The following is a 70,339-nucleotide window of genomic DNA, read 5'->3' as shown; positions in this document are numbered from 1 at the left end:
GGCCTAGCGGCTAAAACCCTTGTTTTGAACACACCAGGATCCCATATGGGTGCCGGTTCTAATCCCAGAGGCCCCACTTCCCATCCAGCTCCCTGCTTGTGGCCTGGGAAAGCAGTTGAGGACAGCCCAAAGCCTTGGGACCCTGCACCTGTGTGGGAGACCTGGAAGAGCTCCTGGCTCCTAGCTTCGGATCGGCACAGCACTGGCTGTTGTGGTCATGTGTTCAATTGAGAAGTGAATTGTTGGACGGAAGATATTCCTCCCTATCTCTCCTCTCTGTATATCTGACTTTGCAGTAAAAATAAATAAATCTTTAAGGAAAAAAAAAACACTCCCTTTGCTATGGTGATGGCCAACATTACTATTATTATATCCATTCTTGTTGAATCCAAGTTTAAATGTATTTATTATACTGTGTTCCAAATAGCCACAAATAATTAAGAGTTGGCTTGTAAGATGAAACCTGCATTGGCTTGGCTTCCAGAAGAGGCAATCTGAGACATATGAGAACAGGAGGAAGTTATTCTAGAAAGCATCGTAGTTGCCACTGTAGGTGCCTGCATTTCAAGCCCACTAGATTACTCAGAATTATAGCAACTAACAGATGAAGAAGCTGGAGTGTTTTTGCACCACTGTTAGTTGAGGTCTGATTGTAGGGTACAAGCATTTCCTGTCTTGTCTTGGTTCAAGCCAAGGTCACCCCATTTGCTAGTAAGAAAGTTACAGGAAGAGCAGTTAGTAATTCGTGCAGAGGTGTATGCCAGAGGCAGGCTAGCTCCAGGAGCAGATCCCTTATGCAGTTTACCTGGTTTTATTACTCTGTTACTACCTTTATGAAACTTTATGTAATTTTGAACAAGGAACTGCAGTTTTTGCTTTTCACTGGATTCCATAAATTCTGTAGGTAAACTGCTATATCAGGGGCTGGGGAATGTCTGGCCCACTAACCATTTAAGACTTGTAAAATCACTTGTCTGGCCCTGCCAAGGATATCACAAGTGGAACTTGCAATTCAGTAACTATATAGCAGGCTGATTTTTAAGTTGAAAATTTTGTATGGCCTTGAATATTATTAATATCCAGTGGTCCTTTGCAGAAAAAGGGTCCCCCTCCCATCTGCTTAGTAAGGGAATATGAGTAGGGCACTAGGTGATAGATGCGAAACAAATTGGCTGGTGGCCAGTAAATCTTTTGACAATGGTTAAGTATGGATTCCGCTAGAGACTTGTATCTTCCATTTTTGGGGCCACAAATCCAGTTATAAAACAAAATCCACAGTTTGAAGTTATCTTGACTAAAATTATAAGGCCAATTTTGGCAGCAAATCTGCATAATTATTCAGTAGTGGTTGAAAATTCTCAAATAAAATAGTTCGCCTTTTTTTTTTTTTCCTTCCTAATTCAAAGTAACTTTGCTAAACACAATCTTGTTTGGAGTGTGAAACATTTCTTTTGTGACTCCGAACACCTTCCCCAGGCCTTATAGGGTGCGGACTCTTCCATGATCTCCCTGTAGGGGCTGTCCGAGGCTCATACCCGTGAGCCTGAGAAAACCAAAGCTAAGGTGGCTCCAGATTAGGCAGAGGACTGCAGGATAAAAGCAACAATTCTTCCCAGAATCCTGCCTCATTTATGTTTGGCTTAAAGGGTTATTCTCTTTTTAATTTTTTAAACTTTATTTGTAATATTATTTACACAGTTGAGAGGGATGCATGCCCATGTAGGCATCTGATCATGGTGATGAGGGTTGGGGCATGGAGGAAGGTGGATTTTTTTTTTTCTTTTATTCTTATATCTGCAGAGAAGGTGGAGAGTTGGGGAAAGAGAGAGGATTACTCTTTGATGTCAAACTATATAACTACATTGGCACCTAGGGTTGAGGGATGGTCATCTGGTGATGTGTTAGGAACCCCAATGTGGGTAAGAGTGTCCTGAGGGTGCCTTGAGACATTGTAGGTTTTGTTGCTCCATGGTTAAGAAAATCTTTTCAAGGTCTACTGGTTGACAAAGACCACTTTGGTGCATCCACAGGCACAGAAAGATGTTGGAAAGTTTGATCATCAGAGCTGTCCAACCTGTTCCACTCTCCATCTTCTGATGAGGCACTCAGTATCCTCTGCTGCTGGGCTAGGCTCCAACATCCAGTGACAAGGGCCAAGATGCAGGGTGGGCCATGTCAGACTGGTATGTGTAAAGTCTGTGGCTGGGAGCGAGCATGGTTGGGGAGCTAAGGAGATGCCCCTCCTGTGCTGCAGTTCCCACTGGTGAGCGTAAGAGCTAGGAATGGGGGTAGACCTGGCTGCCCATGGTTGCAACATTCTTTGGCGTGTGCGACGGGCTGGGTATGGGGATGTGCTGGATTGGGCTAGGATCTAGGATCCACTGGCGCTTTGTGAAAGCCAGAGTGGATGTGAGATGGGCTGAGGTAGGTGCAGCACCTACTGATCCACATGAGATTTAGGTCTTGGGTTGGGCTAGGTAGGGTTGGGCCGTAGCACTCACCAGTGAGAGTTTAAACTGGTGTGGGCTGGTCTGGCAAGGTCATAGTACCAACTGGTGAAGATCGAGACTAGAGATGGGCCAAGTCAGGCTGAGCCAAATACCCACTAGTGTTTTCGATATCCGTGACTTGGGGCTGTTCTGTTAGGGGAGTTCTGGGCAACTGCCCTGTTAAGATTCAACTCTGGCTGGTGAGTGCAAGAACCTAAGCTGGGGAGAGTCCAGTTTAGGCCAAGCTGTAGTACCCCTCAGCATACACATGGGTCAGTACTGGGGTTGGGCTGGGCTGGGCTAGTCTGCAACACCCACTGGCAAGTGTGAGAATCAGGATAGGGAGCAGGGTAGGCCAGGATGGCATGCATCATCCACCAATTCACATTAAGGCCAAGACTGGGGGCTGGCTGGGTTGGGCTAGACTGAAGCACCCCTAGCACGAGCTGGGACTAAGGGCAGGCTAGACAGAGCCAGGCTGCAGCACCTGTGAGCAAACGTGGGGTGAGATGGACCATAGTACCCACCAGCACATGCAAGACCCCAGGCTGGGAGTGAACCTGGAAAGGGAGGTGCAGGGGCTCCCCTGCTGGGCTACTGATCTCACTGGTGAACATTAGCTGGGACTATGGGCAGATGGTGGTTGCAGCAGACAGGCAGGACTGCTGCAACAACATTCAGCCTGTATGTGAGCTGGGTTTGTGGGAGGGCTGGGTTAGGCCAGGCCACTGCATTCCCTGGTGCATGCAAAGGCCAGGATAAGTGCTCACTGGTCAGGTATTGCCACAGCATGTGCTATCAAGTGCTGGGACAGGGTGCATGTTGTGTCAGGCTGGATCACAGTACTCCATGGAAAGTGCAAGATCAGGGACGGGACTGGTCCTAATAGGGAAGCTCTGGGCACTCTGCTGGGCAGCAGCTCTTGTGGAGTGCATGATAGCCAGGGGTGGGAGCAGGCTAGGCTGGAGAAGGTGGCAGCACTTGTTGGCATACATGTGGATTGGTTCGTGGGTGGGGTGAGCTGAGCTAAGCTGCAATACCCATGGATGTATGCAAGAACCCATTTAGGGTGTGACACTGACTGGAATAGTCTGTTGCACATACTGGCATGTGTAAGAACTGGGGCTGGGGTAGCCCTGGTGGGTATTATCCAGCTAGGCTACAGTTCCCAGTATGTGTGCGCAAATTTCTGGTCTGTGACACTGGGCTGGGTTGCAGTACTTGTTGGTTTGCATGGGGGCTGGAGACAGAACTGACCAGGCAACTACAATCGGCAGTATGTGCGTAGGCTAATACAAGTGATGGATTGAACTGGACCCTGTACTGGCTAGCACATGCAAGAGTCAGATCTGGGGTCACCTCACGTGAGGTTTCTTGGGAGACCTCATTATTGGACCACTGGACTCAAAACTCTGGCCACAGGGACAATCATAGGATTTATAGTCTGGCAATGGAAGACATGCCCAGGTGCCTGTGGAGGACATGATGACCAGCTCATTTTGGCTTGCAGAGGACATTGAATGCCATGTAAGAAGATGGGAAGCAGAGCAGGTTGGACAACTCTGCCGGTTGAGCTTTGGCAGCAAGTGTCTGGATGAGTGGAGCACTAGGGTGGACTCTATCAACCAATGGACCTTGGGAGGATTTTTTCAAACTTGGAGCAGTGAAACCAACAGTGTCTTCGAACTCTCAAAACTCCTCGAAACTCTGAAAACACAAGCAATATCTTTGGAACGTTCTTCTCCACATTGGGGTTTCTGAGATGACATCAAATGTGTACTGATGTCGTTTGGCAGCTGGGAGCAGCTCTCTATGCCCTCTGACTAGAAATAGGAGAAAAGGGAAGGAAAATTGGAAATATCTGCCCCAGCTTCCACCCCCCCATATCATACTGCTCCCCATCCTATTTGATGGTTCTTGTGGGCCTGCGTTCTTGGGAGACCTCCTTATTAGACCACTGGACTCAACTATGTGAACAACATCAAAAATAAAATAAAATTGTATATAAAAAAAATCCTCTGCTGTCCTAGATGAGCTGGCTGCCATGTCCTCTGTGCACATCATCTGTGTTTGCTTTTCCATTGCATGAGCATCAGGAACTGAGGAAACCCAGACCTGACATGTGAACTCCAAGGCCAGACCACATATCTTGTGACTTTCCCCGTGATCAGGGTTTGAGTCCAGTGGTCTAGTTGGGGTGTTTCTCTAGAAACCTTGACTGGGGTTGCCTCAGACCTGACTCTCATGTATGCCAGCCATTGCAGGATCAGATTTGGTTTGTCATCTGTGCCAGGCAGTGCACATTCTAGTGGATGCAGCTGCCTGGTCCAGCCCAGCCCACCACACCACAGGCCCAATCCTCACACATACCAACAGTTTCTGTGACCTAGTTGGGATGACCCCCAATAATCCTCACCAGGCTGGTCTCTGTTTTTACACGTACCGGCAAGTGCTGTGGTCTGGCCTGGCCTGATCTGGCTTACATCCCATTTGGCTCTTTTACACACCTATAGGTGCTGTGGCTTAGCTCAACCCAGGCTCTTGCCAGTGGGTGGTGAGGTAAGGCCTGGCTGATCCACATTTATTCTGGCTCTTGGGTGCTCCAGCTGGTGCAGTGGCTCAGTCCAGCCTGTCCCTTTCCTATGTCCAGCCCACATGCTGGCCTATGGGTGTTGTAGCCTTGCACATCCTCATTCCAAGCTCTCAAGCTCACTAGTGGAAGCAGCAGCCTAGCAGGGGAGTCCCTTGAGCTCCCCTGCCAGGCCCATTCCCAGTTCTGGGTCTTGGCAGTGTTAGCGGGTTCTGGATCCAGTCTGGGATGGCCTCCCATGCCTTGGCATCTCTCAGTGGGTGCTGCAGCCTGGTTCTGCCTGGCGTGCTTCTAGTCCAGGCTCAAACTGGTGGGTGCTATAGCCTAGCCAGTCTGGCTAGCTCCTACCCCTCAAGTGAACTGGCAAGTTTTGTGCCTGGCTTGCACCACCGGGTTTTGCACATGCCAGCGGATTCTGTAGAGTAGCCCAGCCTTGCCTGCCCCACATCTGATCCACACGTATGCCAAGTGGTATTGTAGCCCAACCTTGTCTGGACTGCTCCCAGCACTGGCTTTCAAGCTCATCAGCAGGGGCTGCTGTTTAACAGAGGAGTTCTCCTGGCAAACCTGCTGCCAGAAATGAATGTTACACACTGGTGGATACTTGGCCAAGCCTGACATGGCTTGCTGTGGTCCCCATACTTGCTGGAGGTTAGTGTGGTCTAGCCCGACCAGCCTAGCTCTTGCCAGTGGGTGTAACAGCCCAGCCCTGCCTGGCCCACCCCCAGACCTGGCTCTCATGTGGACAGCCATTCTGACTCTTTTTTTTTTTTTTAAGATTTATTTTATTTTTATTGGAAAAGCGGATATACAGAGAGGAGAGACAGAGAGGAAGATCTTCTGTCTGATGATTCACTCCCCAAGTGAGCACAACGGCTAGAGCTGAGCCAATACAAAGCCAGGAGCCTCTTCCAGGTCTCCCACGCGGGTGCAGGGTCCCAAAGCTTTGGGCCGTCCTCGACTGCTTTCCCAGGCCACAAGCAGGGAGCTGGATGGGAAGCGGGGCTGCCGGTATTAGAACTGGCGCCCATATGGGATCCCGGGCGTGCAAGGTGAGGACCTAAACCACTGAGCCATTGCGCCGGGCCCCATTCTGATTCTTATGAGTGCCAGCAGATGCTGGGACTTAGCTCAGTCCTGTCTGCCCCTGGACTCAGCTCACATGCATGCCAACAGGTGCTGCAGCTTTATTCAGCCTGGACTCTGAGCCTTTGCGTTCACCAGTGGGAGCTGCTGCCTATGAGGGGAGTCCCCATAGTTCCCCCTCCAGGTCTACTCCAATCCTGGATCTTGCATAGACCCGTGGATGCTTTGACCTGACCTGGCATGGGCCCACCCCTAGTCTTAGCATTTGTTAGTGGATGCTGCAGCTTGGCCTGGTCTGGCTGGTCCAGCCTTACCCCTGGGTCTCATGCAAACTAGTGGGTGTGGCTGTTTAGCCTGGCATAACTCACAGCCTGACCTATTTCCAGACCCAGCCCATACCACACAGATTTAGTGCTACAGCTTAGCTCTTAAGCTCACGAATGGGAACTATGGCCTAATAAGGTAGTTCTCCAAGTTTTTCTCCTAGACCTGCTCTCAGCCCTAGTCTCATGTGTGTCAGTGTGTGCTATACTCTTGCCTGGCATGGTCTGCCTCAGGTCCTGGGCTTTACACGTGTTGGTGGGTGTTGCAGCCCAGCCTGGTCCTCCTCCAGACCTGGTTCTGAGGTGCTCCAGTGGGTGTTATTGCCTGGCCCAACATGGCCTGCTTCCAACTCTAGCTCCTGTGAATGTTGGTGAGTTCTGTGGTCATGCCTGGCTCGGTCCATCACCACACCCAGCTCTTGAGCAAACTTGCAGATATTCAAGGGTGAGCCTACAAGTTCCCTACAGAATCTGTGCCCAGACCTGGTTCTCTCAGGAGCCAGTTGGTACCATGGCCCAACCTTGCACAGCTCATCTGTTGTCCTGACACTTCACTGGCTGGTACTGTAATCTAATCTTGCCTGGCAGGTCCCCCAACTTCCAATCCCCAGTGCCAACTTTCACATATGCCAGAAGGCAGCAAGTGATGCTACTTAGTTAGCCCAGCTTAGGTCTCCCATGTGGGTAAGTGCCTTGGTTTCACTAGATATACCCTCTGGTTTCTCCTATGCAAACCACCCCCCTCTTATCTCCCTTGTCTAACTGCAAGTGCAGTGGCAGCGTCCCAAGGACTTGAGCCATCTGCTGCTTTCCCAGGCCGTAAGTAGGGAGCTGGATGGGAAGTGGAGCAGCCCGGACATGAACTAGTGTCCATATGAGATGCCAGTGCTTGAAGATGGAGGATTAGCCTGTTGAGCCACAGTGCTGGCCCCAGCGGAATGTGTTTGAAGATGGTGTGAGTGTAATACTCAGAGTTCAAGACTAGCAGTGATGCATTCCAAACCACAGGGGCCCATGTTCAGCATTACAGTGTCAACAGCAGGGGAAGTGGTTTCTGTGTGGGACTTGATCTCAGGTAGACTGAATTCTGTCCCTGAATGTGTAGCTAGCTTCAAACTTGGTTCTGTGCGTTAGCTCAAGATACAATGAGTACTAATGCCATATTTATGCACCCAAGTACATGTAAATCCCTTTATGTTTAAATTAGGAGAAAAAAAGGGGGATGGTGCATTCTGCTGTTTAAGAAGTGAGTGGTAGGGTTCTGGCATGGTGGCCTAGTGGCTAAAGTCCTTGCCTTGAAAACCAGGATCTCATATGGGTGCCGGTTCTAATCCCAGCGGCCCCACTTCCCATCCAGCTCCCTGCTTGTGGCCTGGGAAAACAGTCAAAGACGGCCCAAAGCCTTGGGTTCTTGCACCTGCATTGGAGACCTGGAGGAAGTTCCTGGTTCCTGGCTTCGGATTGGCACAGCACTGGCTGTTGCACTCACTTGGGGAGTGAATCATCAGATGGAAAATCTTCCTCTCTCTCTCCTCTCTGTATATCTGACTTTACAATAAAAATAAATCTTAAAAAAGGAGTAATAAATCAGTGTAGGGGGCAGGTTCAGAAAGCAGCATAGAGAGCTTTATCCCAAGCTAAATCATGTCCTCTATGCTTTACCTGGCCAAAGCCCATAGTAGAGAAAACGACTTGTCTGCCAGCATCTTGTCTCATAATCAGCCAAACTGTCTCTTTTTCCTGGGACAAACAACATCTAAATGTGGATTCAAAACTGCTCTCTGTCCTGGCACTCTACCCACTGACCACAGTGGTTCCCAACGTGGTGGAATACCAGGATTTCTCTCTCACCTTACAGTCGTGGTCACCATTTGTGCCACTAGAAGTGTGGTCTCTAGAGTAGCAGCAGCAACTGACTTACTACCAATGCAGACTCTCCTGTTTGGCAGTGGAACATCTGAGCTTCACAGTACTGTCCAGATGGGTTTTGCGCATGAGAAAGCTTAGGGCTGCCTGTCTGTGGGTCTTAGGAGTGGCGCAAGCTTGCTGTCAGCTCTGGGCATGCACACGAGGTCCAGGACTCCCTTGTCCAAGACAGTGGGTACAGCATGGAGGACACACAGGAACCTGTGACCAATTGGTCATTTTAGCTGCTTTCCCCTTGGGTCGTCCAGGATCTGAATGCTTAAGGGTCTGAGAGAATACAGTTAATCTCTAGTACAGGATCTGAAAATCCAGTACTCATTCCCCTCTGGCCCCAAGGGACAGCAGTTTTCTGATGGCCTCCTCCCCTCATGGGAAGCAGGTGAAGAGAAGGAGACCTGGAGGTGTCTCAGGTACCTGCACACTGCAGTCTCCTGTCCCATATCCAGGAATCTGCAGCTGCTTCACACATGTGTCCTCCAGATAGGCCTTGTGGAGCTGAGCCTCAGGGCTCGCCTCCCACTGAGCTGGGTGGTCTGGGCCACCATCCAGGAGCGCAGGTCCTTATTCAGGGTGATGTAGTTCTTGCCTTTGCAGGCATCCTGCTGTACCTGTGGAGACGGCGCCCCTCCGCCCTGACCTCGCAGCCACAGATTGACTGGTAGGTGTGAAAGCCTGGTCCCACCCCTCAGTCACACCCCCAGGTCGGCACTGACCCTAAAGGATAGAGCCGTTCCTTTTATTGCCCCCTATCCGAGTCATAATCTTAAGGGGACTTTCAGGGTCAAAGGAGACTGGAGCTGTCTTGCATCCTCTGGGAGACCTGGGACCGACTTTGGACAACGGGCTGTGTCCCCACTTGTCTGCCTCAGTCACTGACCTCATTCTGGTTGTAGTAGCTGTTCAGTTTCAAACTAACTCGGTAAATCTGTGTGCTGCACTTGATGATCTGTGTGTTCCGGTCCCAGTACTCCGGCTCCACTTGCCACATCCAAGGCGCCTGGGGCTCCATGCGTGGGTTTCGCAACATTGCTGTCAAAGCGTGCGAACTCCATGCCATCCACATAGTTGATGGAGAGGAGCCAGAACTCTGCGATGGTGAAGAACAGCAGGGATTGGGAGCCTAGGGGACAAAGGGAAATGCTGGGACAGACCTTTCATCTGCGTGCTTCCCCAGAAGTCTGGCGGATGAGGCGTTGGTCTGCGCGGGGTGCAGAGCAGGAAGTGGTTGCAAGATGGGTCAGGGACAGGATAAAGGGCTGGGACTCTCCCTCCCCGGGGTCTTGTGCCCCTGTCACGTGGTGTCCTTTTTTTTTCTCCGGACCCGCATTCATCTAGCCCTGTCTCAACACCAATGCCCTTAAGAGCAGCAGGAGGAGGGGCTGGAGCCCCAAAGTTGCCATGTTGAGAGTGTGGGGAAAGTGAAGAGTTCATACAGGAAAGGTCAGCTAGGACTTTATGAAGGGAAATGAATGGGCGGTGCTGATCCAGGAACCAATGGGAGTGTGACTTGGGCCTGTGTCACGAGTCTTGGGGCAGAAGAACCTGACCCAGTTTTGCAGCAGAAGAACACCTTTCCTTGTGAGAGGAAAGGTGAAACTGGGATGTCAGTGGCTTTGCCCTCACCTGGTGAGCCATCTGCTAGGAGTTCTGTCCCAGCATATACAGCAGAATCTGTGTATTCTCTTAGGAATTAATGAGGACTCCAAAGGTAATTTGTTGTTTTGACTTGTATTTAATAATATTAAAATGTGAAACCTTTTGAAAACCCCTCACTCATTGAGAATGATAACCATTGTATAGTATTTTTAAACCTGAAAAGTAGCTATTTTCCACAATAAACAGTGTGGTGAGAAAGTGAAATTATTTACAGTTTGTGTTTTTTAGGTACTTTTATAAGACCACTGGATTTTGTATTTCCTCTGGCATTTTAATCTTTATTTTGATTGAAATGTATGAAAAAGCAAGTTTTATAAAAATAAGCAGAAAGAAACTGTGGCTTTTTGGTAAAGATTTATTTTTCTTTGAAAGGCAGAGTTACAGAGAGAAATGCAGAGAGAGAGAGAGAATCTTCCATGGCTGCAGTGGTCAGTACTGAGCTGATGTAAAGCCAGACGGCTGGAGCTTCTTCTGGGTCTCCTATGTGGGTGCAGGGACCCAAGTGCTTGAGTCATTTTCTGCTGCTTACCCAGACCATTAGCAGGGAGCTGGACCAAGAATGGAGCAGTCAGAATGCAAACTGGCACCCAAGTGTGATGCCGCTGCTCCAAGTAGAGGCTTAACTTCTTTTGACACCACACTGGCCCGCAATTTCTTGAAATCCAAATTCACCTATGCTGTGGGAGTTCTTGTAGCAACTACTTTAAATAGAAAACAAAGAGTGATTTATACTTAAAAATCAAAGAAGGAGAGGACCATTATTTAAAAAGCATTTGCATTGTTTTATAGTTCCTATGCTGGGTTGTTTTTCAAGTTTTTGTTTTAATGTATAAACAATAGGATGTTCTTCTAGCATAACTATACTAGAGGCCTGTTTTCATCTCTGTAAAATCCAGTCACAAAATGAGTCACTTTGGTTCAGGTCTGCATAAGTTTGCTAACCTGCTCTTTATGCTTCTGTACAAAACGCTTTGCCAGTTTCCTGCTTTTTGGCCAGATCACAAGGAGTAACATGCCCTGCCAGCAAACCCTGGTTCTAGGAATCATTGCTGTATGATTTATTTACTCATTGTTCCCATGGCAGCCTCCTGTGGCTGTCCAACTCACTTGGTTCCCATGGCTATATAACTTGGCTATATAACTCACTCTTTCTATAAAGACCCATCTGACTCTCATTTTGGGGTCACTCTGTGAAGGAAAGGGGAGCTGACCTCAGCTGGTTGGTGTATTTATCTGCCTCCTCAATAAACTTTGCTGCTTAGCAGAGTTGTCTGGGCTATACTTCTTGGAGAGAGGTTCAGGTTGGATGCAGCAATCTCCAAATATTAAAATTCTGGTTTTAATTAATGTATTATTGGGTATTAACAAGATGCAGAATTGGAATACACTTAAGATCTGCTGGTACAAAAAAAAAAGAATGAAAGAAAAAAAGCTGAAATCCGTGTCCGTCTTCTTAACCACCCACTCAAGGATTACTTTGTGGAATAGTGTTGGTCTGTGGACCGTTTCCAAATATCCCACAATGAGATACATACAGAAATGGAGAGTGAGGGTTTCCACTAAAACTCAACCTTACCTTGTCCTGAATGTGCTAGTAGTCAACCACCTGAGCACTTCTCTCACATTTGGATCTGGATAACAAACAAACAAGCAAACAAGAAACCTTGTTCATAAGCTGTTGGTAAACCAAGTTTGAGCACTATGTCATGTAAATGATGATGTTTTACAATCTTTGTGAAAAGTCACATAAAATTGATAAGTGTTACGGATAATCTCTGCAAATATGTGCATATACAATAAAATACTAGAGTTAACATAAGATGTCAATGTACATATAGATTCTCTGTCTTATAAACCTAGGTTTTATTCACTTAATCCTAAGAGAGAGAAGCACGTCCATTCATTTGAGAGTATGAATTGGTGTAAATCAAAGCAGGACTCCAAAATGAACAGAAGGGAGTAAGCTGACAGATGTCACTAATCAGTCACTCACTTGGCTAAACTCAGGTGCCTGCACAATACAGTGATGTTCCAGTCTCGGATGTTCCAGTCTCGGATCACTGTGCCAGGAGTGGAAATGTGTGGTTATTCCTCCTTAACTTTCTAGCCCTAGACAGAAAATCTGTCCTTTAAAGGGAAATTCCCACACTTAGCAGTCCTTGCAGGAGGCAGAGACCATTTTTTTGCCACGAAGGAGGAAAATTTAGTTGCTCCAACATCACTGCAGCTGGCCCCTGCATTAGACTCGGGCTCCAGTGGTTAGATGGCTACATGTCATCCAGTCATATGCCTGGGACAAGGTGACACAAACAGGCTGGCATGTCTAAATGCATTTGGCAAGGGTGGTGTGAGTGATAGCACTGGGATATTTCTCAGAGTATCAGGGATAGCAATTCTAGCCAGAGGCCATGTCCAGCTTCCTGAGGCTGTGGTATGATCAGTTTCATTGGTGCCCAGCAGAGGGTGTCATGGTTCTGGCATAGACCTCCCTGAGATGGACTGGGCATTTTGCTGCTGCCAAGTTCTGTGGCCCTCCTGAATTGAAATCGGACTCCAAAACAAAATATACAAATTCTGTTAGGTTCAAATTAGAAAGATTTACATTCCATTGTTTGATCTCCCAGAAGTGGTAGAAATCCATGTGAGCAGCAGTTTCAAAGAGCAGAATCCCAAGGTTTTCATATGCTGAGCTGAGAACCATGAGCTGAACTTTCTGGTTCTATCCTATGGTAGAGAAGTGACATGGATCTTGCATTGTCATAATTGAGGGTCATATATACTCTTCCCCGGAAACAGGTAACATTTCAATATTACCTGTCCCTAATGATACACATTCTGATCTCTGGCTTCAAAACATTCAGGTGTGGTTGATGCAGTGGCATAGCAAATTAAACCACCACTTTGGAATAGACACTTTACCTAGATGCTGTTAGGACTCCCACAGCTATACCACTTTTGATCAAACTCCCTGCTCATTTTTGTGGGAAAGCAGTGAAAAATGGCATCAGTGTTGGGCTGTTGCACTCTCATGGGAGACCAGGATGAAGCTCCAGGCTCCTGGCTTAGGTCTGGCATGGCCCAGCTATTTAAGCATTTGGGGAATGAACTAGCAGATTGAAGATCTCTCTCTTCCTCTGTGTCTTATTCTTTCTGTAATTCTGCCTCCCAAATTAATAAACAAATCTAAAAATCCTCATTTCCTTAAAAAAATACACAAGTCTCTCCATAAGTCCACTGTGTTAGATGTTGAACACAATAAGAGTCAGTGATTTACTAAGGCCTAGGGGTGAGGCTGGTGCTCAGCCTGGGATGCTGGTCATGGTTGTTGCTACTGAAAGTGTGACCTGCAGACTGGCAGTGTCAGCACCAGCACTGACATGGTTACCAACAGGAAATCTCCTGCTGTACTGTCTCCCCCCTCCAGTGACATCCAGGTGATTCCCGAATCCCCTTGAGATTCCCTGGTCTGCAGCCTTTCCTGAAACAACACCAGAATCATGCAGTCTGCTCCCAGACTGTGGTCTCATCAGGCAGCTCAGCATGAAATGCCCAAGTGTTAGTATCTGTTCCCTGGTTCTCACACAGCCAGTTACTGCATTGGTGACCTCATCAGTTGTCAGGGCTATAATACGTGCTTTTTTATATCCTGTCACCAACCTGTTTTACAACCCAAGCATTTCCTGGAAAATCTCCAGATTGGTCTGACTGCCATCCTCCCCTATGGGAGGGAGGGGCTGAGACCCTGGCCGATCCCCACATGGAGCTGGACACTGGGGTCTGAGTTTGCTCGGTCACTGGGGAGAAAGGGAAAGGGTCCATGGGGTTGTGTGACAGGAAAGGGACAACAGGGAAGGGTCTGGATGAGGGGAGGGTGGGATGGCGGGGCTGAGGTGGGGACATCTGAGAGGTGGCTCCTCGGGGTCCTGCGTCCCTCCGCCTGGCTCCCACTTCCCTGCAGAGTCCTTCTCCTTCTCTATCCGCACTCACCTGCCCGATCTCGATCAGGGCCAGGGATCTGGTGAACAGCAGGAGGAGAGTCTGGGGTGGCTTGAACCCTATCAACAGGTTCTCAGGAGACTCTGAATCAAGTGACTCCATTCTGACTTTCTAAGCAGGGTCTGTTGGTGGTGACTGACTCCTCTGGAAACCTTACATCTAATGGAAGTACGACGTGTTCTCGTGTTGAGTGTCCTGGCAGGAGGAACTCGCTCAGTTCCTGAGAAGGGGAGTGAAATTCCGGGAGAATGGGCCTCCCCACCGCTCAGCTTCTGTAATCCAGTTCAGTCCTCTGATTGAGATCACTAGGGGGAAGCCAGGACTGTGGGCTCGGCCTGCCCCTAGGTCCTCTCCCAGTGCCCAGTCCCCTCCCTGAAGCTGCCCAGGGAATCTGATAGGCTGGAGAGACCCTGACCAGGCCCACCCCACTTCTCTTTTAGGATTTCTCTCCCTGAACTGAGCTGATACTCCTCTGACCCCCAGCCAGACTCTTATAGAAGGAAACTCACTTGCAGAAACTTTAAAGGCAGATTGTTTGCAGTCCTGGGGAGCACAGGGAGAGACACCGAGTTTCCCTCCCCTGGGAAGTCTTATCTAAGAGCCCGTGGAGCCCTGCCTTGCAGTTTCTCAGCCCCATGTGCTGCATAGAGGTGACCCCCTGAATGATCAGAACCCCGTCTGTGACAGAGGGGCACGTGATCCCTTCATACCTCAGAGTGAGCAGTGTCCCAGCCACACTCCCACCGCTCCAGGTGCACTTTCCCAGACAGTGCACCTGTGCCCTGGGTTATCCTCCCCACCTCCAGCTCTGAGACTGTGTGTGAATCTAGAGCACAGTCAGCACGGGGTCCCTCCATGGCCACCATGGATGCAACCCCGGACCCCCAGGGAATGCTGATAACTTGGACACACCGACCCCTGCACTGTGCACACCTGTGACAAAGTGAATGTGTATGTTTTGAGCAGTAACATCTTAGCAACACCAAGCAATAATAAAACAGCACAGTTACAGCAATGCACTGCAGGAACTCTGTGATTTCTGAGTGTGTCATGGTGCTGTTTCTCTCCCTGTGATGGTGTGAGGGGGTACAGGGCTGTGTGATGAGATGGAGTGAGGGGGCGATGGGCTCTGTGGGGGCAGCTGGGCCATTAGGGCAGGACACTGAACACAGGAACACAGTACCACCAGGTCCATCTAACCCTGGAGGCCTCCAGGTGCCTAACGGGGTGCAGTGAGTGCAGTGTAGACAGGCTGGACACAGACAGGACTCACACCCTGTGTGAGACAGACAAATTAGTGAGAGATTTCCTCCAAGCCCTCAGGAGCACAGAGCAGGCAGTGGGTACAAAGGTAAATCCCTGCCCTGGATGCCCCATTCAGTATCAGAGCCTGGTGAGGCCTGGCTCCTCTGCTTGTGCTCCAGCTTCGTGCTGTGCAGCCTGGGAGGCAGCAGGTGGTGGCTCAGGTGCTTGGGTCCCTCCCACCACATGGGAGACCCAGGAGGAGCTGCAGATTCCTGGAACTAGAACTGGCCCCACCTGGCTTTGTTGGCACTTGGGGAGAGAATCAGAAGACAGAGGGCTCTTGCCATCTTTGTGTCACTCTGTGGTAATTATTAAGTTCATAAATAAAAAGGTGTGATTTAATGCTTATGAATTTTTTCTGGAATTCTCCATGTAATGATTTCACAATGACATACAGTGAAACATAGCCAAGTGATAACAATAATGTAAAGTGAAATATAGCCAAGGAATGCTCAGTGTAAGAGTGGGGAAGGAGTGATGCTGTCCAGATAAACCCTGAGGCACAGTGAGCTACTGAGTTTATCAAGTAGAAGCTTCTGCACATTTTAATCATCTCAAGTTTGCTGCTGTGCAATGCAGTCAGTAAGTTCCTCAGCAGTGCTCATGCATTACCTGCTACTTATTGATTTGTTTATTTAATGGAAAGAGAGAAACTAAGAGGGAACAAGGGAGAGAGAGATCTACCTGCTGGTTCACCCCTCATATGACTGTAAGAACCCAGGCTGGGCCAAGTGGAAGTCAAGAGGACAGAACTCAAAGTGTTTCACCATCCCAAGTACTTGAGCCATCACCACGGCCTCCCAGGCGCACAGTAACAGGAACCTGAGTTTGGTAGCGTGCTGTCACTCAAGCTTGGGCATGGACACATGGAAAATAGGCATCCTTCCAACAGCTCAATTGCTGCCTGACACCCTTCCTTTCTGTTTAAATTTTATTGATTTAACACATAAACACACACACACAAAGTGGGAGGAGAGAGAGGAGTGGGGAGGAGGGGCAGAGGAAACCCCTGTCTGGTGTGCTGAAGCAGCGCAGAGGGAGCACAATCCAGGCCTGTGAGGAGGGAGGAGGAACTTGAGCACCTGGGCATCTTTCCCTGCTCTCTCAGCTGCATTAGCAGCAGAAGGGCAGCTGGGAGTCACGCAGGTACTCTGATCTAGGATATTTGGGTTGCAGGTGGCAGCTTAAACTGGTATGCCATAGTGTCTGTCCTTACCCCACCTTTCATATAAATAAATAAATAAATAAACAAATACAAACCTTAAATTGACCCTCCATTTAACTTTAGAGAAACTTCTGAAATGTAAGGCCCCTAAGCACAGGAACTTAGGGCTGTTGGTCAAAGTTGCAATAGAGTCATACCTACTGACAGTAGGCACTCAGATCCTGCATGAATCCGAAAGAGCCAAGGCTCTGTTGCCATGTGGGGCTGCAGGGAGGAGAGGGCCGTGTACTGGCCCTCCACTCCTTTGCTGTGTGGTGACATCAGGGACAGGGTGCCATGCAGATGGAGGTGCAGGAGAGGAGCCAGGATGACAAAGGGGTTGAGAGTAAGTGCACATGGGTCACCGATCTCCTTACAAAGGCTGGTTGTGAGTTTTGGGCAGCTGAGGAGGGAAGGTCCTGAAGGAATAAAAAAGCCCTCTAGAACATTGGTTTCTCTCTTTGTGTGAGCCAGCCTATCCTGGATGACCAGCAGGGGCCACCAAGAGACCACATGGCAGCAAGCAGCCCAATGGTCAGGCTGTGGTGTCAACTCCTGGGTCCCCTGGTGCCACTAAGGAATCTAGAGTTCCCAGAGGCAGAAATTGAAGCTTGACTGCTCCAGTTTCATAATCTCCAAATGAAAAAAAAGAACAGGGCACATTATATAAAGCTGTTGCTTGTGATGCCGTGATCCCATATCAGTGCTGGTTTGTGTCCTTGTGACTCCACTTCTGACCCATCTGCTTATGGCCTGGGAAAGCAGCAGGGCAGAGCCAAAGTCCTTGGGTCTTGCATCCGCATGGGGGACTAGGAAGAAACTCCTGAATCGTGGCTTTGGATCTGCTCAGCTGTGGCTGTGTAGCCATTTGGGGAGTGAACTCTGGCTGTAGTGACTGTGGGGAGTGAACCAGCTGAGGGAAGATTCTTTCTGTCTCTCCTTTCTTTTTTTAAAGTCTATTTTCACAATTCTAAAGAGGTAAGTCCCCAAACTTTATAATTCCTTGCTTATTTCTCCAAAAAGATGTAAATAAATAAATAGAATAATAACTAAAGCTTCAGAGTATCAAACCATGTTTAAAAATCCTGAGGGCTAATGTTAAAATATGAATTAATGGAATGTTGGCCAGTTAATCAAAGTTCCAAACTAACATTCAAAATAAGAATCCTATTGCCTTAAGCAAATAATGCAATTTATATTCCCAAAGCATACTTGTCTTACAGATTTTACACACTGAGGTATAAAGCCATGTTTTACTAGCATTTTTATTAGCATGATGAACAATTTCTTCCATAATGGCAATTATACTAAAAAATCCAATAACATTAGCCAACCTGCTGGCATGTTCTATGGACAGATCCCTGGAAAGATTCAGCAAGACATTCCAACTTGCACAAGATGAGGAGTTTGGAGTGTCTAACTAACAAAGGTAATTTTAAGCTTTCTCAGAGATAACTAATGATAATCTTTAAGGAAATTTGACCTTAAATCGTAATACTTCATTTCACTACATTAAGAAGTCGATGTTGTTAACAGATAATCTAAATTATTATTAACAAAAAGGATAATCCTTAATGAGTTTGTGGAGTGAACTGTCAGACCAGCTTCCAGAATGGTACATTAGGTGTACAACATGTAAGTCCAAAAAATATTTCAAACAGTTAATGGAAAACAGGATTAAAGATGTTTATTTTGGTGTAAAAATTAATCTGTGCATAGCTTTTCCATAATATGCATTTGCACTAATTTTGAAGATTCTTCAAATGTATAGATTTTAATTTTTTTATATCCAAATAAACCTACTTTTAACTCCATGTTCCATGAATCATTGAAATATCCTCAAATAAGGTCTTAAAAACAGCTACGTGTTAGGCGAAACCAAGGCTGAATGACGTCATGTTGCCTTCAGTCCCTTTATTTCTAACACACCTACGCCTACCACTGGCCTTACCACTGTATTCCAAATTTAAAGTTGTATGTTGCACTGATGCAATATGACTGTTTTTCCACACTATGGTCTTATTTCTGCTAAGTTATTCTTACAGTTCATCAGCTTAACTTTGTTTAAACTGCCTTTTTAGAACTGTAGATAATATTAAAATTTTTCCAATTATGTTCCTCAAATATAGTTCTAAAATATTCAACAAATTAAACTATCAGACAGGTGATCTCTATTCAATTAATATTAATGTTGCAAAGATTCAACTGAGTGAATTTCAACTATCCTAAAAATGGGGAGTGATCCTAGAGTGTGTGCCTTATGAAATTATCTGATAGTGAAAACAAAAAATAGGAGATACGGTTGCTAAATAATACGTTAACAGGTATACTGAGCAACAAATTCAAACTTTTTTTATTTAACTGACATCTGCTTAGTTTTTTATTTAGTTAAGTAGAAAGGCCAGTTAATCAACTCATTAGACTGGTCAAGGCAAGATGCTTGAATTATATAACATGGCTTAAAAAGCAGTTGATATTATAGTAGTTCTCTGGTAAACACACACACACACACATTGGTAGAGTACTTTGGATATTAGATTTTCCTCTATAGCCTTGTATAATAAGCACTGTTCACAATCTGCAGTATTTTGAAAACTGCATAAATTTGAATGACCAAATTAAAGATGTCTAGTTGAACTCTTTGTAAAGTACTTGGGAGTTTCAGCTATGTTCCCAAACAGACTGATTTTTTTCAAACCATAACAAATTAATATAAAAGCACAGCAGATGTAACAGGTATCTTTGAGAATAAGTCAAATTTACTCAATTTTCTTTTTCAAATATGACTAAGAAAATTAATAATGTCTACATTTAAAAAACAACACTTATTAACTAGATAAATTTAAGATAGGGAGAAAATTATGCAGTACTATTGCACTTTGCGAAATGTGCAGAATTCCAAAATGTGCTAGCTCTGAAAATCTATCTTGCATTGAGGTTTCCGAAGAGGTCAACGAGCCAGTGAAAAAAGCATCTGGTCTGTATACACCTTGCTGTCTTTAGTCATATTGCTCTTGTAAAATCCCTTAATGTGAAAGCATTTCCAGTGCCGTGCAGTGGGACTATGATCCCGGACGTGCAAGGCGAGGACCTTAACCACTGCGCCACCGCGCTGGGCCCGAAGGAGATAATTCTTTCCTTCAACAATAAGAAGCTGGGCTCTCCACATGGTCCATACATGCAATGAAGGAATAATGACTGGATATGATCTGTACTACTGTAACAATATGGAGGATTTGGGGCCTGGTGATATGGCCTAGTGGCTAAAGTCCTCGCCTTGAATGCGCTGGAATTGCCTATGGGCGCCGGTTCTAATCCTGACAGCCCAGCTTCCCATCCAGCTCCCTGCTTGTGGCTGGGAAAGCAGTCAAGGATGGCCCAAAGCCCACCTGTGTGGGAGACCTGGAGGAGGTTCCTGGCTCCTGGCTTCAGATTGGCAAAGTACTGGCTGTTGCGCTCACTTGGCGAGTGAATCATCGGACGGAAGATCTTCCTCTCTGTATCTCCTCCTTCTCTCTGTATATCTGACTTTGTAATAGAAATAAATAAATATTTTTAAAAAAACAATATGGAGGAATTCAATGTGGGGGGAAGGCTTGGGAACGGGCTGGAGGGAATCCCGGAACCTGTGAAACTATGTCATAAAATGATATAAAATAAAAATTTTAAAAATTCTCTCCTTCAATTAGGATTTCTGGGTACCACTGGCTAATAACCTACATGTACTCCTCAAACACCTGCCGATACCCTAAGGAAACAGATCTGAAACTTGAGCAGCGGCCCCGTTGCATACAGTGGTGGCGGGCCCAGGCAGGGAGCAGCCCAGCAGCTGCCACTGCTGGCTTAGCCTGTGTGGGAGGGGAGCAGATCTGTCCTTCCTGTCTGCTGGCCTGACTTCTCCTAGGGGCAGACCCCACCCAGGCCAGGCAGTGGTGGCAGAAAAATCCAGGGTCCCTTGTGATGTGGCCTGAGCTGGGCTGGGATCTCTGCCTGCAGCAGGAGTGGACCAACACCTGAGCTGACCTTAGCCTTGGCTCCCTGTCTTACACTCAGTGTGTTTCTCAGAGCCCCCGAGTGTCCATCTGCAGCCATCATGGGCTGCATCATGTGAAGAGCTCCTGGTGTCTGTCATCAGCAGGAAGCCCACTAGCCTGTAGCCCTTGGTCACCACACCTTCACCTTCTGGGTCAGGATTCCCCTCTGGTCTTGCTGACTGCAGGTGGGGACTGTGTAACCTCAGCCACTCTCTCAGGCTGTCTGAACTCCCAGGGAGTGATAGTGATCTGTCTGAGTGGACACTCTGACTGGTCATGAGCTCAGCAGTCATCAGAGGAGGAAGGGAAAAGAGGGATGTGCATTGTCCTGCTGCAGTTCTGCATCTTATTGGCCCACCACTTGGAGACATGAGGGTGCAGTGCCCTTGGTGCTGTTGTCTCAGGTACTGCCTGAGTGTTAGTTCCTGTGTTAGTTCCTCTGCTTGGGCTGGGAGGGCCCACAGTGGGCACTGGCAGGTGCATGTGTTATGATGCCCCAGGGTATCTGTAGCACTGGGGACTGTGGTGAGGAGCCTCATTCTCACAGGCAGATGAAGGTGAGAGGGAAATCCTCCTCAGCCAGACCCCCCTGCGGAAGGGCTCCAACCCCAGCTGTGAGCACCCTGGGATCCTCACGCACTTACCTCAGATAGATACCCCACTTAACGATATGCTGGGATAGTTTTAGAACAAGCAATTTATTTGAGAGAAGACTGACAAAGGTAGAGTGAGAGAGAGAGGGAGAGAGAGAAGGAGAGACAGGACACAGAAATCTAACCACTGGTTCACTCCACAAATGGCTACAACATGAGGGCTGGGCTGGGCTAAAGCCAGAAGCCCAGAATACATTCTGCGTCTCTCATGCGGGCGAAGCACACAGTACTTGTGCCATCTTTTGCTACTTTCTCAGGCCACTAGCAGGGAGCTGGATTAGTAGAGTAGTCAGTTTCTTATGACCCTTTGTGCTTCTCTGGAATTAGCAGTGAAGTCTCCTTTTATCATTTCTAAAAACAGGTTTATTTATTTTTATTGGAGACTCAGATCTTACAGGAGGAAAAAAAAGGAGAATCAGAGAGAAATATCTTCCATCAGCTGGTTCACTCCCTAAGTGGCCACAATGGCCATAGCTGAGCTGATGTGGAGCCGGGAGCCAGGAGCTTATTCAGTCTCCCACTCAGATGCAGAGTCCCAAGGCTTTGGGCTGTCCTCCTCTGCTTTTCTAGGACTCAATCAGGGAGCTGGCTGGGAAGTGGAGCAGCTAGAACATGAACCAGAGACCCTATGAGATCCCAGCATGTGTAAGGTGAGGACTTGGCCACTGGGACACCATGCCGTGTCCCAACAGAAGCATTTCTGTCACACCTCAGAGCTGCAAAATCAGCACCCCTAGGCATCTCTAATGTAAAAATCAGAAGCAGTGGGGTAGCAATCCTGATGCAGACTTGGGGCCAGAGTCAGGTCAGGGATATGAGCTGTGCCCTCTATGCCCAGCAGCAGGGCTGTGGTTCCTCAGATGCAGGGTTAGGACCACCCAGGGTGAGGCCATGGATTCTGCTCCTGACTTTGCAGCCTCAACCAGGTCCTCTGCCTTCTGTCAGACCCATGTCACATAGACAGGTGCAGTGTATACTGGCAACTCCTGGATTTCACTGTGGGCTCCAAGGAGTGAGAATACATGCTCTGCACCATGTGAGGCAGCAGGATCCAGGGAGATCCTGGGAGGTTGTGTGTGCTCAGCTGTGGCCGCTTCCTGAACTTTCCTCCTGGGCTGCCCCAGCAGGAGAGAGGACACTGTATGTCTCCAATGTCCTTGGTTGGCATTGACCACCTGTGTCCTTTATTTTTCCATAGGGTGGAGACACAGCTTGGGACGCCCAGTCCCATCTCAGTGCTCTGTTGGAGTCCTGGCTCCACTTTCGGCCCAGTGTCCACCCAGTACATGCCCTGGGAGGCAGAGGATGATGCACAAGGATAGCTGGACTGAGTTCTGGGCTCTGGGCTATGGCTTGCCCTAGTCCCAGCTCTGTGGGTAATTGGGGAAATGAGCCAGGAGATGGGGGGAGCACTCTCCTTTTCACAAAGATGACAGAAATCTTCAAATAAATAAACATAATTTTCTGACACCTCCCTCATCTTGTGGTGCTCTCTGCCCATGACCCAATGGTTTCCAGTGTGGGTGACAGTGAGGTTGATTGTGGGGCTCTCAGAGAACACAGGCGTGGCGCCTTTGATCTTTGCTGTGCCCTGTCCAGATGTGAACACTGGGAGCTGAAACATCACTAGCTGAGCCTGCGGTGACTGCCCCTCCCCCCTGACATCCCAGCTAAACAGGAAGGTGCCCGGTGAGGGTGGGGCCGCCCTGGGAACCATACAGCTGACTTTGATTTGGAACTCCCTGCCCTACCGAGCATCTTGATGGTCCTGCCCAGCACAACAGCCTGGGGACAGTGAGAGGTTGGAGCAGGTGTGGTTCACAACTGGCGGCGTGTGTGTCCCACCTTGTGAGCCTGCATGATCCTAAGTAAAATTGGGTCGCCTACACCCAGGTGTCTGCCAGAGTGGCCCCTCACTGTGTGGTGTCCAGGGCCCAGATGTGCCATTATGACTGTCCTTCAGGGGAGGCTGAGGACCAGGTTGGAATCCTATTTCCCCTCCGGCTGCTGAGTATTTTCTGGGGGTGGTGTGTCACGACCACCTGAGCCACATGCAGATCTGGCCAATCCAGGCTGTCCAGCCTCCTAGTGACCATGGGATGCCCTCAGCAAATCTGAAGTTCCAGGTTCTCACAGTGATCTCAGCCTTGCATGGCTAGATTATGGCTTTGGTGCCTCCACTTAGCCCTGCAGGTCCAGGGCTTGGTCCTGCACACACTCTCATCACAGCCACTCACTCTCTGAGTACCCCATCTCTGCTCCTGACTGCAAAATTAGCACTCCTTAAGTTGAACACTACAGGAAATGGGCTTGTAGCTAAAAGCACTTGGTCTAATGGGACTCATTGGCATCCTGTTGTTTGGTTAATGTGCTTTGGGGAAAGACTATATAAGGGGTAATAAAGAGAGGCTGAGAGAGACTTCCACCATCACTGGTCTCTTGTGGGTGCCTCATCCCCCAGACCCTCACCATGTCCATGTTACTGGCTCTACTGGCCGGAGCAGTCTCCCACACAGATATTTCTGTTCAGCCGCTGAATCATGGTAACTACCAGCCCCGCAGTGTCACTCAATTCTCACCGACATCCTGGCTCCCACTGCTAATGCACTGAAAACCTGGGTGGCCCCTCTTAGAATTCACCTTCTCAGGTTGCCCTTCTCTCACGATGCTACCTGCACTGGTATAGCCTAAAGCCCATGGTATGCTCCTTCACTCTTTGTTCTCATTCCCTGGATGCAGTCCACAGGGAGTGCTGTGCATCCATCTGCAGAAAGATCCAGAACCTCATCTCTCCAACTCTGCCCATGCCCATACTCACATAGTGAATGACATCCTGCCTGGACACAGCAGGAACTCCTACAGCTTTGTCTCCAGCCTCACAGTCTCTCAGCCCTGTCCTCACACAGCAGCCAGGGTGGTCCCTGGACAGGAGAAGGTGCACACATGTCTCTCCTCTGCTTGGAGCTGTCTTGTGGCTGCCACCTCACTCAGAACCAGGACTGAGCCTTCCAGTGTGCGTGAGGCCTGCTGGACGATGGTGCCCTGACACAGCCTTCCTGATGGTTCCCTGCTCTGTGTGCAGACTTGTTCCTGCCCAGGGTATTTGCACTGGTCGCCCCGTTCAAGCAAAGCACCTGCTCAGACACTTTGCTGGTGTCCTTCCAATCTTCCTCAGGGTCACCTTCTCAGTGCAATGCATGCTGACCATGGTGGTGAGACAGCCACTGCCTCAGCCGTCACACCCACTCTGGACCAACTTGCCCAGCACTGGGTCTCACCTACAGCAGGATGACCTGAGTGATGAGCGTGTTGCATCTGCCCCTTCCAGACCTGATATCTTCATTAGTGGAGCCCGAGACAGAGGTTGCCTGTAGCTGCTGCAGAGCGGCGTCCTCTTCCACTTGTGTCCATGCAGCCTGTGCTTTCTCACAAGTGTCCTCTGTTGTCTTGCCCTCCTTCCCTCCCTCCCACACTGCCTCCTGCACACACAGAGGTGAAGGCCACCAGAGCTCACACACAGGAAGAGCAGGTGCAATCAGTCAACAATACTAAGGAACAGAATGAACACAGAAAGACAGGAGCAAGTGCTGAATGTAAGCCTGAGCTTTGACTGTCTTGGCCTCGGGCAGCATCCACTGTTTGGGTCCATGAGATAGGGCAGGCTGGCTTCTGTGAGTCCTGTGATGGCAAGTGTTGGTGGGCACATCTTACTAGAGAGATCAGGACACTGAGGCAGCTGGGTCAGGTCATAGGTGACAATGGCAAAGCCTGATGGACTGAGCACAGACTGGGGACAGCCCCGTACTCATGCAGGGCCTCACAGCCTCTCCTGTCCCTTCCTGCAGCCAACTCAACACAGCAAACACATGCCTTCTGGAAGGTTCATGGTGCTTCTTTATTTTTAATATTTTTAATTAAAAAATATTTATTTGTTTTTATTACAAATTCAGATATACAGAGAGGAGGAGAGACAGAGAGGAAGATCTTATGTCCACTGATTCATTTCTCAAGTGACCACAATTATCGAAACTGAGCCAATCTGAAGCTAGGAGCCAGGATCATCTTCCAGGTCTCATACATGGGTGCAGAGTCCCAAGATCTTTTGCTGTCCTCGACTGCTTTCCCAGGCCACATGTAGGGAGCTGGATGGGAAGCTGGGCTGCTGGGATAGAACCGGGGCCCATGTGGGATCCCGGCACGTTCAAGACAAGGACTTTAGCCACTAGGCCACACTGCCGGCCCCATGGTGCTTCTTTAATTATTATTTATCTTTATTGGAAAGACAGATTTTTTAAAAAAAACTACATTTATTTCATTTTATACAAAGTTGTATAGGCTCTGGGATTCTCCCAACCCCTCAAATTCAACAGTTTCATTGGGAAACCATTGCTGGTCTGAAAGTAGGGCTGGCAAAATATCATCAGGAGGGTGGGGCTTTTTGAAGACACAAGGATGAGGACTTGAGCAAGGTTCTATCCCTCTGTCTGATACAAAGCAATTGTCTCATGCTATAAAAACAAGGTGACAAATTCAGGTCACTGCACACGGAAACAGGGACAGCTCAGCACACATGAAAATGTGCAAATGCAAGTAATCCCCCAGCCCCTCAGTTTCCCCTCAGAACCACCCAATTTCCCCTATAGACCCTTTAGGTCTCCCCTTTCAAGCTGTGAGAGAGCAGTCAGAGCCCTGGGCACTGTCCCCACCTGGGAGAACCAATCAGGACTTGGTGAGAGCCCTGGGTGTGTGGCTGAGGGAGGAGCTAAGGGTTGGTGGGGCAGCCTCCCCATGGGCATGTGACCATGGCAAGTGTCCTGGGACTCCCCCACCCCCAAAAACACCCCAGTGCCTATCTGCAGCCTTGGTGTAGCTCCTTCCTTTCCTACCTGGGAGAGAAAACAAGTAGTGAGAGGCAGGGAGAAGGCAGGGTCTGAGGACCTGCCTAGAGGAAACCCAGAGGACTGGGTCATTTCATAGAGATTCCAGAACTGTGGCTACAGAACCAGGAAAGGATGAGGAGGTGCCTGTCCTAGAGGTGTGTCCTCAGCTGGGACCTCCCCCTGAAAAGGATTGCTGGAACTCAGGTCCTGGTGATTAGAGTCATCCTCATGGAGTATTCATCCCAAACTTCACTTGTGTTTCATACTAGAGCCAGTGTGTTGCACATTGGGCCAGGCTGTGGGTGCAGTTGTGTGTGCATGGTGCTTCCCAGGAATGGGGTGACAGATATTCTCCCTGTGGGACAGAGGACTCAGACCCAGCCCTCACCCTGCCCTACCTGAGCATTTCATATCGTCACAGCAGCAACCAAACTCCAATGAGCACAGCTGCCAGGAGAACCAGGCCAGCGATGACTCCCCACACGGGCACCGTGGGGTGAGGAGGCTCTGAGAGGGGAAGGAAGGGTGAGGGGCTCTGACACCCTGGTTTCGGACCCAACCCTGCTGAAGGCTCTGCCAGTTTCTGTCCTTCTTACCCCAACTCAGGGTGATGGGCTCAGGCAGCCCCTCATGCTCCACCTGGCACGTGTATCTCTGCTCCTCTCCAGAAGGCACCAGCACAGCTGCCCACTTCTGGAAGGTTCCATCCCCCGCAGGCCTGGTTTCTACCATCTCCAGGTCCTGGGTCAGGTCTTCCCCATCTCGTTGCCAGGTGAGTGTGATGTCCTTGGGGTAGAAGCCGAGGGCCCAGCACCTCAGGGTGGCCTTCTGGTCAGAGACTGGGTGGTGGGTCACATGTGCTGTGGGTGGGTCTGAGGGAAAATTTGGACAATTCAGGCCTTTAATGTTCTTCATGTGCCACCAAAGCTGCACTTAGTGTCCATCCTTAGAATAGACAGGAGGACTGGGGTGAGGGAGCATTGCAAGCTCAGACCTGGCCTGGATAAAGACAATGGGATCATCTGTTGTCTGCAAAGATATAGGATCAGGTATGGTTCAGGCTGGGAGGACCCGGGTCTCTGAAGGGATTGAAAGGGATGTGGTCTTAAGTGGAGGCAGAGACTGAGAACCCTGAATCTTCCCAGTGCATTGGCTTGAGGTTGAGGACAGGCCTGGGAGGGGTCACAGCTCACAGGACCCAGCGGGAGTCCAGGGCACCAAGAGGATTCCTTTCAGAATCTTCTATGCCTGCACAACCCAGGTCCCTCTTCTATACTGAGGGAAGGGAGGACATCCAAGCTGTAACTGTAAGGAGAGAGGGACACAGTCCTGGGTCCCACTTTCCTCCCCTCCTCCACAGCCCCAGCCCTAGGGGAGGTGGGTGAGGGCTGGCCCCACTAGCCTTGCACACCTGTGCGCTGTAGCGTCTCCTTCCCCAACTCCAGGAATCTGCGCAGAGACTTCACACACTCCCCCTCCAGATAGGCTCTGATGTCCTCAGCATGACTTCTAGTCTCCCACTTGTGCTTGCTGATCTGAGCTGCTGCGTCAGCTGCAGTCCAGGTGCGCAGGTCCTCATTTAGGGCAATGTAGTCAGCGCCATCATAAGCCCACTGCCAGTACCCGAGGAGGAGGCGTCCATCTGCCCCTACTTCGCAGCCGTACAGCTTCTGGAGTGTGTGAGACTATCGCCGCCCGCGGTCAGCCCCGCCCTCGCAGCTCCGCCCCCGCCCTCACCGACCCGCTTGGATTTCAGTGGAAACCGAAAATGAAACCTGCGGGCTCTTCCCGCCAAAGGTTTCTTGGTGCGCGCAGTCTCGGGGTGGGGGGACCTCGGCCCCGGGGACCCGGAGCGTCCTGGGCGCACGTGGGGAGGGTCGGGTCACTCACCGGCTTCGCTCTGGTTGTAGTAGCTGCGCAGGGTGTTCAGGTACACAATGTTAGAGCGTGTCGCTTCTTTACCACGCTGTGTGTGGTTGTCCACGTACTCCTGCTCCACTTGCTGCATCCACGGCGCCCTCGGTTCTGCCTTCGGGTTCTCAGCGTCGCTGTCGAAGCGCCCGAACTGCGTGTCGTCCACGTAGCCCACGGCGATGAAGCGGGGCTTCCCGAGGCCGGGCCGGGACACGCCGGTGATGAAATACATCAGGGAGTGGGAGCCTGGGGGAGAGAGGGGCTGAAACCAGGGACGACCCCCAGACCCCCATCCGGAATCATACTCCGGGTCTAAGTTCGCTTGGGGCGGCAGGGAAGGAAGAGTCCTTCGGCTTGCTAAACAGTAAAGTTACCATGGGGAAGGTAAGGGCGGGACTGAGGCGGCTCCCCGGGGTCCTGTGTCCCCTCCGCGCTCCCCTCGCTCCTGCCCCGCAGAGCCCGTCTCCCTCCCGACCCGCACTCACCCGCCCGGGTCTCGGTCAGGGCCAGGGCCCCCGCGAGCAGCAGCAGGAGGGTCCTGGGTAGCAGGGACCTCATTTTTGCAGTTAAGTTGACTCTGATTATGGGCGTTCCCGCGATGAGGGGGGAAAATTTTCAAGCAGCAGGTTGGCTCCTCTGGAAGCCGCTTGCTCAATAGGAGTGCGAGTTATGTCCTCATCACGTGTATCCGGGCCGAAGGAGCTCACTAAGGCTGTGAGAGGGGTAGTGACCCTGGAGGAGGTGGGGACTCCCCTGCACTTGTTTCCCTGGCCCAGACCCGCCCTGGGACTGAGACCCTGAGGGCCAGGCGGGTACCAGGGACTGTGCCCTGACCCTGTGCCCGGCTGCCCAGGCCTGTGTGATGTCCCCTCCTGAGGATAGGCCCGGGGCTGGCTGAGGGATCCTGAGAGACCTGATCAGGTTGTGCCCATTTCTATTTGCCTATTTTTATGATTATTTATGCCTAGGCCTGTGCGTGTTTTATTGTTCAACTTGATCCACATCAGGAGTACATTAGATGTCAGGCAGCCCCGCAGGATGCATTAAATGCTGCATGCTGGGATCCCAGTGAAGCTCTGTGGACATTTCTGTAAAAACCAGGACACAGACCACGGAGTTCAGGACTCTGGGCACCTGCTGCTTTAGAGTCTTGAACTCTGGGGCCCTGTCCTCACCTCCTTTCAGCACTCCCCCTGTCATTTTCTCTTCTCCCTGTGGTCCCCTTGTAAGGAGTGATTCTAACATTCCTCCTTGGACCCGGCTCATTTTTCTCCTCACAAAATAAACTCTGTTCCATTCGTCCACCAATCAGATGTAACCTGGCATTTCACCTAATCCTACCACCCACCACCCAGCTCCCAGCCACCACCCAGCTCCCAGCCTGTCTCCCAGCCCCGTCCACTTACCAATCATCCTGAGGAAGTCATGGGAGACTAAGCTCAATCCCTCCCAATCCTTGCCCCACCCGCCTTGCAACCCCCACCTCTTTCTCTCTCTCTCTCTCTCTCTCTCTCTCTCTCTCTCTCTCTCTCTCATCTCACAGCCTTTGTTGTGGTGCTGTGAGATAAGTGCCACTTGCAAGGCCAGCATCACACATCCTGGGCTTTTGGGAGTCCAGCTGATTCTACTTTCACTAACCTTGTTGTTAATGCAGATGAAGGTGAGAGGGAAATCCCCTCAGCCTGACCCGCAGTAGAAGGGTACCAATTCCAGCTGTGAGCGCCCTGGGATCCTCACCCTCTTACCTCAGATAGATACCCCACTTAAGATATCATGCTGAGATAGTTTTAAACAAGTAATTTATTTGAGAGAAGAGTGGAGAGAGAGAGAGAGAGAAAGAGAGAGAGAGAGAGAGAGAACTATCCATGTGCTGTACAATCCATAAGTGGTTATAAAAGCTAGTACTGTTCCAAACTGAATCCAGGAACTCAGAACTCTCAATGGGTTTCCCACATAGCTTTCAGGTGCCCAATGATTGGGCTGTCTTCTGCTGCTTTCCCAGACACTGCAGCAAGGAGCTGGATCAGAAGAAGCAGGTCAGAATGTGAACCAGCTCTCTGCTCTGGGATGTAGGCTTCACATGCAGGAGCTTAAGTAGCTGCAGCAAACCCGTTTTCCTGGGACAGGTTCCCATCCCTTACACAATCTTTGCTGCTTTCATATTATCCAATGAATGCCTGTTGCTCTTTAGCTGTGTCCCACATCCTACTATGTCCTCATTTTCGAGGAGCTGTGCTGATATCTGGGAACCTTTCTCTTTCCTTCATCCTCAGACGTGTACTCTATGCTGACTTGGCACTGCTGACCAGGATCAGTTTCTTGTAACAGACAGAGCCTCAAGCTCAGCCAGTGGTTGCAGCCCCAGGTCCCCAGGTTTGGAGTGCTCATTTATCCCTGGGGAGCCTGTGGGCTCCTAGGTTCCTCAGTGAAGGTGGGAGCTCTCCAAGCCTTATCCCTCTGTTCACTCCTTCCCAGCCTGGGCAGTCTGTCTGCTGCTTGCCCATCTGCTGTCCTTTGTCCCAGCCACCTGTGAGGAGTGCAGGTGTTTAGATGCTGTGACCAGCATTGTTATGGAGATGACAGCCCTGACCAGATGTGAAGGTAGTGAAGCAAAGAGCAGCTGCTGAGTCAGCCCTGCCAGGGCCCTCATGTGTTAGCTCAGCCACAACTGCAGAGGAGCGAAGTATTCAGCCTCCTCTGTTGCCCTGTGGCCATTGAGAACTGTGGGGCTGGGATGGCAGTCTCTAATTTAATATTTAGATTGTACTTTTTATATATTATATATTATATAATTCATTCTGCTACTTTCCTTGGCCATCAGCAGGGAGCTAGATTAGAAGTGGAGATGTCAGACTATTAGAACCAGCGCCCAAAAGGGTATCATCACAGCAGTTTCTTTGTGTTTCTAGGGAATTACCAGTAATGGCTCCTTCTCTCTCTCTCTTTTCAGTAAATGTCAGATATACAGAGAGGAGGAGAGACAGAGAGGAAGATCTTCTGTCCACTGATTCATTTCTCAAGTGACCACAATTATCGAAACTGAGCCAATCTGAAGCTAGGAGCCAGGATCATCTTCCAGGTCTCATACATGGGTGCAGAGTCCCAAGATCTTTTGCTGTCCTTGACTGCTTTCCCAGGCCACATGTAGGGAGCTGGATGGAAAGTGGGGCCAACAGGACATGAACTGATGGCCATATGGGATTCTGGTCATGCAAGGTGAGTGTTAGTTATTTAAAGCAGTGTAAGAGTTCTAGTTCTAGGTCATACGATATTAAGATACTTTATGCGCAGCTAATTCTCGTAACCTGGTTCTTTACCGTGAGCTGAAAACACCAGACGCAACGAGGTATCTTAGGAAGTTTATCCCAGCGGGGCAGGAATAGGGGAAGGGGAAGGGGAAAGGGGGACGAGGGTGAGAGCAAGGAAAAAGAGAGAGAGAGAGAGAGAGAGAGAGAGAGAGAGAGAGAGAAAGAAAACCGAGTGGGGCAGGAACAAGGGAAGGGGAGGGAAGGGAGGTAAGAAGGAGGAGAGAGGAAGAGCGGGGGGAGGAACCGAGAAGAGAGAGCAAGAGAGAGAGAACCCCATCTGGGGGCCTTTTTTTGTCTGCCAGGTGTGGAGGGCGGGGATTCGGAAGGATTGAGGTCAAGGCCCCAGGGGATTGGTGCCTGCAGGTGAATGCCTGGGGATGATTGGTGAGTGAGCGGGGTTGGGGAAGGGGCTGGGAGATTGGGGGTGGGATTCTCAGGTGGAATGCCAGGTTACATCTGATTGGTGGAGGGCTGGACTGGCGCGAATTCTGTGAGCTGTGAGGAAGAAGAAATGGCGCAGGGTCCAGGGTGGGATATTGGAATAAGTCCTTACAGTGAGGACATTAGCCGCTTGGGTACAGCACCAGGTTCTTCTGGTTTTATTTGTGTGTTTGTTTTAAGATTTTCTTTCATTGGAAATGCAGATTTTACAGAATAAAAAGAGAATCAGAAAGAAATAACTTCCATCAACTGCTTCACTTCCAAAGTGCCTTAATGGCCATAGCTGAGCTGATGTGAAGCTAAGAGCCAGGAGCCACGTCTTACTCTCCCACTCAGGTGCAGGGTCCCAAGGCTTTGAGCCATCCTCCTCTGCTTTCCCAAGTCACAAGCAGGGAGCTGGATGGGAGGTGGAGCAGCTGGAACACGAACAAGCTCCTATATGGAAGGAGGTGCTTGGAGGTAGAGGATTAGCCAGTGAGGCAATGTGCTGGGCCATTAATGTCTCCTTTTTAATTTCTAATTTTAATTATTTGAGGTTTTTAAAGATTTTGTTGTTGCTGTTAGTCTGGCTAAATATTTGCCTATCTTATTTTTTTTTTTAAAGCAGCTTTTATTTTGGTTAATCATTCACATTTGTCTTGGTTTCATTTTCACTCATGTGACTCTGACTCTATTTCTCACCTCCTGCTAATCTGGAGTTTTATTTGATCTTGTGTCTCTGTGAACAAAGCCCTCCATCTATTTATTGGGATCAAATTGAATCTGCAGTTGCTTGAAGCACCATGGATGATTTGATCATATTAACTCTTCAAATCCTGGATCTTGGCATACTTTTTCCATTGTTTTATGTCTTCTAGTTCTTTCGTTGATGTTGTGATTTTTAAAAAATTATTTTTAATTGGATAGGCAGATTTACAGAGAGAAGATACAGAGAAAAAGACCTTCCATCTGCTGGCTCACTCCCCAAGTGGCTATAATGACCAGTGATGAGCCAATCCAAAGCCAGGAGGCAGGAGCTTCTTCCAGGTCTACCAGATGGGTGCAGGGTCCCAAGACTTTGGGCCATCCTTTCCTGCTTTTCCTGGACGAAAGCAGGATGTTGGACAGAAAGCAGAACAGCTAAAACATGATGTAGGAGAACTGGTCTGGGAGTGGATTAAGTGGAGGGACTTGGGAAACTCCCCTGGTGAGTCATAGTTCCTGTTATGAATACGTGGTCCAGACCTGGGGGTCGCACAAGCCGGGTAAAGTAGCTCCAACAGCTCTGTAATGTGTCAATTGGTAATGGAACAGGGTGGACCAGGCAGGACTGAGCAAACCTTAGCTCACAAGCAAAACTAGAAACCAGGAGGGAGCACAGGTCACGGCGAGCTAGGCTCTTACACTTCCTGGTCTGAGTGAGCCAGGAATGCTAAACCACAGTGTCTAAGGCAGAGATCAGGACAGGTGAGAGGCTGAGCCAAGCTGAATCAGAGCAACCACTGGCATGTGTGTGATCTATGGCTGGGAACTGGCCTGATTGGGGAGCTAAGGGGACAAACTTAGCTGGGTTGAGGTTCTCATCAAGGGGTGCGTGAACTGGAATGGGGGTTGCGTTCTGATCAGAAAACAGTTGTAGTCTCCCTTGGCATAAGTGCGGACTGGGATTGGATGCACCAAGCCAGGCCAGACTGCAACACCTTCTGGTGCTCTGGAGGACCAAGGGAGATGTGGGATGGACTAGGCTAGGTTTCAACCCCTATTGAACCATGTGTGAGCTGTATGGGGGTATGGACGAGCCATGGCTGGGCTGAAACATCCAACAGTAAGAACCAGTTTGGGTTGAAGACCAGTCAGGAAAAGCCATTGTTCCTGCTAGGACAGAAGGTGAACTGAGTAGGGCTGGCTCATGGACCCACTGGTATGCGCAAAATCTAGCATTGGGAGAGTTTCTGATGGAGGAGCCTGGACAACTCCTCTGGCAGGACACAGTCCCTGCAGGTAAGCGCAAGAAACACAATAGGAAACAGCCCAGAACAGGCAATGGGAATTATCCCACTGGCATACACATGGCATGGATTCGGGGCAGACCAGGCTGAATCTGTTCACATCATCCACTGGCAAATCCGAGCACCAGAATAGAGTGGGTCGAGCTGGGTTAGGTTGCAACAAAAACTAGTGCACAATATGGAATGCCAAGGTGAGGTTGCCTGTACCGGATGTGACTGCAGTGCCCAACTAGCATGTGTGAGAACCAGGAAGGGAGGGGGCAGAGCCGGCAGGGGGATTCCGGGTGGGGGGGGGTCCCTTGCTGGACAGCTACTCCCTCTGGAGAGCATGAGCTGGGATGTGGGCAGACCAGACTAAGCAGGGCTACAACACCTGTACGCCTCATGTGGCTAGATCAGGGAAAAGCTGGGCTGGGCTGATTATTCCTACTGGTGCAAACAAAATTAGAGTGGGTGAAGGTTGTTTGGGCTTAGCCACAGCATTAACTGGCAGAAGCTGGCACTGGGGGCTAGTTCTGTCAAGTCAAACCACAGAACTATCTGGAGAGTGCATAATCCGGAGTGGGAGAGGTCTGGGAGGGAAATAGTGGGCTCCTCCCTCTTGGGTTACCACTTCTATGTGAGGGCAAGAAAACCAGGACAGGGGCTGGGGAGGAATGCGGTGTGAGACAGACTGGACTATTGCTACACATACTGGCAAACCAGGGTAGGGGGCAGGTCTGGTGGGGGTTATTGCGGATCGCTCCAACTAGGCTGAAGCTCCCACTTGCTTATGCGAGGGCCGAGTATGTGCTGGGCAGAACCAGGCTGAACTGCAACACCCATTAGTTCCAGTGGAAGTCGGGCTGAAAACAAAACTAATCCAGTGATCGCAACCACCAGCTGATTGGGGCGATGTACTGCGCCGGGCCCTGTACTTGCTAATACATACAAGAATCTGGTCTGAGAACATCTCAGACAAAGTTTCTTTGGAGATCTCCCCAATCGAAATGCTGGACTCAGAACCCTAACCAAGAAAAGAGAGAAGACAGAACAGGTCAATCAACCATCTCAGGTATATGTTGGCAGTGAAATACAGGGCAAATGGAGACTCTGTGATGGACTATGTCAATCAGTGGATTCTTCAAAGACCTCATAGTGTTTGGAGTGGCAAGATTGGCAACGATTCATAACTGTTGAAATATCAAAACCACTTGAGCCAGAACCTCGGAGCATACCCTACATCCGGGACCTGGGGAGGGTGGGAAACTGGGTGGGCCTTCTCCCTTAATACCTCCCCTTTAAACATGAAGGAAACAATATGGAAATAATAGTCTTACCTACTTTCCTATAGCCCTTGAACCATTTTACCCTGATTAACTATGTAAAGATTGTCAAAAATATAATTTGAAAAAAAAAGAGGAAAAAAAAAAAAAAAAAGAACAGCTAGAACTTGAACCAGAGTCCCTATAGATCCCAGAAGATGCAAGGTGAGGATTTAGCTACTGGGCCACCAGACCGTGCCTCAACAAAAGCATTTCTATCACACCTCAGAGCTACAACATCAGGAGCCACAGCGTGTCAGTGACATCGCTAATGTAAAAATCAGGGCACCAGGGACAGCAATCCTGGTGCAGGTTCTGGTCCAACTTCAGGGTCAGGGGTGTGAGCTGTGCCCTCTGTGCCCAGCAGCAGGGCTGTGGTTCCCAGCTGGGACCACCCAGGGTGAGGCCATGGATTCTGCTCCTGGCTGTGCAGCCTCAACTGGGTTCTCTGCATTTCCTCTGCCTTCAGTCAGCTACAGTGTCACACAGCCAAGGGAAGGGTAATTTAGCAACTCCTGGATTTCACTGTGGGCTTCAAGGCGTGAGAATGTGTGGGGCACCATGTGAGGCAGCAGGATCCTGGGAGGTTTCATGTTCTCAGCTGTGTGCTCTTCCTGAACCTTCCTCCTGCTCTGCCCCACCAGGAGAGAGGACACAGTGTGTCTCTAACATCCTGTGTTTTCCTTTATATCCACCCTGATGGAAAACCATGGATGTAGGCATTTGCACTAGACCCGAGGTGGAGATGCAGCGTGGGACACCTGATCCCATCTCAGTGCTCTGTTGGAGTCCTTGTTCTATGTTTTGCCCAGTTTCCAACCAGTGCACCCTCTCGGAGGAAGCAGATGAAGCATGAGGATGCCTGGACAGAGTTCTGTGCTCTGGGCTTTGGCTTGCCCCACTCCCAGCTCTGTGAGCATTTGGGAAATGGCCAGGAGATGGGAAGCACTCTCCTTTCACAAGGATGGACAAATTTTCAAACAAATAAAAATAATTATCTGATCCCTCCCCCATCTTGTGGTGCTATCTGCTCATGGGCCTAGTGTGCCTAGTGTGGGTGACAGCTGGGTTGATCTTGGGGCTCTCAGAGAATGCAGGTGCCTTTGACCTTGGCTGTGCCCTGTCTGGATGTGAACACTGGGAGCTGAAACATCACAAGGTGAGAGTGCAGTGACTGCCCCTCCCCCCTGACATCCCAGCTAAACAGGAAGGTGCCTGATGAGGGTGGGGTCTGGACTTGGGACTCTCTGCCCTGCCTGGTACCACTGCCCAGCACAATACCCTACAGGTCAGAGGTCGGGGGAGGTGTGATTAAGAACTGGGTGAATTTGTTTCCTACCTTTTGAGCCTGGAAGATCCTAAGTGAAACCAGTCTAAGCTGGGCCACCTGCACTCAGAGCAGCTCCTCACTGTATGAGGCTCAAGACCCAGGTGTGCTCACGTGACCATTCTTCAGGGGAGGCTGAAGTCAGGGTAAGAGTCCTGTCTCCCCTCCTGCCTCCAGAGTGTGCTCTGGGGTGGCAATGTCAGCACCCACCTGAGTCACATGCAGATTCCCTGTGCACTCCAGACTTATCAGCCTCTCAATGCTCAAGTGATCCTCTCAGCACGTCTGTGGTCCCTGGTTCTCACAGTGACCTCATTCCTGCAGCTGCTTGGGCCATGGGCTTGTTTTCCTCACTTAGCTCTGCAAGTCCAGGGTTTGGTACTGTTCGGGCTCTCATCACAGCCATTCATTCCCTGGGTGCCCCATCTCCACTCCTGACTGCAACTGTTGTCCATATGGAGCCACGTCCACAGTGTGTTTCCCACACAGATATTTCCCCTTAGCCCCTGATTCGTGGTCACTGCCAGCCCTTCAGTGTCACTTCTCACCAACATTCCTGCTCTCACTGCTCCTGCACTGAATGTCTGGGTGGCCCCTCCTGGGATCCACCCTCCCAGGTCGCCCTTCTCTCTTGGTAATGCCATTCCCCCACTGGCACAGCCTGAAGCCCTGGGTGTCCATCCTTGCCTCCTCCTTCTCATTCCCTGGAGGCAGTCCACAGGAAGTGCTGTGCATCCATCTGCAGAAGGATTCAGAACCTCATCTCTCCAACTCTGCCGATGCCCACACTCACACAGTGACTGGCATCCCTGCCTGGACATGGCAGGAGGCCCTAGAGCTTTGTCTCCAGCCTCACAGTCTCTCAGCCCTGTCCTCACACAGCAGCCAGGGTGGTTCCTGGACAGGAGAAGGTGCACACATCCCTGCTCTGCTCAGAGCTGTCTCGTGGCTCCCACCTCAGTCAGAATCAGGGCTGAGCCTTCCAGGGTGTGCATGGCATGCTGGGTAGTGATGCCTGACTCAGCCTTCCTGACAGCTCCCTGCTCTGTGTGCAGACTCACTCCTGCCCAGGGCATTTGCACTGATCATCCCCTTCCAGCACAGCACCTGCTCAGACACTTTTGCTGGTGACTCACTGTGTCCTTCCCACCTTCCTCAGGGTCACCAACTCAGGGCAGTGCACACTGGCCATGGTGGTGAGAAAGCCATCTGACCTGGCCCTCACACCCACTCTGGACCACCTTGCCCAGCACTGGGTCTGACCCATAGTAATGAGAGCTAAGTGATCAGCATGTTGCACCTGCCCCTTCCAGACCCTGTAGTTCATTAGTGGAGCCTGAGACAGAGGCTGCCTGTGGTCACTGCAGAGTGGTATCCTCTTCCTCTGTTGTCTATGCAGCCTGTACTCTCTCACAAGTGTCCTCTGTCCTCCTGTCACACTCCCTCCCACACTGCTTCCTGCACACACAGAGGTGAAGGCCACTAGAGTTCACACACAGGAAGTGCAGGTGCAATTAACCAATCATACTAAGGAATAAAATGAACACAGGAGGATGGGAGCCCGGGGTTGAACTCAAGTGTGAGCTTTGACTGGCCCTACCTAGGCCAGCCTCCACTACCTCAGGTCCCAGAGACAAGGCCAGCCTAACTATGGCTGAGTCCTGTGATGGAAGGTGTTGGTAAGCACGTCTTACCAGACAGACCAGGACACTGGGGCAGCTGAGATGGGTTGGCAGTGACCACGACATAGACTGATGGGCTTGGGACCACCTGGGCACAGCCCTGCCCTTATGCAGGTCTCCCCTGCCTCTCCTGTCACACCTGTAGTCAACACAGCAGACACATGGCTTCTGGAAGGTTCTTGGTGCTTCTGTTTATTTTCTCTGAAATTTTTGGAATTTTCTTATAATTTTCTCATGAGCCACTCATATTGGAATTGGAAAAAATGATTTGCTGTTCAGATTTGCACCTGCCTTGAGACAGAGTCGGAGGTGTCCATGCTGGGCTGGGAGGACCAGGCTCCCACATCACACTGTGCCCACAGCAACATAGATGACTGCAGGAAGGGAGGGTGGGGCTTTTGAAGACAGAAGGATGAGGACTTGAGCAAGGTTCTTTCCCTCTGTCCCAAACAAGGCAATTGTCTCACACTATAGAAACAAGGTAAGAAATTGAGGTCAATGTACATGGGGTCAGAAACAGCCCGGCACACCTGAAAATGTGCAAATGCGGGCAGGCTCCATGGCCTTGCCACTGAAGTCCTCTTCTTGAACATGCTGGGATCCTATATGGGCGCTGGTTCTAACTCCGGTGGTCCCGCTTCCCATCCAGCTCCTTGCTTGTGGCCTGGGAAAGCAGTAAAGCAGTCAAGGACAGCCCAAAGCCTTGTAACCCTGTACCCACATGGGAGACCCAGAAGACTCCTGGTTTTGGATCGGCACAGCTCTGGCTATTGTGGTCACTTGGGGCATGATTTATCGGACGGAAGATCTTCCTCTCGGTCATGCTACCTCCAGTGGAGCCTGTGTGAGAAATCACCAGGCCGAGGCAGAAGCTTCAGGGAAGGATGCCTCCTGGATTCGGCTGCATCTCTAGTGGTCTTGGCATTCCTGGCTGTACTCTTTTTGCTCTTATCTTTATGGCTGGAATAATATTATTTATGTGCAGCAAAGGCTCAATGTTCCTTTATAGTTCTTTTTTTTTTCTTTTTAGATTTTGGTGGGTTTTTTTTAAATTTTTTTTTATTTTTCACATTTTATTATTATTGCTATCATTTTACGATACAGTTCCATATTCTCCTATCCCCTCCCCAAATCCCTCCCCGCCCCCAGTTCTTTTGTATCATTATTAACATATAGTTCTTCATACTCAGTCATATGTTCATCATTGCAGGCATGGACAATGGCAGAGAGTCCAGAATCCTATTGTCAAAATATAATATAAACAGTTTCACTGTAAGTCCATCTTTGTCTGGAAACAGAGATGCCGACCACACTGCATCCTCACATCTGGTTGACAGTCTCTATTACATAACTACTGTACATTCCCTTAAATGAAAAGTCATGATACAAAATCAACAATAGAAAGAAAAATAGAAATTTACAATGCCATGAAGTTAAATGACATGTTACTAGATATGACAGTCTCCATTACACAACTACTATACCTTCCCTTAAATGAAGAGCCACAAAACAAAATCAACTTCCAGGAGAAAAAAGAAATTAACAACACCAAGAAGTTAAACAACATGCTATTAAATGTATAACATGTAGCTGAAGAAGTGAAAATCAAGAACCTTCTTGAAGAAAATGATGCCACTGTATGATCTACGAGTCATTGAATGATTTAATCAGAAGAAAATGTTTTGAAGAGATGAAACCAACAGAAAACAACAAAACCCATGTGATACAGTTTTTGCTGATCTTTGTTGGAGTGTGTCTCCTCCTGACAATAAACAGATGGGTTTTGTTTTTAATCCAGTCTACTAATCTATGATGTTTGATTGAGCTTAAGCAATTTACATTCAGAGTTAAATATACATAGGTGGTACTTTGGTCCTGTCATTTTAGGAATGGGTTGTTCATTGATTTAGTCTTCTGTTGTCATTTTACTGGGATGTTCTTCCCGTTTGCCTCTGGTTTTGGTAGGTGCTATTCCTCTTCTCTGTCAAGAGAACATCTTGAAGTATAATTTGTAGAGCAGGTTTGGAAGAGGCAAATTCTTTTAGCTTTTCTTTACTATGGAAGAATTTTATTTCATTTTCAAAGATGAAAGAAAGCTTTGCAGGGTATGTTATCCTAGGCCGACAATTTTTTTTCTTTTAGTATCTGGAATATGTCACTCCATTCTCTTCTTGCTTGTAGAGTTTCATGTGAGAGATCTCCTGTGAGCTTAATTGGCTTTCCTTTATATGTCAATTGATGTTTTTCACGTGCACATTTAAGGATCTTTTCCTTATGTTCAATTGAAGAGAGCTTGATAATCATATGTCTCGGTGAAGATCGCTTTTGATCAAGCCTGTTGGGAGTTCTGTGTCCCTCCTGGATCTTGTTTCCCAATTCTTTCTCCAGATTAGGGAAATTTTCCTTGATTATTTCCTTAAATACATTTGCAAACTCAGCTTCTCTTTCTGCACCTTCCGGGACTCCCATAACGCTTATATTTGGCCTCTTAATAGTGTCTTTCAATTCTTGAATACTTTTTTTGGCCTGATCCAGCTCTGGTTCCAGCTTTTTGTTTGCTTCCCCCTGGTGACAGGAGATATCTGCCAATTCTGAGATTTTTTCTTCTGCTTGCTTCATTCTATTTTGGAGACTCTCCACTGTACTTGTAATTTGCTCTACTGTGTTCTTAAATTCTGATATACCAGCCTTGATTTCCTTTACTGCTTCCTTAAATTCTTTGAACTCTTGCATTAACTTCTCATTTTTGACCAGAATCTTTAAAATGAGTCTTATGGATTCTGTGTCCCCCATTTTCTCAATGTCTTCCTCAGTTAACTCTGAGGTTGGCATAGGGTTTTGCTCCTTTGCAGGGGAGTTTTCAGTAATATTCATTGTGCCTTTGTCTCTTCTTTTGCTCTTGGTCATTGTACTTCTGGTTAGCAGAGTCTTCTTCTTGGGGCAGGTTTCTAAGCTATATCACCCACAGGTCTACAATGCAATTTTACTTATTGCAGTTGGTACACAAACTTTTTGCTTGCAGCCACTTGTGCCACAACCTCCAGCGAGTTCCAGGTCTGGGTTCTTATGTCAGATATTCACCGTGGTCTCCACAGCCCAGCTTTTGACTCACCACTCTCCACCTCCTGATACCGTGCTGAGGCTGCACTGTTGTCTCTGCAACCTTTCTCCCACTTCCGGTTGGAGTGGGTTCCAGGATTAAAGAGACACCAGGTGTCCTATCTACTTAGGTTGTTGGTGGCGCTAATCTTGTCAGAACTTGTTGGATGTTAGGTCTGGGTGCCACACGGACCTGTTTTGACCGGTACGATGCCACAGTTGGTATTATTTTCCTGCGGGACTCAGCAAGCTCTCACGAGCTCAGCCATGTGCAGTTCACTGTTGTCCCTGCAGTCCCAAAGCTATTGCCACAGTGCGCAAAATGGCTCCCAACGTGCTACCACAACAGTTCTTGATCTGCTGGCTGACAGATCCGAGGGCTACCCAGACCTGCCCTGGATGGAACCCGTAGAATGCCACGTTGTTGCAGTTCACCGAGTCAGAAATGAGCTCACTCCCTCTCAGAGCATGCTCAGTCCTTTCCCTTGCCCTTTCCTCCTTAGGCAAAACGGCGAACAATTCAGCTCTAGGGGGCTGACTGGGCTATGAAATCCACTCTGTTCTCGCACTGCCTGCCTGGGACCTGCTGCTCTGTCTCTGCTCCTGGTCAAATAAAAGGGACCAGCAGGACAGAGAGTTCCCCGTCTGGGTTCACCTCCCAAGCTCCCAAAGTCCCCTCCCACCTGGTTGCTGGTGGAGTTCCGGCTGCTGGTGGAGTTTAGATCGCCGTGCAGGAATATAATTCACTGCAACACCACACTGCTGTGCCCGCTGCTTTCCTGTGTCTGTCAGTCTCCAGGTACCCCTCTGCTGTTGTTCTGTCCTTTCGTATTTCCTGAAATATGTCCTCTCTGCTTCATTCTGGTTAAATGCTTCTCCGTCCGTTTAAACGTGTCCTTACCCTATTCCGCCATCTTGATTCCTCGTTCCTTTATAGTTCTATGAAGCCTTCTGACAGGAGACAGGACAAGGATTACAAGCAATGTGAGAGAAAAACTATCAAGTCACTAGCTTTAATAAATCTACCCGGGACTGTTTTTGAGGATTTCTAAAAAGAAGATTATAGAAGAGAGCTATAGCTTAAAAAACCATACAGGAAGAAAAACTAAGAAATATAGACAGGTTAATATTAAAACTAATGTAAGGCACAAGGCACATGAGAGCTAACCACTTAATGATTAAAACTGCAGCTGGTGCCAAATTGTGTCCACAAGAAACAGGAACTGCAGTCTGTCACCAGGCTATTAGAGAACAATCTTTCCTCAACAGTCCCACTTACTTCTCTGGAATAATTGTAGAAATATAACCACATGAATAAACCAAGCAAATGTCCCTTTGCAATAATCTATTGCATATAAGTTGATGCCTTGCTTTTGCAAAATGCCTTCAGATACAATTGCCTTGAGTTGTCATGTCTGTCACTTGCAGAATCCTTGCCAACCGTTCCTGGGGTCCTGCTCCCTTCGGACTGATTGCTCCCGGCAGAGCCAGGCTGTCGTACCTCTCCATATGTATCTGGCTTTGCAATAAAAATAAATCTTTTTAAAAAAGAGACAATGTGCAAATGCAAGGAATCCCGCAGTCCCTCTGTATCTCTTGGCCCCAGCCAATTCCCCCTATAGAAACTCCAGGTCTCACCTTTCAAGCTGTGAGAGAGCAGTCAGAGCCCTGGGCACTGTCCCCACCTGGGAGAACCAATCAGGACTTGGTGAGAGTCCCGGGGGTGTGACTGAGGGAGGAGCTACAGGGTGGGTGGGCAGCACCTCCAGGGGCACCTGACTAGGGCAAGGGCTTTGGGGACTCCCCCACCCCAAAACACACCCCAGTGCTTACCTGCAGCCCTAGTGTAGCTCCCTGCTTCCCCACCTGTGAGAGAAAACATCCAGTGAGAGGCAGGGAGAAGGCAGGGCCACAGGACTGGTTCATATCAGAGAAGTTTCTAGAACTATGATTCAAGACCCAGGACAGGGTCAGGAGGTGCCTCTCCTGGAGGTGTGTCCTCAGCTGGGACCTCCCCCTGACCTGGGGCTGCTGGAACTTGGGTCCCCATGAGCAGTGTCATCCCCGTGGAGTGTCTGTCCTCCACCTTCATTCAAGATTTACACTAGAGCCAGTGTGAGCACCCAGGGTCTCAGCTAGGGGTGCAGGTGTGTGTGCACAGTCCTTCCCAGAAACGGGGTAGGGAGACCTTCTCTCTGGGGACAGGAGACTCAGACCCAGCCCTCACCCTGCCCTACCTGAGCGAATCCTCCTCATCATCACAGCAGTGACCACAGCTCCAATGAGCACAGCTGCCAGGAGAACCAGGCCAGCGATGACTCCCCACATGGGCACAGTGGGCCGAGGAGGCTCTGAGAGGGGAAGGGACAATAAGGAGCTCTGACCCCAGGGCTCATTCCCACCCTTGCTGGAGACTCCATCCTTCCGTCCTCCTTACCCCATCTCACGGTGAGGGGCTCAGGCAGCCCCTCATGCTCCACGTGGCATGTGTATCTCTGCTCCTCTCCAGAAGGCACCAGCACAGCTGCCCACTTCTGGAAGGTTCCATCCCCTGCAGGCCTGGTCTCCACCAGCTCTGTGTCCTGGGTCAGGTCCTCCCCATTTCGGCGCCAGGTGAGTGTGATGTGCTTGGGGTAGAAGCCGAGGGCCCAGCACCTCAGGGTGGCCTTCTGGTCAGAGACTGGGTGGTGGGTCACATGTGCTGTGGGTGGGTCTGAGGGAAGATGTGGACAATTCAGGCCTTTCATGTTCTTCCCCTGACACTAAAGTTACACTCAGTGACCTTCCTGAGAGTGGACAGGGGAAATGGGGTGGTGGAGGAGGTCAAAACCCTGACCCTGCCTGGATAAAGACAATGCGACAATGTGGTAATCTAGTGTTTGGAAAGTTCTAGAATCAGGTATCTGACTAGGGTAGGAGTGCCCAGGTCTCTGAGTGGAAGATAGCCTGGAATGAAACCTCCCAGTTCACTGGCTCCAGGGTGAAGACTGGCCTGGGAAGGGTCATGGTTCACAAAATCTTGGTGGAGTCCAGGGCACAAAGAGAGTTCTTTCCAGAATTTTCTGTGCCTTCCCCCCATCTTTCCCTAGGTCCCTCCTTTCCTAAGGGAACAGTGGGTGTCTGGCTCTGAACCACAAACCCCAAACCGAGGTGGAGACGGGGACGCTGGCCTGGCTCCCACTTTCCTCCCCTCCTTGCTGCCCCAGCCCCGGGGGAGGTGGGTGAGGGCGGCCCCTCCCAGCCCCGCGCACCTGCTCTCTGCAGAGTGTCCTTTCCCATCTCCAGGTATCTGCGCAGCCAGCCCACGCACGTGACCTCCAGGTAGGCCCTGTAGTGCTCAGCATCACCAGCAGCCTCCCACTTGCGCTTGGTGATCTGAGCTGCCATGTCGGCCGCGGTCCAGGAGCGCAGGTCCTCATTCATGGGGAGGTAGTCCTTGCCATCATAGGCGTCGAGGCTGTACCCGCGGAGGAGGCGCCCATCCGCCCCGACCTCGCAGCCGTACATCCTCTGGATGGTGTGAGAGCCTGTCCCGCCCGCGGTCAGCCCTGGCCACGCAGCTCCGCCCCGCCCTCACCGACCCGCGGGGATTTCGGCCAAAACCGAAAAGCGAAACCAGGGCGTGTCCCGCGGGCTCCTCCCGCCGAGGGTCTCCGCGGGGCGCGCAGTCTCGGGGTGGGGGACCTCGGCCCCGGGGACCCGGAGCGCCCTGGGCGCACGTGGGGAGGGTCGGGTCACTCACCGCCCTCGCTCTGGTTGTAGTAGCTGCGCAGGGTGTTCAGGTCCATCGCGGTAAAACTGTGCGTTTTTCTTGGAAATCTGTGTCTCCCGCTCCCAGTATTCGGGCTCCAACTGCTGCATCCACGGCACACTGGGTTCCTTCCTCGGGTTCTCGGCGTCGCTGTCGAAGCGCACGAACTGCGTGTCGTCCACGTAGCCCACGGTGATGAAGCGGGGCTCCCCGAGTTCGGGCCGGGACACGGCGGTGTGGAAATACGTCAGGGAGTGCGAGCCTGGGGGAGAGAGGGGCTGAGACCAGGGCCGACCCCGCCCGGAGCGGGACACTTGGGACCGAGGAGTGCGGAGCTGGGTTGGGGCGGAGACTAAGGAAGTGTGGGGACCGCGAGATGAGGCGGCGAGGAGAAGGGAGGGTCTTGAATAAGCCGGGGTCGGTGAGATGGCGAGGTGTAGGGGGTGTGAGGTCTGGGAGAGGCGGCCCCCGGGGTCCTGTGTCCCCTCCGCGCTCCCCTCGCTCCTGCCCCGCAGAGCCCGTCTCCCTCCCGACCCGCACTCACACGCCCGGGTCTCGGTCAGGGCCAGGGCCCCCGCGAGCAGCAGGAGGAGGGTCCGGGGCGCCATGGACCCCATCCTGGAGGGCTGAGAGGAGTCTGATCCTGAAGCCTCGCTCGCAGCCGACTTTATAACCGGGACCGGACGGCGCTGATTGGCTCCTCTGGAAACCGCCCGCTCAATGGGAGTGTGAGGTGTGCCCGCGTCACGAGTGTCCGGGCAGAAGCAGCTCATTCAGGCTGTGAGAGGGGAAGTGACCCTGGAGGAGGTGGGGACTCCCCTGCACTTGCTTCCCTGGCCCAGACCCGCCCTGGGACTGAGACCCTGAGGGCCAGTCCTGTGCCCAGGACTGTGCCCTGACCCTGTGCCCGGCTGCCCAGGCCTAAGTGATGTCTCCTCCCTGAGGATAGGTCCGGAGCTGGCTGAGGGATCCTGAGAGACCTGATCCGGATTGTCCATTTTTATTTGTCTATTTTTATGATTATATCTAGGCCTGTGCGTGTTTTATTGTTCAACTTGATTCACATCAGGAGTACGTTAGATTTCAGGCAGCCCCACAGGATGCATTAAATACAGAATGCTGGGATCCCAGCTGGGCTCTGTGAAGGTTCATGTTAATATTCAGGACACAGCATGTTGATACCTGAGCACCTGCTGCTTTAGAATCCTGAGCTCTGGGCCCTGTGTGGTGGTCTAGAGGCTAAAGTTCTGTCTTCCACGTGCCTCGATCTCGTATGGAAGCCTGTTCTAATCCTGGCAACTCTGCTTCCCATCTCATTCCCTTCCTGTGGCCTGGGAAAGCAGTTAGGAAGGCCCAAAGCCTTGTGACCCTAGATCCCATGGGAGACCCAGAAGAAGCTCTGGACTTCTGGCTTCGGATTGGCTCAGCTCCAGCCGTTTGTGACCACTTGGGGAGTGAACCCTTCTTCTCTGTCTCTCCTCCTCTTTGTATATCTGACTTTCTATTAAAAAGAAATAAATCTTAAAAAAAAAAAAAACCACCCAGACTTCTGCCCCTGTCCTCACCTCCTCTTAGCTCTTCCTTTATAATTGCCTTTTCTCCCACCCCCCTCTCAGTCCTGAACTAGGGCCCTAGCATGGTCGCTCTTTTGCCACCCAGGGACCGTCATTTCTGCTGTGGTCAGCTGCCTCGCTGATGTGAGTCAGGGGGATCATTGCTTCATGAAAACAGCCCAGCAGCAGCGTTTGCTGTGGTGCTGTGAGTTAAATGTCATTTGCAAGGCCAGCACCACATATCCCGGGGCTTCTTGGAGTCCAGGCTGTTCTGCTTCCATCCACCTTCTTCTTGATGTACCTGGGAAGGCATCGGAAATTAAGGGATTTCTCACTCGATGAATCACTCTCCAAGTGTTGCTGTGTCCTCTGCTGGAGCCAGAGCCCACAGCTCCATCTAGGTCTCCTTGTGGTTGCAGGGACCCAAGCACATGGGCCATCTTGCCCTGCTTTCCCAGGTGAGCTAGCAGCGAGCAGGGCAGTCAGGAGTCACACAGGTGCTCTCATCTGGGGTGGTTAACCTACCCAGCGCCACAGTGCCTTCCCTGACACTGCCTTTCATATAAACAAGTAGACTGTTAGGTAACTCACTGAAATGGCTCCATCTCGCTTTAGAGAAACCTCTAGAATGTAGGCCCATAAGCACAGACTTAGGGCTGTTGGTCAAAGCTGTAACCCCAGCACACAGAGATACATGCTGACAAAAGGCACTCAATTAATCCAAAGAGCCAAATAAGATTGTATTAGTGTTTAATTGCATCATGTGACAAGCATAAAAACCAGTGCAACAAACATTAGGGAAGGTTTTGTCTCATGGGAGGAGTGTTCACCAGAGTTCACGAATCCCTCCAACAAGGATGACACTTCCTGGGATGTCAGGTGCACACTGGGACCCAGGTATGGCTAGCTTTCCATTCCTGCATCACAGGTTACCACACCTGGGTGCTCAGAACCACACTCCTCCCTGTTCCCATCCCCTGGTCAGAGTCCAAGCCTGGTGTGGCCGTGCTCCTGGGCAGGCTCTCACAGAGCTGAGCTGTCCTCTTGAGGTTGGAGTCCTCCTCCAGCCTCCTTGGAGCTTGGGGCAGAGTCCAGCTCCTTTCAGGTGGAGGCCTAGAGTCCTGTTTGTGGGACAGAGGTCAGGGTTCAGTGGGGTGCAGCTCCCACAGCCAGGGCACCCACCTACCTGTCCCAGGGTCCTCAGAGTCAGGAACTGAGGGGATGTCATGCCTGACACTGAACCCCTCCCACTCTCAGTCCCTCTCTTTATCTTGGTAACAACTCCTTTAACTCCTCTTCTTCTCTGGCCTCCAGTCATAACATTCTGTGTTCAGAGGGAAGGTTTACTGTTTAAATTTTTAGCTCCCACATGAGACAGCGTGCGGTATTTGTTTTAGTGTCTGGCTCATTTCACTCAGCATGATGTCCTCCAGTTTCAACCATTTGGGTGCACATGAGAGAACTTGACTCTTTTGGTAGTTGAATAATATTCTATTGTGTGTTTATGCCATATTTTCTCTATCCATTCATCTGATGATGGACATCTTAGTTGATTTCAAATCTTGGCCATTGTGAGCAGTGCTGCTGTAAGCAGTGGAGCAGGTTCCATTGTGACAATGAGTTCAGGTCTTTTGTTGTGTGTCCAGGAGTGAGATTTCTGGATCATATGGAAGCTGCAATTTTAAGATAAATAAAAAAATCTCTACATTGTTTTGCACCATGGTTGCATTAATTTACATTCCTGATAACATTGTATACAATTTTCCCTTTCTCTACATCTGCTGGGGTCCGTGTGATGGATGTGGAAGACAGGAAGGTGTGAAGAGTATCGTTCCTTTGCAGGCAGGGCCGCAAGGATCTTCCTGCTGTGTGGCAAGGCCCGGCGGATGTCTCTACAACACCTGAATGCAGCTCCACCTCCCTTTGCATGGACACCGGACAACCCCACTGAGATTTCTGTAATCTGTTTAGGCATTGTCTGCTTCTGCAGAGTTACTGTTAAATATCAATAGGAGCTTAGAAGCTGATGTTGCTGTTGCCGTTTTTTTAGCCAAAAAGCTGTTATTGCTGTTATGGCTGCATCCTGTGGCAATATGCTAATCAAGGGTGCTAACTCCCCTTTTGATCCTATGATAATCAAGGGTGTTCTGTCTTCAGGTGTAGTGGAATCTATTCTTTCCTTCTTTCTTTGATCTTTTAGTGCCGCCTGTGAAGTTCTTCCTTCCTTGACTGTCTCAAGACAAAGCTGTAGAGTAATCGTGGTAGGAATGTGTTACTGACTGATATGCACCATCTATTGAAAACCTTTTCCTAGCCAGGCGCCAGGTGCCAGGTGCCAAGTGCCAGGTGAATAACAACCTAGCCTTAGGTGAAACAAACGGCAGAGTTATCTTTGGAAACACCCACTTGACTGTGACGTAAAAAGCCCGAGACAGAGTTTGACTGATTGTGTATAAATAAAGCAGACAGCTTTCCCGCATAGTCCATTATGATGATGAAGTCCTAGTGGTCCGTCTCTTTCTTTGCGCCTCATCCACGCATCCTTCGCGAGTTCCAAACTCAGCTGGAGCTGGACTCCGGCATACATCTGTGCCAGCATTTGTTAAAACCAAAATAAACCAAAACAACCAAACCAGTCAGTCCAGTTAGGACATGGGCATAGTGCCTAATAAGCAGTTCTTGAAAGAACTAGAAATGATCACTATATGGAAAATGCTCGACAGCACCAGCTCTCAGGGAAATGCAAGTCAAGACCCCAAGGAGATGACCCCTGGCCCTGTCAGAATGGCTGTCACAGACAGAGAGGGACAAACATGTGAATCTGCGCACAGCGAGGACCCGGTCCTTTAAAGGGCTCCCCAGACGGGCCAGTCCAACCCAGAGTAACCCCGTCTCAGGGCCAACTGATGGAGACCTTCATTGCATTTGAAAAAATCAATTCCCAGTGGCATCTACATCAGCAGTTGATTGAATACAGGGATGTGTGCAACGGCCCAGGGGTGCAGGGGCCACTAGAAGATCAGACAGCCTGGCCTCGGGTCCTTTCCTTAGGGCTGTGTGTGCCAAGGCAGATGGCTTTTCCAGAGCTGGTGGGTGTCAGACAGAGGGAACAATGGAACTGCAACATGCTTAACGTCCTGATCCAGAATCCATGGTAGGCCAGCCTCACACTCAGAATTGGGATGTTAAGTCCCATGTATCCTGATCTACACATGCATGATTACTGTATGTGTTTCTATAAACTGTGGCATTTTAATGCATGTGTGCAGTGTGTACTGATCAATATGGTCGATTATGATTTCCATGTCCTTTTCAGTACACTATCTTCTCTTTATGTTTTGAAGATTTATTTCTGTATTGGAAAGGCAGAGTTACACAGGGAGAGTGAGAGCTGCACAGGCTGACACTGACCAGGCCAGAGTCAGGAGCCTGAGCCTTCATCCAGCTCTCCCCCGTGGGTGACAGGGATCCAAGCACTTGGGCATCTTCCATTACTTTCCATGACACAGCAGGAAGCTGGATGAGAGACGGAGCAGCCGGGACTCGAAGTGGTGCCCATGTGAGATTAGCAGCTCAGCTTGTTATCCCAAGTGTGGGCCCTTGTTTGTTTAGTGTTCACATATAAGGGAGAACAGGAGACATCTGTCTCTCCACGTCTGACTTCTCTCATTTAGCATAGATGTTTTTCAGCTCTATGCATTATGCTGCAAATGATGTTATTCATTTTGAAAAGAAAAACTTATTTATTTAAAAGACAGATTTACAGAGAGAGAGAGAGAAGAGGGAGAGAGGAGAGGAGGGTAAGAGAGACATATTGTTTCATCTTTTGCTCACCTCCTAAAGAGCTGCAGTGGCTGGAGCCAGCAGCTAGCTGCCAGCAGTCAGCAGCTTCTTCTAGGTCTCCCGCATTAGTGCAGCAGCCCAATCACATCGGTCATCTCCCACTGCCTTCCCAGGAGCATTAGCAGGGAGCTGATCAGAAGCAGAGGATCCGGGACACGAAGTAGCATCTGAATAGGATACCAGCATCACAGGCAGAGGCTTTACCCACTATGCAACCCTGGCCCTTATCTCTCATCTTTTGATAATCATCCATCAAGCTGCATGAACTGATATCTTATTACTGTTCTCCCCTCCCCCAGATGAGTAGGTCATTTTGTCATTTGAATATTACAAATAAATCTTATAATCTGGATCCTGGATCTATCACTGGATCCTGGATCTATCACTGGACATCTCTGAGGTCTGATTTATTGATTTGACAATTGTTACTTTTCCCCACACATTAACCCCATTCAGATAGTTCTGACAACCCCATTTCTAAATGCGGTGGCCTGTGGAGTCAAAGCAGCAGAATTATAGCAAGTTCAATGTCATTTTTAACCCATCTAGATCTGTTATGGTTTGAAAGAATTCATTGACGATGGAGTTCCTCTTGGAGGTCAGGTGGGTCCAGAAGGCCTGTGTCAGGAATACAGGGTGCGCCTTCCACACTGGCACCTTCAGTGGTGCTTGTTTCACTATTCTTGTTTGAGCTCCTTGTATGAAAGACAGTTGCTGAAAAGCATGTAGCCCATTAGCACCATGTTCACATGGGCGATGCTTCCCTTCTTCATGTTGATGTACTTGTAACACCTGCAGTAGCCTTTTTGAAACTCTCCAGTGATGCCTTCACGGGTGAAATCCTGCATCAGGATGCAGCTTGGCAGCTCTGTGAGTTTGACATCCATGACTGATGCTATCTTGGAGTACTAGTGTACCCTCAATGTCATTTCTTTTCAGCATTTTTTTTTTTTTATTGCAAAGGCGGATATACAGAGAGAAGAGACAGAGAGGAAGATCTTCCGTCCGATGATTCACTCCCCAAGTGAGCGCAATGGCCGATACTATGCCGGTCCGAAGCCAGGAGCCTCTTCCGGGTCTCCCACATGGGTGCAGGGTCCCAAAGCTTTGGGCCATCCTCGACTGCTTTCCCGGGCCACAAGCAGGGAGCTGGAAGCAGGGCTGCCGGGATTAGAACCAGCGCCCATATGGGATCCTGGGCGTGCAAGGCGAGGACCTTAACCACTTGCGCCACCGCGCCGGGCCTTCTTTTCAGCATTTTATTTTTAACATTTTATCATAAAAGGTAGAGAGAGATTCATATTATATATGTACACATACACACGGAGGAGAGAAATCCTTCATCTTCTGGTTACTGCCCCACAATGCCTGTAACAGCTACACTTGGGCTTGGCCAAAGTCAGAAGTCATGAACTTCATCCAGATCTCCCTGTGGATGACACAGACACAAGGTTTGAGCCATCACCTGCCACCCTCCAGGAGTACATTAGTAGGAACCCAGGTCACTGCTGAGGTGGGATCAATCCCAGGCGCTAGGACCCAGGGTGACCCAGAGTGTCCCAGCGCCACCCCTTGAGCAATGTGCATGTGTCTGGTGGCCTTCTGCAGTTACTTTGGAACAAACAGAGAATGAAGTAAGCACAGCAGAAAGCAGCAGCCCGCATTAGTCTCCCGCAGGAGGTTGCTGTTTGGGGCTGGTCCCGGATGTGCTGCCTGGGAGTGAGCAGCAGATGCAGGTGCTGCTTCCTGTAGCCCTGGCTGCTCTATTCTGGGTGCTGCAGGGGTTGGGTTGGCTCCCAAGCTGAAGCTTCTGTTCTGGAGAAATCCCAAGGTGTTCCACACAGGCTCTACTGATTGAAGGAGACACGATCCCCAGGCAAACACAATGAGTGGGTCAGGGAAAGAGAGAACTGCCCTGGCCTATACGAAGGAGAATCTGAAATTTTCCTGGAGTTGTCCTGCAGCGCTGAGGACAACAGAGAGGAGAGAAGCTAAAGGAGAAAGAGTGTGGCAGGGCGGGGAGCTGCGTCCAACGGGAGAATGTCCCTGAGCCCAAGAATGCAGGCTGCTTTTTTATTATTGAGCTTTTACAATTCATATCTAGTATTACATAATCAACTCATATTTGTAATTGGTTAAAACCCCCTCAAATGTCAATAGCAGCCTGTGTATGCTCTGTGGGAATTCACTCATTCGCCAGACTCTCACTGGGTGTCCTCTACATACAGGTCCACTTCTGAATGCTTGGCAAACAACAGGTGTGCCTGTTCTTTGACCTTGCACTTGAATTGGAAAAGAGTAATAAAGGGAAGAGAGGAGCAGGTGCATTTCACACTGCTGTGGGCAGTGATCAGTCTACAGAAAAGAGAAGTGCAACAGGAGTCTGAGGGGGAATAGGGACTGAAGGCAGAGCTTCAATTTTCCTTAGACTGAGGGGTGAGCAGAGACTCCCAGGTGGGAACTGTCCCTGGGGCATCAGGGGCAGCACAGTCCCAGCAGAGGGAGCAGCCTGTGCAGCGGCCCCTCCAGCAAAACGTGGCTTTCCCACAGAGACCAGGAGGGACCAGATGCTTCATCCCTCAGGACAGGAGGAGGAGGAGAGAGGCTGCATTGTTCAGTGGAGGGTGCCGGGTAAATGCACCTGGGTCAGAAGAACCTGCTGGGATGTAGGGATCAAAGCCAGACACTGCTGGAAGGAGGCAATTGTGAGCAATAGGCTAGTCATGAAGGCTCAGTGGGGGCCAGGAAAGCTTCCTCCCGCACCTGTATACCTGTCAGGTGACCCTCAGAGCAGGCAGGGTGGCCTTTTGGAGCCCAAGCCCTGTGTGCTGTGTGCAGAGGCCGTGAGTGTGCTCTCTGATTTCTCCCTTAGTTGCTGCTTCTGGGGAAAGCCCAACAGGCCTCAGCTTCCTGTCCCCCTGGGGTGGGCCATGGGTCAGGATGGAGCAGGAGGTATTCAGGCTATTGGCCACTGTCCTTGGCTGTGGGATGAGTACAGTGGGCATGTGTGGGTCTTTGTGAAGTTGGATGTGGACACCAGGAGGCTTTCTTCTGTTCTTACGGATACCAGCTACCCTGAGGCCTGGGCAGGTGTGTGTGTGATTGACAGAGTCAGCATCCAGGGGAGTCTGGGTCTTTTCCTCATGTTCCTTCTACTCTTGCAAACCCCAAGCTTGCTGCCAGTGTTTTTCTGCTGTCTGGCTCACAGGAGTTTTATTTTCTCCATTCCATGGGTTACCATCACTCACTGTGGATGTGCTCTGTGCACATACTTTTTTATTTTTAAAAATAATTTTCTTCCTCAAGTTTAATATTTGAAAGACAGGAGACAGGGAAAAATAAAAAATGAAAAACAGATGCAGAGCTTCCATCTGTAGGTGCAGTCTTCAGACACCAACAGCACTTGAAGCTGCCATGTCAGGTGAATGCCAGGCAATGGCATCTCCATCTCCCACAAGGTGGCAGGGACTCAGAGACGTGAACCATCACTGTACCTCCCATGGTGCAGAGCAGAGCCTGAGCCTGGCCCAGTCATTCTGTTGTGAGTGAATCAAACGAATTTTTAAAAAGGTTTATTTATTTTTATTTGAAAGGCAGATCTGATTTGTAGAGGAGAGACAGAGAGAAAAATCTTCCATCGGCTGGTTCACTCTCCAAATGGATGTAACAGCCAGAGCTGATCAGAAGCCAGGGTCCAGGAGCTTCTTTTGGGTCTCCCATAAGGATACAGGATCTTAAGGCTTTGGGTCATCCTCTATTGCTTTCCCAGGCTATAAGCAGGGAGCAGGGAAGAAAGTGGAGCAGCTGAGACATGAACTGGCACCAATATGGGATCCCAGTGTTTGGAACGTGAGAATTTAACCATTGAGCCATTGTGCTGGGTCACAAATGAATTCTTAAAATCTGCACACAACATTTGGCCTGAATGTTTTCTTTTAAATAGTTATATATTTATTTGAGATTCAGAGGGGGAGAAAGGTGGAGGGAAGAGAGAGAGGAATCATCTATCAACTGGTTCACTCTCCAAGTGGCTGCAAGGGCCAGGGTGGAATCCAGCTGAAACCAGGAGCCAGGAGCTTCTTCCAGGGCCTTTTGATTGGTTTTTGTCTATGCTTTAAGTTAAGGGTTCCACTTCATTTCCTCTATTTACTCCTGGCCTGTGTGTATCCAGGTTCCCCACAATCATTGGTCTACAAATATATTGACCCTTTGAGGGCTTTGCCCCCTCTTTATCCCCTTGCATCGTTCTCATTCTAAATTCCTCTGGGGCTACACCCTCCCTTCCCCCACTGGATCCAGGGTGATCCTTCCCCAGGGGAGCAACCCTCACCTCTTCACCTCCTCTCTCCTTCCTGCCCGAATTCCCCAGGCTCTCTGGCTGTGGATGCCCTGGCCTCTGCAGCCCCTGCCTTCCACCTTGGGGTCCTGCTCTACCTGCACCCTTGCCTTCCTTCCTGTCACTAGGGCCACTGGAGCTGCCAGCCCTGTGGAGCTGCCTATTCTGGCAGAGCGCTGAATTTTTCTCTTGGGTTTGTCTGGGCTGGGGTGAGGATGGGGTCCTGGGGAGTGGACAGGTGAAACTTCTCAGAGGGAATAGGTAAAGGGAGGAGTCACCATGGGCGGGGCAGGCGGGCGCTCCCTGCAGGAAACGTTGTCTGAGAGACCAGGGCCTTCAGGGATTCCCACCGCAACTCCAGCGATTCCTCTCCTATCAATGTGGGCAGTGCGGGCAGAATTGGCTCGCAGCGCTGCTATGCAAATCCCACAGTGTTGAGTCGCCACTTGTGCAGGGTGTGCCATGATCAGGCAGTCCCTATGGCCTGAGTACCACAGGAGGACATGGTCCTGTGTCACAGCCAGGAGACCCTGTCAAGTTGACACCCTGAGGAGGTCAGGGCAGCTGTGAGGTGGCTCCTGTCCTCTCCTTGGACTCTCCCATGGAGGACGTGTCATTTCTGGTTCCCTGTGAAGAAGTGTGCAGTGAGGGAGGGATTGCTCAGGATTCTTCCTCTAGTGCTGGTGGCCTTTACAAGGCCCTCTCTTAAAGGAGAGGTCCTCTAGGGTGTCCTCCATCTCCAGGGCTGGAGCAGAAGAAATGGATCAGGAACTCAGTGTGGAGATCCCTGACCAGGAGGGTGTCTGTGCTGAGGGTGGCCATGGCAGAGACCAGCTGAGGGCATGGAGGGCTGGCAGAATCCCCCAGTCTCCATGGGAAAGAGGATCCACTGAAGGTTGTGGGCTGGGTGGGTCTGTGCTAGGACAGGGCAGGATGGCCGTACTGTCCCAGGCCTGCAGCAGCCTGTGGGTGCACCTGTCTGCAGGGGCAGGTGGACACAGCACAGCTTGAAAGCTGGCAGGGTGGAGCTTGGCAGCCTCCTTGGCCTGGGGTGTCCCGGGCAGGGCAGGGCCAGCTCAGGCAGCCCAGGGTTGCTGCTCTGGGCCTGTGGTACCCCAGCCTCCTGCTGGGCTCTGTGGGTGAGAGGGGCTGACTCAGGACTGCAGAGGGAGAGGAGGCTGAGTGCAGCTTGGACAGGGCAGCAGGGAGAGGGCGTGGCCTATTGGAGGAGCCCCAGCAGAAGGAGTGAGTGTGACCCTCTGTGGGCTGGGATTACATGTTCAAGGCCCTGTGGACATGTGGGGGTTGCTATTGGGTCTTGTCCTCCACCCTGCAGCCCTCAGCTCCTTTGCTCTGTGATGACAGTAATGGCAGGGTTCCATGTGGACAGTGTTGCATGAGAGTACCCAGGGCTGACAAAGTGGGTGATACAAGTGCTTGTAGGGGGTCAGCGTCCTCCCCTCAAGGGCTGCATGTGAGTTTTGAGTAGCTGAGGCGGGGGAGGTCCTGAGGGGATAAAATGCCTCCCTGGAAACATTGGTGCTCTGTCCTGTAGTCTGTGAGCCACTGTTCCAGATGACCAGCAGGTGGCGCCACGAGACCATGCCAAGAGAAATCCAAGCTGGCAGGCCATGCTGTCTACTGTGTCCCCTGGTTCCACTTGAGGCAGCCTATGATCTGCACAGAGGGACCTGATGCCCCCCATGCTGTGGTCTCATCAACAATATCCTGAGCCCTTCCATTTCCTTATCTCCTAACTGGAAAAACAGTGGGAACAGCATTGTGGCACATTGAGTAAAGTTGTTGCTGCAATGATAGGATCCCATATGGGTGCCAGTTTGTATTCTGGCTACTCCACTTCCAACCAAGCTCCCTGCTTGTGGCCTGGGAAAGCAGCAGATGATGGCCCAAGTCCTTGAACCCAGCATCCACATGGGAGACCCTGATGAAGCTCCTGGCACCTGGCTTCCGACCAGCTCAGCTCTGGTCATTGTGTCCATTTGTTGAGTGAATGAGCGAGTTGAAGAATCTCTCTATCTGTCCTTTTCTGACCGCAAGTCTGCCTTTCAAAATAAAATAAATGTTTATAAAAAAATCTTAAAAAACAAACAAACAAAAAAGATGCCAGCCTTGTGATACAGTGTGTTAGAATTCCTCTTATTATGAGGGCATCATTTATACAACCAAAATATAGAAATCAAGGCAACAAAATGGAAGGAATTGCATTTCTCCATGTACAGTGTAGAATAAAGAATTCGCAATCGTGAGTGAGTACAGCTGTGCCATGTGGATTATCCGTGATGTGTGTATCCCTGTGTATGGTGGGGAAATGTTTGTGTTGGTAGGCATCTCACTGTTGAGTCTGGGAGGGCAGGTGTGAAGGCGGGGCAGAGGCCGGGCTCCATTTCCATGGTGACACAGAAGTCTGTGCAGGCCCCAGGGACAAGGGTTACAGGGTCCTCCTACAGAGCAGGAGGGGCTAGTCCTTTTGTCTGAGACATCTGGTTGTGGCTCAGGGCAGGGGCTGCAGGAATGCCTACTCTGAGAGGGGTCCAGTGTAGGGACAGAGATAAGGTGAGCTATGGAATGGGGAGGGGCCTGGGATTCTGGTGCTGAAGAGCAGGGTCAGTGCTCCTGGGAGGGGCCCTGACAGGGAGGTGGGAATGAGTGAGTGAGGAATGAATGACATAGACAGGCAGGCTGCAACCCAGCAGCTGCCACCTCTGGGTTAGCCTGTGTGGGTGTGAGGGGTTTCTGTACTTTCCTGCTGGTCCTGCTTTCTCCTGGCTGCTCCTTCGCAACAGACCCCCCCCCGCCCCTCTCTGCAGGCCAGGCAAAGGAGGCAAAGAGCTCCAGAACTCCTGTGATGATACACCCTGAGCTGGGCTAGGAGCTGAGCCTGCAAGAGGAGTGGACCAGGGCCTGCCTGGGAGCAGGAGAGGATGAGAGGCCCTTTGGGGTCCCCCCTGGGTCCTTGCAAATCAGGAAGGAGGTGGGAAGAGAGTTTGTTCAGACACCGTGCAAGGTGCACCTGCTGGTGTGTGTTGTCCTATATTACTCAGTGTTGTTGCCTCTCTCACATTGCTGCAGGAGTGTTAGATGCTTTGAGACCCCAAGTTTGACTGACCTTCAAATATCACTCACAGTACTCAGCTGTCATCAGCCATAAGTCTTCATGTGCTTGGAGGCTTTGTTTTTATTTGCATCAAACTTAAAAGTATTGAAGTTAAAGGAGTTAATTATTTCTGAAGCTTTCTTATGAGAGGCTGGCATTGTGGTGTAACATGGAAAGCTGCTGCCAGCAATGCCAGTGTCCCATGTGGCTGTTGAACAGAGTCCTGTGTGCTCCACTTCTCAGTCAGCTCCCTGCCCTTGTGCCTGGAAGAGCAGCAGAAGCTGGCCTGACTGCTGGGACCCTGCAGCCATCGGGGAGAAGGAGGAAGCTGGTGGATCCTGCTTTGGCCTGGCCCAGCCCTGGCTCAGTGACCATCTGGGGAGTGAACCAGTGGGTGTGGGATTTCTGACATTAGCCGCTAGGGTACAGCACCAGGCTCTTCTGGTTTTCTTTGTTTCAAGATTTGTTTTTGGGCCTGGAGCAGTGGCCTAGCGGCCAAAATTCTCACCTTGTATGAGCCGGATCCCATATCGGCACCGGTTCTAAACCTGGCAGCTCCACTTCCCATCCAGCTCCCTGATTGTGGCCTGGGAAGGCAGTAGAGGATGGCCCAAGGTCTTGGGACCCTGCTTTGGAGGAGGGTAATAATAATAATAATATTTAATTATGTTTTATTACAAAGTCAGATATACAGCGAGGAGGAGAGACAGAGAGAAAGATCCTGTGTCCGATGATTTGTTCTCCAAGTGACCGCAACAGCTGGTGCTGTGCCGATTCGAAGCCAGGAACCAGGAACCTCCTCCGGGTCTCCCATGTGGGTTCAGGGTCCCAAGGCTTTGGGCTGTTCTTGACTGCTTTTCCAGGCCACAAGCAAGGAGCTGAATGGGAAGCCGGCCCCTGAGAGTAGAACCGGTACCCATATGGGATCCCAGCACGTTCAAGGCGAGGACTTTAGCCGCTAGGCCACCTCGCTCCTGGGCCCTAATTTGTAATTTTGCTCATCAGAGTTCTGATAACACTGTTTGTTAGTTAGCCTGACTAAATATTTGACTATCTTATTTTTCTCAAGCCAGTTTGTGTTTTGTTAATATTTCACACTCCTCTTGGTTTCGCTTTCACTTACGTGGCTCTGCCTCTTATTTCTCATCTGCTAATCTGGAGTTTTGTTTGAGCTTGTTTCTTTGTGGACAAAGTCGTCGATAAATTTATTGGGATCAAATTGAATATGTAAGTTGCTTGGAGCACCATGGATGATTTAATCATATTAACCCTTCTAAGCCTGGATATTGGAATACTTTTTTCCATTGTTTTGTCTCTTCTTATTCATTCATTGATGTAGTCATTTAAAAAATTTTTTTTATTGGAAAGGCAGATTTGCAGAGAGAAGGAGATACAGAGAGAAAGATCTTCCATCTGCTGGCTCACTCCCCAAGTGGCTGTAACGGCCAGTGCTGAGACAATCCAAAGCCAGGAGGCAGGTTCTTTCAGGTCTACCAGATGGGTGCAGGGTTCCAATTCTTTGGGCCATCCTCTCGTGCCATTCCAGGACACAAGCAGGAAATTGGATGGAAAGTGGAGCAGCCAGACATGAACCAGAGCTCCTATGGGATCCCAGCAGATGCAAGGTGAGGATTACAGAAGCATTTCTATCTCACCTCAGAGCTGCAACATCAGGACCCCCCAGGCTGTCAGGGACATCTCTAATGTAAAAATCAGGGTCCCAGGGATAGCAGTCCTGGTGCAGGCCCGGGTCCAGCATCAGAATCAGGGGTGTGAGCTGTGCCCTCTGTGCCCAGCAGCAGGGCTGTAGTTCCCAGCTGGGATCACCCAGGGTGAGGCCATGGATTCTGCTCCTGCCTGTGCAGCCTCAACCAGGGTCTCTGTATTTTCTCTTCATTGAATCAGCTACAGTGTCACACAGCCAGGTGAGGGGCAAATGAGAAACTCCTAGATTTCATTGTGGGCTCCAAGGAGGGAGAATCCATGTGGGGCACCGTGTGAGGCAGCAGGATCCAGAGAGGTTCCATGTGTTCAGCTGTGGCCTCTTCCTGAACCTTCCTCCTGGGCTGCCCCACCAGGAGAGAGTGCACAGTGTGTCTCCAACATCCTGTCTCTTCTGTTGTCACTGACCACCTGGACACAGAGTTGGAGACGCAGCTTGGGACACCTGGTCCCATCTCAGTGCTCTGTTGGAGTCCTGGCTCCACTTCTGGCCCAGTGTCCACCAGGTGCATGCCCTGGGAGGCAGCAGATGATGCATGAGGACACTTGGACTGAGTTCTGGCCTCTGGGCTTTGGCTTGCCCCGCCCCCAGCTGTGTGGACATTTGGGGAGAGAGCCAGAGGATGGGAGAACACTCTCCTTTTCAAAAAGATGAAAAGAAAATCTTCAAATAAATAAAAACAATTTTTTATGCCTCCCCTATCTTGTAGTGCTCTTTGTTCACAGGCCCAGGGGTTCCCAATGTGGGTGACAGCAATGTTGATCTTGGGGCTCTCAGAGAACACAGACGCTTTGACCTTGGCTGTGCCCTGTCTGGCATGTGAACACTGGGAGCTGAAACATCACAAGCTGAGGTTGCAGTGACTGCCCCTCCTCCCTGAAATCCCAGCTAAACAGGAAGGTGTCTGGTGAAGGGTGAGGCCTGGACTTGGGACTCCCTTCCCTGCCAGGCATCATTGCCCAGCACAGCAGCATAGAGAAGATCAGAGGTCAGGGGAAGGTGTTGCTCAGAACCAGGTATATGTGTTTCCCACTTTGTAAGCCTGGAACATCATAAGTGACACTGCTGTAAACTAGGCTGCCTGCACCCAGGTCTCTGCCAGAGCAGACCCTCACTGTGTGGTGTCCAGGGTCCAGGTGTGCTCATGTGACCATCCTTCAGGGGAGGCTGAGGTTCAGGTGGGAGTCCTTGTCTTCCCTCCTGCTGCCTGAGTGTGCTCTGGAGGTGGAGCCATCAGCACCCACTTGAGCCACTTGCAGACCCCCTGGTCGCTCCAGACTGTCCCAGCCCTCCCAGTGCTCACAGGATGCCCTCAGCATGTCTGTGGACCCTCATTCTATCAGTGACCCTAGCTAGCCCTGCAGGTAGTGGGGCTGTGGTTTTACCCCCTCTCTCACACCCTCGACTTAGCCCTGCAGACCCAGTGCTCCTTCTTGCACCCTCTCTCATCATTCTCACTCACTCCCTGGGTGCTCCATCTCTGCTCCTGAATGCAAATGTGGTTCATGTGGAGCAGAGTCCTCAGTGAGTCTCCCACACAGACATTTCCCTTCGTCATCTGACTTGTGGTCACTGCCAGCCCTGCAGTGTCACTCACTTCTCACCAACATCCTGGTTTCTGCACTGAATGCCTGGGTGGTCCCTATGGAATCCACCCTCCCAGGTTGCCCTTCTCCTACAGTGATGCCATCCCCACACTGGCTCGGCCTGAAGCCCTGGGTGTCCTCCTCACCTCCTCCTCTTCCCCTGGATGCAGCCCACAGGAAGTGCTCTGCATCTAGCTGCAGAAGGATCCAGAACCTCATCTCCCACTCTGCCCATGCCCACACCCACCACAGTGACTGGCATCCCTGTCTGGGCTTCACAAGATCCCCTAGATCTATGTATCCAGTCTCGCAGTCTCTCAGCCCCGTCCTCACGCAGCAGCCAGGGTGGTCCCTGGACAGAATGTGCACATGTCCTTCCTCTGCTCAGAGCTGCCTCATGGCTAACATCTCACTCAGCGCCAGGGCCCAGTCTCAGTGTGCATGAAGCCTGCTGGATGGCGGTGTCCCGACCCAGCCTTCCTGATGGCTCCCTGCTCTGTGTGCAGACTTGCTCCTGCCCAGGGCATTTGCACTGGCCGTCTTCTGCCCCACAACTTCTTTGCAGATGACTCATTGTGTCCTTCCAACCTTACTCAGGGTCACCACCTCGGGACAGTGCACACTGACCATGATGATGAGACAGCCAGCTGCTCTGGCCCTGACACCCACCCTGGACCACCTTGCCCAGCACTGGGTCTGACCCACAGCAAAGTCAGCTGAGTGATGAGCATGTAGCACCTGCCCCTTCTAGACCCCGTGGTTCATCAGTGGAGCCTGAGACAGAGGCTGCTTGTGGCTGCTGCAGAGCAAGTCCCCTCCTGTGGTGTCCCCATGGCCTGTGCTTTCTCACAAGTGTCCCCTGCCCTCCTGCCTCCCTCCTACACTGCCTCCTGCACACACAGAAGTGAAGGCCACCAGAGCTCACACACAGGAAGAGCAGATACAATCAGCCAATGACACTAAGGAACAACGTGAACACAGGAAGATGGAGCTGAGGGATGAACTTAAGCCCTAGATTTGGCAGCCATGGCCCCATGCAGCCTCCATTGCCTTGGGCCATGAGACAGGGCAGCCTAGCCACGGCTGAGTCCTGTGATGGCAGGTGTTGGTGGGCATGCCCTACCAGAGAGACCAGGACACTGGGGCAGCTGAACCGGGTCAGCAGTGACCAAGAGAAAGCATGATGGATGGAGCACTGCCTGGGCACAGCCTCATCCTCACCCAGGACTTCCCACCCTCTCCCGTCCCCACCTGCAACAGACTCAACAGAGGAAACACAAGTTCTGGAAGGTTCTTGGTGCTTTTGTTTATTTCTCTCTGTCAAATTTTATTATTTTTTTTTTATTGATTACATTGCATTGTGTGACACAGTTTTATAGGCACTGGAATTCTGCACACCTCTCCCTAAACTACCTCCTCCCCCGTCAAATTTTTGTAATTTCCTCTTTTAATTTTCTCACCAACACCCCGTGATTGGAATTGGAATAAATGAATTGCACAGGGAAGGATGAAGTTGCAGCAGATGATCCACTTGAGACAGGGACAGAGGTGCCCGTGCTGGGCTGGGAGGGCCAGGATCCCTCCTCATACTGTGCCCACAGGAACACACTCAGCTGCCTTGGCAGGAAGGGAAGAGAGGGCAGGGCTTTTTGAAGAAAACCAAGATGGGGACTTCAGCAGGTCTGTCCCAACAAGGTGGTTGTCTCACACTACAGACACAAGGTGAAAATTTGAGGTCATTGCTTTTGGGGACAGGAACAGCACAGCACACTGTGAAAATGTCCAGATTCAAGGAATCCCCCAGCCCCTCTGTGAGTCCCCTCACCCAGGTCCCTCTCCCCTCCAGGCCCTCCAGGTCTCACCTTTCAAACTTTCAGAAGGAGTTGGAGCCCTGGGCACTGTCCCCACCTGGGAGAACCAATCAGGACTTGGTGAGAGCCCCGGGGGTGTGGCTGAGGGAGGAGCTATGGAGTGGGTGTGGCAGCACCTCCAGGGGCACCTGACTAGGGCAAGGGCTTTGGGGACTCCCCCACACCCAAACACACCCCAGTGCTTACCTGCAGCCTTAGTGTAGCTCCCTCCTTTCCCACCTGTGAGAGAAAACATCCAGTGAGAGGCTGGGCCAGAGTACTGGCTCATCTCAGACAAGTTTCTAGAACTGTGGCTGCAGATCCAGGAAAGGGTCAGGAGGTGCCTCTCCTGGAGGTGTGTCCTTCTGGGACCTCCCCCTGACCTGGGGCTGCTGGAGCTCAGGTTCTCATGAGCAGTGTCATCCCTGTGGAGTGTTCATGGTGCACCTTCACTTGGGCATCACACCAGAACCAGTGTGAGCACTTGGGGCCCAGCTGGGGATGTAGGTGTGTGTGCATGTTGCTTTCCAGGAACGGGGTAGGGGAATCTTCCTCTTAGGGGACAGGAGGATCAGACCCAGCCCTCACCCTGCCCTACCTGAGCGAATCCTCCTCATCATCACAGCAGTGACCACAGCTCCAATGAGCACAGCTGCCACGAGGACCAGGCCAGTGATGACTCCCCACATGGGCACAGTGGGCTGAGGAGACTCTGAGAGGGGAAGGGACAATAAGGGGCTCTGACCCCTGGTCTCATTCCCACCCTTGCTGGAGACTCCATCCCTCACTTCCCTCCTTACCCCATCTCAGGGTGAGGGGCTCAGGCAGCCCCTTATGCTTCACATAGCACGTGTATCTCTGCTCCTCTCCAGAAGGCACCAGCACAGCTGCCCACTTCTGGAAGGTTCCATCCCCTGCAGGCCTGGTCTCCACCAGCTCTGTGTCCTGGGTCAGGTCCTCCCCATCTCGCTGCCAGGTGAGTGTGATGTCCTTGGGGTAGAAGCCGAGGGCCCAGCACCTCAGGGTGGCCTTCTGGTCAGAGACTGGGTGGTGGGTCACATGTGCTGTGGGAGGGTCTGAGGGAAGATGTGGACAATTCAGGCCTTTTTTGTTCTTCCCCTGACACTAAAGTTACACTCAGTGACCTTCCTGAGAGTGGACAGGGGAAATGGGGTGGTGGAGGAGGTCAAAACCCTGACCCTGCCTGGATAAAGACAATGCAACAAATGTAGTGTTTGGAAAGTTCTAGAATCAGGTATCTGGCTAGGGTAGGAGGGCCCAGGTCTCTGAGGGGAAGATAGCCTGGAATGAAACTGCCCAGTTCACTGGCTTGAGACTGAAGACTGGCCTGGGAGGGGTGAGGATCACAAAATCTTGGTGGAGTGCAGGGTACTGAGAGGGTCCTTTCCAGAATCTTCTGTGCCTCTCCCCCTCCCCCACCCGTGCCCCTCCCCGGGTCCCTCCTCTCCTGAGGGAACAGTGGATCTCTGGCTCTGAACCCCAAACCCAGGTGGACGTCCCTGCTGTAGCCAGCAGGAGAGGGGGACGCTGGCCTGGCTCCCACTTTCCTCCCCTCCTTGCTGCCCCAGCCCCGGGGGAGGTGGGTGAGGGCGGCCCCTCCCAGCCCCGCGCACCTGCTCTCTGCAGAGTGTCCTTTCCCATCTTCAGGTATTTGTGCAGCCACTCAGCTTCACCCCCTGCCTCTAATTTGCTATTGCTGTTCTGAGCCGCCATGTCGGCAGCGGTCCAGGAGCGCAGGTCCTCATTCATGGGGAGGTAGTCCTTGCCATCATAGGCGTCGAGGCTGTACCCGCGGAGGAGGCGCCCGTCCGCCCCGACCTCACAGCCGTACATCTCCTGGATGGTGTGAGAGCCTGTCCCGCCCGCGGTCAGCCCTGGCCACGCAGCTCCGCCCGGCCCTCACCGACCCGCGGGGATTTCGGCCAAAACCGAAAAGGAAACCAGGTTGCGCCCCGCGGGCTCCTCCCGCCGAGGGTCTCCGCGGGGCGCGCAGTCTCGGGGTGGGGGACCTCGGCCAGGGGACCCGGAGCGCCCTGGGCGCACGTGGGGAGGGTCGGGTCACTCACCGGCCTCGCTCTGGTTGTAGTAGCCGCGCAGGGTGTTCAGGCCATCGCGGTAAAACTGTGCGTTTTTCTTGGCGATCTGTGTCTCCCGCTCCCAGTATTCGGGCTCCAACTGCTGCATCCACGGCACACTGGGTCCCTCTCTCGGGTTCCCGGCGTCGCCGTCGAAGCGCACGAACTGCGTGTCGTCCACGTAGCCCACGGCGATGTAGCGGGGCTCCCCGAGTTCGGGCCTGGACACGGAGGTGTAGAAATAGTTCATGGAGTGGAAACCTGGGGGAGAGAGGGGCTGAGACCAGGGCCGACCCCGCCCGGAGCGGGACCCTTGGGACCGAGGAGTGCGGAGCTGGGTTGGGGCGGAGACTAAGGGAGTGTGGGGACCGCGAGATGAGGCGGTGAGGAGAGGGGAGGGTCTTGAATAAGCCGGGGTCGGTGAGATGGCGAGGTGTAGGGGGTGTGAGGTCTGGGAGAGGCGGCTCCCCGGGGTCCTGTGTCCCCTCCGCGCTCCCCTCGCTCCTGCCCCGCAGAGCCCGTCTCCCTCCCGACCCGCACTCACCCGCCCGGGTCTCGGTCAGGGCCAGGGCCCCCGCGAGCAGCAGGAGGAGGGTCCGGGGCGCCGTGGACCCCATCCTGGGGGGCTGAGAGGAGTCTGATCCTGAAGCCTCGCAGCCGACTTTATAACCGGGACCGGACGGCTCTGATTGGTTCCGCTGGAAGCGGTGCCCAATGGGAGTGCGAGATGTGCCCACGTCAGGAGTGATCGGGCAGAAGGTGCTCCCTTGGGCTGTGAGAGGGGAAGTGACCCTGGAGGAGGTGAGGACTCCCCTGCACTTGCTTCCCTGGCCCAGACCCGCCCTGGGACTGAGACCCTGAGGGCCAGGCGGGTAGCAGGGACTGTGCCCTGACCCTGTGCCCGGCTGCCCAGGCCTGTGTGATGTCCCCTCCGTGAGGATAGGCCCGGGGCTGGCTGAGGGATCCCGAGAGACCTGATCAGGACGTGCCCATTTTTATGATTAGTTATACCTAGACCCATGCGTGTTTTATTGTTCAACTTGATTCACATCAGGAGTATATTAGATTTCAGGCAGCCCCACAGGATGCATTAAATACAGAATGCTGGGACCCAGCTGGGCTCTGTGAAGGTTCATGTTAATATTCAGGGCACAGCATGTTGAGACCTGAGCACCTGCTGCTTTAGAATCCTATCCTATGGCCCTTGTGTGGTGGCCTAGCAGCTAAACTTCTTGCCTTGAACGTGCCACTGTCCCATATGGTTGCTAGTTCTAATCCCGGCAGCCTCAATTTCCATCAGGCTCATTGCTTGTGGCCTGGGAAAGCAGTCAAGGACTGCCCAAAGCCTGAGGACCCTGCACCTGTGTGGGAGACCTGGGAGAGGCTCCTTGCTCTTGGCTTTGGATCAGCCCAGCTGCAGCGATTTGTGGCCACTTGGTAAGTGAATCATCAGGTGGAATATGATCCTTTCTGTCTTTCCTCCTCTGTGCATATTCGACTTTCTAATGAAAAAAAATCTTAAAAAAAAAAAAGGAATCCTGGAGTCTGGGCCCCTCTGCCCTCCTCTCAGCTCACCCCCTATCATTTCCTCCTCTCCTTTGGTTCTCCCCTCTTCCTCCCAGTCCTGAACTGGGCACTAGCAGGGTCCCTCTCCTGCCACCCAGGGACACTTATTCCCGCTGTGGTCAGCTGCCTCGCTGATGTGTCAGGGTGATCATTGCTTCACGAAAACAGCCCAGCAACAGCATTTGCTGTGGTGCATTGGGTTAAATGTCATTTGCAAGGTCAGCATCACATATCCCGGGGCTTCTTGGAGTCCAGTTTGTTCTGCTTCCACCCACCTTCTTGTTGATGTGCCTGGGGAGGCAGCAGAAAATCCCCAAGGGATTTCTCACTCACTGGTTCACTCTCCAAAGGGTCAGTATGTCCTGGGTTGGAGCCAGGAGCCCACAGCTCCATCTAGGCCTCCATGTGGATGCAGGGACCCAAGCACCAGGTCCATGTTCCCCTGCTTTCCAGGTGGGCGAGCAGCGAGCAGGGCAGTCAGGAGTCACACAGGTGTTCTCATCTGGGGTGCTTGGATTGCAGGTGGCAGCTTACCCTGCTCAGCGCCACAGTGCCTTCCCTGACCCTGCCTTTCATGTAAATAAACAAAAAGCAAAAAATACACCTTTCCATGACCCACTCTGCTGGCTTCATTTCACTTTAGGGAAACCTCTAGAATGTAGGGCCCATAAGCATAGAGACTTAAGGCTGTTGGTCAAAGTTGCAACTCCAGCACACAGAGTCATCTTTGCTGACAGTAGGCACTCAATTAATTCAAAGACCTGAACAAGATTATATTGGGGTCTAATTGTATCATGTGACAATCATAAAATAAATAGTGCAGCAAACATTGGAGAAGGTTTTGTCTCATGGGAGGAGTGTTCACTAGAGTTCACGAATCCCTCCAGCAAGGATGACACTTCCTGGGGTGTCAGGTGCACACTGGGACCCAGGTATTGCTAGCTTTCCATTCCTGCATCACAGGTTACCACACCTGGGTGCTCAGAACCACACTCCTTCCTTGTTCATTTCATGTCAGACTCCAGGCCTGGTGTGGCCTTGCTCTCTGGGCAGGCTCTCACAGAGCTGAGTTGGTGTCTTGGTGTTGGAGTCCTCCTCCAGCCTCCTTGGAGCTTGGGGCAGAGTCCAGCTCCGTGCAGGTGGAGGCCTGGAGTCCTGTTTGTGGGACAGCTGTCAGGGTGCAGGGGGAAGCTTCTCCCAGCCCCAGGGCGCCACCTTCTCTGCCCCAGGGTCCTCCAGAGTCAGGGGCTTGCTGGAGAGAGGGGCATGTGTTACACTGAACCCCTCCCAAGCTGAGTCCCTCTCTTTAAATTGGTCACAATTCCTCTAACTCCCCTACTCCTGTGTACAGATTCAAGGCTTATTTCTTAAATTTCCAGCTCCCACATGAAGGTGAACATGAGGTATTTGTCTCATTTTGTGGCTCATTTTACTCAGCATGATGTCCTTCAGTTCCAACCATGTTGATGCAAATGAAAGAACATCACTCTATCACTGCTTTTTTTATAAAATCATTTTTTATTACAAAGTCAGATATACAGAGAGGAGGAGAGACAGAGAGGAACACCTTCTATCTGATGGTTCACTCCCCAAGTGACCACAACAGTGGAGCTGTGTCACCCCGAAGCCAGGAGCCAGGAATTTCTTCCAAGTCTCCCATGTGGGTGCAGAATCCCAAGACTTAGGGCTGTCCTTGAATGCTTTCCCAGGCCATAAGCAGGGAGCTGGATGGGAAGCTTGGCTGCTGGGATAGAACCGGCACACATATGGCATCCTGGTGCATTCAAGCTGAGGGCTTATCTGCTAGGCCACTGCTCCCTGGCCAAGGCATCACTCTTTGTATAGCTGGACAGTATTCCATTGTGGTGCATACTGTATTTTCTCTATCCATTTTTCTGACGATGGATATCTTATTTGCTTTCACATCTTGACCATTGTGAGCAGTGCTGCTGTAGGCTGTAGAGCTTTCCACTGCGACACAATGAGTCATGTCTTTTGTTGTGTGCCCAGGAGTACAATTGCTGGTTCATGTGGAAACTGCTGTTAAAAGATTTTGAAAAATCCCCAAACTGTTTTCCATCATGGTTGCCCTAATTTATGATCCCAACAGCATTGTATACGATTTTCCCTTTTCTCATACCCTTGCCTGCATTTGTTAAAAACCACACTAAACCCAACCCAACCCAACCAAACAAAACCATACCAGCCAATCAAGGAAACATATGAGGAAAAGATCTAATAGTCAGGTCTGATAATAACTGTAATGAACAATGTATGGAAAATGTTCAACAGGATCAGCTGTCAGGGGAATGCAAACCAAACCCCCAAGGAGATGTCGCCTGGCCCTGTCAGAATGGCCCTTACTGAGTGAGAGTGACAGCCATGTGTATCTGCACGCAGGGAGAACGCAGTCCTTTGAAAGGCTCCCCAGAAAGGACAGACCAACCCAGAGTAACCCCTGTCTCAGGGCCAGCTGATGGAGACCTTCAATTCATTTTTTAAAATCATTTCCCAGTGGCATCTACATCAGCAGTTGATTGAATACAGGGCTGTGTGCAACTGCCCAGGCCACTATAGGATCAGGCTGCCTGGCTTTCCATTCCTTGGACATTCGAGTGAGTTCAGGTTGAAAATGCAAGGTCAGATAGATTCTTTTGAACAGTAATGACTGCTTTTTTTTACCCTTTGGCTAAATTCAAGTGTAGAACAGTGATGAAATGCACCCTGATGAAGCATGACCATTCTTGTATCTTGAAGCCAACGGACATGTTTATCATATTTATTTCTATTAGAGTCACTAAATTGCAATAACTCATGCTGTTTGGAAGCTATTTTATTTATTATGGCACATAACAAATTTTCCATAATTTAGTACCTGGAAGCAAGAAACAAACAAATGTTTATTGTCTTCCACTCTTTCATGTAGAACTGTTCATGTGTTTATTTTCATCTACTTGGTACAGCTTCTGCTACTCCTCTCCCGGATGCCACAGCAGCTGGAGCTGGGCCAGGCAGGAGTCAGGTGCCCAGGACCCGGCCCAGGCCTCCCTGGTGGGTGCAGGGTTCCCGGTCTCCAAGCAGGAAGCTGGGTCCCAAGTGGAGCAGCCAGGAGGCAAATGGGGCTCTGAGGTGAGATTGGGAGTCCCAAAGGGAGCGGATCACACTTCTGCCCCCTGCCTGCCAGGCCCCTGGTCTCTGGCAGGGAGGTTGACTGAGGCTTCTGCTCAGACTGTTTCAGTGGAGCTAAGAGCCAGGGCTGCCCCATCTGGACTGGGCAGGCAGGGCTGCCCTGTGGCGCCCTCTGGTGGCTGGTGGGTGGAAGAGGCCTCGGGTCCTTTCTTCAGGGCTGTGTGTGCCAAGGCAGAATTTGTGTCTAGATCTGGTGCAGGAATGAAAAAGAAAGGGGGATATCTATCTATCTATCTATCTATCTATCTATCTATCTATCTATCTATCTATCTGAGAAAGAGAGAGAGAAACGTCCTGAACCAGAATCCATGCTAGGCTAGCCTCACACTCAGAATTTGTACTGGAAGTCCCAAGTATTCTGATCTACACACACACATAATTATTGCATGTGTTTCTGGACCCTGTAGCATTATAATGTATGTGTGGAGTGTGTACTGATCCATATGGTCAATTATGATTTCCATGTCCTTTTCATTACATTATCTTCTCTTTATGTTTTGTAGATTTATTTCTGTATTGGAAAGGC

The 70,339-nt window shown here is 50.7% G+C and overlaps 1 protein-coding gene, 2 long non-coding RNA genes and 2 pseudogenes across 3 annotated transcripts; 2 read left to right on the top strand and 3 right to left on the bottom strand.

The window, feature by feature from the left end:
- The first annotated feature begins 22,624 nt into the window (after positions 1-22,624).
- On the top strand, positions 22,625-43,261 carry LOC121167186. The gene is made up of 3 exons (XR_005885565.1): positions 22,625-22,638; positions 28,677-28,682; positions 43,163-43,261. It is a non-coding gene; the product is annotated as an uncharacterized LOC121167186 (long non-coding RNA).
- LOC121167151 lies at positions 25,612-28,643 on the bottom strand (annotated as a pseudogene).
- Positions 38,546-65,703, bottom strand: LOC121167129 (patr class I histocompatibility antigen, B-2 alpha chain-like). The gene is made up of 8 exons (XM_040996514.1): positions 65,603-65,703; positions 65,050-65,319; positions 64,597-64,836; positions 63,763-64,038; positions 63,561-63,674; positions 63,170-63,202; positions 42,844-42,890; positions 38,546-38,574 (listed from the first exon to the last, which is right to left on the bottom strand). The coding sequence occupies exons 1-7, from the start codon at positions 65,673-65,675 to the stop codon at positions 42,847-42,849; spliced, it is 1,050 nt and encodes a 349-aa protein (XP_040852448.1). The 5' UTR covers positions 65,676-65,703; the 3' UTR covers positions 38,546-38,574; positions 42,844-42,846.
- Positions 43,429-45,602, bottom strand: LOC121167159 (annotated as a pseudogene).
- On the top strand, positions 54,644-65,403 carry LOC121167193. Its single transcript, XR_005885566.1, has 4 exons — positions 54,644-54,838; positions 60,118-60,121; positions 63,470-63,475; positions 65,393-65,403. It is a non-coding gene; the product is annotated as an uncharacterized LOC121167193 (long non-coding RNA).
- Positions 65,704-70,339: the final 4,636 nt, after the last annotated feature.

The sequence above is a fragment of the Ochotona curzoniae genome, unplaced genomic scaffold (assembly GCF_017591425.1).
Source record: "Ochotona curzoniae isolate NIBS_2020 unplaced genomic scaffold, NIBS_Ocur_1.0 contig_1221, whole genome shotgun sequence".
NCBI lineage: Eukaryota > Metazoa > Chordata > Mammalia > Lagomorpha > Ochotonidae > Ochotona > Ochotona curzoniae.
This window is presented reverse-complemented; position numbering and strand designations above follow the sequence as displayed.

What these genes read in the sequence shown, in the direction of transcription:
- LOC121167129 (XM_040996514.1), bottom strand. Translation starts at nt 65,675, where the DNA reads ATGGGGTCCACGGCGCCCCGGACCCTCCTCCTGCTGCTCGCGGGGGCC. An exon ending in GGACACTCTGCAGAGAGCAG is followed by an intron (nt 64,039 to 64,596) that starts GTGCGCGGGGCT and finishes ATCTTCCCTCAG; the next exon opens with ACCCTCCCACAGCACATGTG. An exon ending in GCCCCTCACCCTGAGATGGG is followed by an intron (nt 63,675 to 63,762) that starts GTAAGGAGGGAA and finishes TTCCCCTCTCAG; the next exon opens with AGTCTCCTCAGCCCACTGTG.